The following is a 72,089-nucleotide window of genomic DNA, read 5'->3' as shown; positions in this document are numbered from 1 at the left end:
TGATACACCAGTCCATTTTAGAAATATAGCAGGGTTAAGGTTTATTAGGTGTCCGCGTAACACATGTAGAAATAAAACACAAAATGTAATTTCCGGGAGGAAGCTGTCTAGCTGCTGATCAGTACAGGTAGCCACTAAAAGCAAATCTCATTTACACTTTTTGTAAAGTTCTAACTTTGTCCAGACAATTTTTGTAAAAAACCCTTTTGTTTCCCTCTAGTTTTGTTGATACAACGTTAGAGCTCGTGGAATATGTCGATGGAATTATGCAAATGGAAACTACCTTGACCAGTGGAATATTCGTGCCCATGGGAATCTTTAAGATTTCCCTTTTGGCCCAGGCTAACTCTGTTGCAGTAAGTTTAGAATGAAAATAACTCCTTTGTATTCTAACGTTTGTGCAAATACTAACAAATAAAAGAATATATATATTCTGGTTTCAGGTCGACAATTGTGTTTATATTTTAACATCAATAATTGCTTTAAATATATATACAGGGTTAATATTGTCTATGTGTCAATCTGACTAGAGCACTTGATCTTCTAAAAGAAGATCTGAGAATGACCCATCCTCATTCGTCTTCTGTATATTTTGGATTTCCAATATTGCTATTTTTATTTTCGCAAATCTATTTTTATTTGAACCAATCAGACGACTTGTTCGAATCTCAAAGCGTACTGAGAAAAATTTGCGGTCAGTCAAGGGCTCGAACCCGGGACCCCTCGCTTACAGAGCGAATGCCCTACCGACTGACCTTATAGGCTGTCTGACATATTACGACATAAGGATTGTAGATATCTAAAACCAAGGCTTTTTTGAGCTTGCAGAATGTTATAAGTTAGCTTTTGATTGGCTAGCGAAAGGGTCGTCAGAACGAGGCTATCAATAGCTGTTTTCAGATCCTAAGCGTAGCGTAATAGGAAATGTAATTTAGTCAGATTGATCTATGTGTGTAAGTGGTGTGTGAATTTCAGGTACGCGTTAAAGACGTAGCAGTTGGAACGATGAAACTAGGTCTTGCAAATCACCTACGTGTTATGAGAAGGGTGCGTTTTGTCCTGCAATCCAAACCCAACATGGCTCCGAAAGATGTGTTTATTCGCAAGTTCGAGTTCACTGGAAAATAGTGTTGCTACATAACGAAACACCACCTTTTGTCCACACTGTACTAAATGCCTATAATACTAGTTTTGTTTTTGTGTTAAAATTTCGATTTTTAGCCTGTATTTAGAAATCCACTCTTGAAGGTCATATAAATCTTTTATTTCCGGTGTTCAAGGAGACAAATTTACCAATTTAAATATTACTAAATGTGTGTTGCGTAGATAATTCTGAGTAAAACCCTGTTACTTTTGTAACAATTATTTCATTTAAAGTTGTGTCCATTCTTACTTTTCCTCCTTTTAACGTTTAATTGCATTTTCTACTCGTTTTTATGATAGTATACAGTATGTATTTATGGTTATACTACACGAACAATCATAATGCTAATGTAGATATAATCTATGACAACGTATTAAGTAATCATACAAAAATAAAAGGGCTGGGTTTTTTTGGTGGTTGGGGGGGGGGGGGGGGAGGGGGGGTGTAGGCAGATATAGTTCGCGTTTGAAAAAAAAATGAAGAAAATAAAGAATTGACTAGTGAGTAAATGTGCAACGACACTCTTTGGCATTTTATTACATATATTAGCATTTTATCTGTTTTTACTCCTAAAATCATCGACTTAAAATAACCGTCCACGACAAAATCATACAAGCACATGTATAGCATAGCACTTACGCTTTTTACCTGTTATTATCTACGGTGTTCCGTTTAGACAATCGTGACTATTTATTTAAAACTAAACCGCTATGCACGATGATACGATGACGAAAACGCGATGGCGCGATGGCACGATGATGAAACAACGAACAATGAAACCATCGTACCATCGGGTTTTCACCATCGTGCCATCGCGTTATCACCATCGTACCATCGCGTTTTCACCATCGTGACATCGTGTTATCACCATCGTACCATCGCGGTTTCACCATCGTACCATCGCACTTTCACCATCGTACCATCGCCGGTTAGAAAGGCGTAGTTCCGTGTACTTGAATTTTTGTAAACAATAGATGAATGTATCTCAATGTATTTTGTGAGAAGAAATTTACCATTTAGATTCTGCTGTTTTGCAAAATGTTTTTTCAAAATGTTCAGTGCTCAACTCATTAAAACTGTGTAAAATCTTCAAGGCCACGTCCTTTGTATTTATGTATGCATGAAGGTAAATAAAAAGCTGGATGTAATAGTTATTCTTGTTAGGATGAAGAAGGTACTTAGTGCAATTTGAAAATGAGATTTATCACTGACACATATACTGTACCACTGCGCATGACCACCGGAAGGCGATGATACGATGGTGATAATGCGATGGTACGATTGTGATAACGCGATGGTACGATGGTGAAAACGCGATGGTACGATGGTGATAACGCGATGGCACGATGGTGAAAACGCGATGGTACGATGGTGATAATGCGATGGTACGATGGTGAAAACGCGTTGGTACGATGATGAAAACGCGATATTACATCGACATTTCACCATCGTACCATCGCGATTTCATCATCGTGCCATCGCGTTTTCACCATTGTACCATCGTTGTTTCATCATCGTGCCATCGCATTATCGTCATCGTACCATCGTACATCGCGGTTTAGGATTCAATAAAAAGTCACGATTGTCCAAAAGGAACACCGTAATTATCTGCATTGCATTGTATATAAACACACATCTCTGCAGTTAAAGTGCAGCGTTTTCTTGTTACTATGACAAGCATCGAGGTTATTACTTAAATGACGGTAAGAAATGACAACCATAAGAAATGGCAGTTTGGTATAATATGGTCAAAAGTGTCGTCCAAACCAAGTGATAATGTTGGTTGCAAAGCAGTCAGGGTAGGTGAGACTAGATAATGTTTTTCATTCTCTTTTGAAGTCAAAAACTCGTTATGTGGCATTTCACAGAAGCATTTGTCATTTAACTGCACTTTCGTGGGTAAAGAAAGAGAATGTACAATTATGTTTTTTTTTTTTTTATTTATAATGAATTGTTTAATCTCTTTACTCACATATATAAAGGTGTTGTGAAAACTTGAAGGATTAACAGTAACACTGTGGATTTGAAAAATTCTTTGAAGAGAGGACTTATATTCTTTGGATATATAAATTCTATCACTGTTGTGATGCATTGTAGATATAGAAATATCTTTCACTTTCACATGTGAACACAAGATGCAATGTTTTCATCACGAGTGGCATGGAATTCTGCAAAGTGAATAATTTTTGAAATAGTAGTAGCAATAGTAACAACTTTCTTTTCAATAGTTTCTCAAAAGTTTTCTATTTTAAAGATATTTTATTTAGGAAAAGCTTTCATTCTGGTGATATCCATCATAGAAATGACTGTTAATTAAGTGAAAATAAAGAACCTTTTCAACTACTAAACTTAAAAAGAATGTAAATTCAGTCAAGATGTGTTACAAGTTCGTTTTTTCCATTTCTGATCTCTCATAATTTATGCTGCGTTTAATTGGTTATACAGTAGCACTTTAGTTTGACACACAAAAAAACTGTTTCACATGAAGTAATTATAAATGTTTTAGCAATCATCATATATAAAACCAAAAATATGTTGAAGTATCTTAATATGAGCCGCGCCACGAGACAACCAACATAGTGGGTTTGCGACCAGCATGGATCCGCGCAGCTGGTCAGGATCCATGCTGTTCGTTTTCAAAGCCTATTGCAATTAGAGAAACTGTTAGCGAACAGCATGGATCCTGACCAGACTGCGCGGATCCATGCTGGTCGCAAACCCACTATGTTGCTTGTCTCGTGGCGCGGCTCATATATATAGTCAAACCTTTAAAAGAAAATCATCGTTTTATTTACATATACTCGCATGAAAGTACTGAGCTATTTTACCTTTACAGTACATGTTTGTTTGCAATATTTCTTTTATGTATTTTAGTATTGATTTGTGTACATTAAGAGGTTGTGAAGTTATTTTAAGACTATTCCGTTTTTTTTAGCGCATCCGCGCAGTCTGGTCAGGACCCATGTTGTTCGCTAACAGTTTCTCCAGTTGCAATAGGCTTTAAAAGCGAACAGCATGGATCCTGACCAGACTGCGCGGATGCGCAGGCTGGTCTGGATCCATGCTGGTCACAAACCCACTATGTTGGTTTTCTCGTGGCACGGCTCATATTATTTTGCTTGACTGCATTCTATGCTTCTTAAGGATCTTCTTACAGATTTTATTTTCTATAGACCAAATATATGGCTAAGAAAACATAGAAATAGCCTCTTAGTTTAAATAAATAGAAGACTTTTTAGATGGTTTTGTATTTTTAAATGTCAGACAATGATACATTTAAAAAAAAAAGGATATCTAAAACAAAGTAATACCCCAGTTACACATACGGCACGGATAGCTACGTCTAGCAACGGACAGAAACGTAGTAATCTGTATCGATTCGTACCTGAGCCGTACCTTAATGTAGTAATCCGTGTCAATCCGTTCCAGTTTGTACGGCTCAGGTACGGATCAATACGATTTATTACGCCTTAATCCGTGGCAATATGTAGCTATCCGCGCCTATGTGTGACTAGGATATAAATCAGATGTGATAAAAAAAACGTCCATTTTGCTGTTTCTATTCAGTTTTATTCATTATTTATAATGCTTGTCGTGCTCCTTCTCTAGCTAAGAATAATGTATGCACGTGTTTCCTTTTTAATGAACTTAATGTAGAAAAAAAGTTTTCTTACGTTAAGGAAGAAATTTTGTTTCATATAAGAAACGACAATTTCAGAGTCTTTCGATCTTTATAAAACATCACTTTTTTCCTACATCTATTGTTCATGACAGTTTTACTATATATTAACGACAAAAGGGAAAAGAAAATAGGGGGTTGAAAAGTTCCTAATGAAATGCCAGTCAGTTGTAGTCTGCTACCCCTAAAATAGCGCATATTTGCTCTTGTCCGCACAATAAACCCCTACTTTCGGTTTCTATCTGCAAAACTTGCCATACTGGGTGTATAGACATAAAAACCGTCTCATTTCATGCAGAATGTATTCTAGCAGTGAAAAAGTGTAATTAAAGCACTCGTTTTACACGAATTTGCGCTAGAAATGGGAAAATAAGAATCCATTTACTATGAACTTCTTTCGACCAAATTACTGACCTTATTCCTACAGATAAGAGACATCCCTTGTCTTACATGCGCTCATGTAGATTTGATTTTATTTGATACACTTATTCGAGTGTATGATTTACTGTTTATTATATACATAAATGATTTAAATAGTCTTTTGTTTACCTTTAGAACGAGCAACAGCCATACATTTTCCGTACAGCCAAAATATTTGGTAAAAAATCATTTACATCGTCCGCAAAGACATTAAATACGAAAGTATACGAGTTACATACAGCACAAAGTTTCCGATAATTTCGAAATATTATTGTGGTTTTCTTTTTTGTCGGTTCTCAAACGTCCTCCCGAATAATGTCCCTTCGCATAAGATTAAATATCATGTAATCGTACAAATACCGGCTAGAATGTACCATAGGCTGGCTGAGAACTACGGTGCCCCTAAAGTGACATGTTACACTACGGAAGCTTATTAGGGCCTACAGTTGGTGAGATGTTTTGTGCTAAGTCGACTTGCCCTTACTCGCCAAATAAGATGTTTTACACATGTAAATTAAAATTTATTGACAAAGATTAAAAGATAGAGGTAATGCAACTTAACCTTCTCGATAGGGGTCTATGTTTTTCTCTTTTCAACTTAACTTTTCTCGATATGCTCGTGTTTTCGTTTTTCGACTTAACTTTTCTCAATATGCCGATGTTTTCTTTTTTTCGACAAATATTAATTTGAAAAAAATATACATCGTGATTTTCGAGAAAAACATTGTGGGGAAAAATTTTTAATTTGAAGGTCATCGTGACCATGACATTGACCTAGTGACCTCTTTCTCAGTTAGGGCCAACAAGGCACTGGGAGATCGGTTGGGGCAAAGTTTCATCAAAATTCATTTAGTAGTTTCAGGAGATGCGGAAGAACTGACTCGCGGACGGATGGACAGACAGACAGATGGAGGGTAAACCTATAGTAATCTCCATATTTCCATGATTCACATACCAAATTACATTAATCTACCACTATAATTTTTGTTATCAAAGGATCCAAGGGGAAAACTATATTTTGACTATTTCTGTTCCCATAGCAACATGAATTTTAACAAAGTGTTGTGCATAATTCAATATTGCCATCTATGCACATACAAAAATTACATTGATCAGCTAGTATCAAAGCTTTGATAGTGTTTGTTTATATTTAGTCGAGCTAAAAAGGACAATCATATATAACTGAATGGAAGGGAGGTGGGGGGGGACGGGGGCGTGTGGAAGTGCTCTTTTGAAATTTCACAGTTCATACTGAAATAGACCCGAAAAAAAAAAAAAAATAACTGGAGGAGGGATGTCACCCTGGTGGAGGGGTGCAGGGTGTGGGGATGCGGGGAACATGTTTATATTGAAAATATAGTTTGAACAATAGATTTTTTAAGGGGTGTGGGGGGGGGGGTCCCCTCAGTGTGGGGAGGGTTGTGATGTTGGGTGGGTGGGAGAGGGGAAGTGTTGGGGTGTTTTTAAAGAAATTTCACATGTTCATATTGGAATATAGCTGAAAAATAAAATCATAAATGAAACAATAATTCTGTGCAGACAAGACCACAAATTAGACAAGTTTTGCCCTTTTGGGGAAATAAACTTTGGGAGTCAATCATGGGATATGCCTGGTTCAAGAAAGGAACCAGGATCTTTTGGTGGTAAAAGTTTCGTGCAAGTTTTGTTTAAAATCAACTCACAAAAAAGAAGGGTTTTTATAATTTTAACACATGTCTCCCCCAGCCTCCATGATTTGTTACAGTGACTATTTGTGCCAAGTAAATTTTAAAAAACCTTTTTTGTGAAGGACAGACGGACGAACTTACAGGATTTGTGGGGTAATCCCTTAATTAGCTATTTTCTTCCTTTGATCCTTTAACCCCACAATACTATTTTTTAACCCCACAATACCAATTAACCCCAGAATGACCACAATCTCAGAATGTCAAAGTCAACAGAAACGCAACCCCAAATTTACATGTGTGCACGTCGGGACAGACAGACGGACAGACAGACAACTCGGGGAAAAAAAATATGTCTCCCTAGAATATTTCTTGGGTAGACATAATGAAACCATCACTGTGCAGACAAAACCAATATAGGCAATTTGAACCTGACGTGTTAAATATCACGTGACATGCAAATTATATCGCCTTAAGGTAAACGTTCTCGAGAAAAAGAGTAACAAGTCGAGTAAATTATGTTGAAATACCCAAAAACATTTATCTTTTTGTTTTGTTTTTTGACAACTTTGCTGAAAGATCTAGTTAGACGGGAGAAATTAATCGCATTGACAAATATTCACGCAATTCGATAAAAAAGTATGCGTAATGATTAAAAACATTTACGTATAACGTATTAATTATCACGCCTCCATCAGATGTTTTTGTTCAAAACGAAAAGACACAAGTTGACTTGACGCGAAACTTTTAGATAAATGGAGGCCCTGATAAGCTTCCGTATTACACACATTTTTTCCAATTAGGTAATGTGAGACTTTTTTTTATTTCGTTTAAACGAAATCATTTCGTTTAAACGAAATCATTTCGTTTAAACGAAATAAGTTATTTCGTTTAAACGAAATCATTTCGTTTAAACGAAATAATCATTTCGTTTAAACGAAATAAACTATTATATATACGAAATAACTTATTTCGTTTAAACGAAATCATTTCGTTTAAACGAAATAAACTATTTCGTTTAAACGAAATAACTTATTTCGTTTAAACGAAATGAGTTATTTCGTTTAAACGAAATGATTTCGTTTAAACGAAATAACTATTTGGTTTAAACGAAATAAGTTAAAAAAGTCTCACATTACCTAATTGGAAAAAAAAGTGTGTAACATGTCACTTTAGGGGCACCGTAAAGAACGTTGTACATTCTATACTTTGACTTGAAATAGTTTGCTTTACTATGCATATACATACCCCAACCTTCAAATGTTAGATCTACCAAAGTAACTGCCCAAGAAAATACCAAAAAGTAGTTCCGGAAAACCAGTGAAAATATAGAAAAATATGTTTCACTACGGTGAAAAATAAGTACATTGAAAATATGAATTATAGTTCATTAATATCTCCCAGTATTTCATTAATATGTATACAATAAACATAAATTGTAAATAAAAAGCTGGTACATGGTAAAGACAAAGCCATATTCCGAATACAATTTTACAACATAAACGTAACCATATTAAAGCACTGACAACCGCAATATCCAAATCAAGTTGAACAAAATGCAAATGTATTAATCCGTACATTTGTTTATATTTGAGAATCAAACTTTATTTAAAAGGCAATGTTTAAGAAAGACAATAATTATACCGCTGTATAAAGAGTAACACACTACCGTTATAATTGATGTACTGCACTTCTTACTTTAGGAAAACAATCCAGATAAGAATACTAAATAGATAAGAAATGAACTACTTTCAACAGTTGAATTTTATATGACGAAACGTATCGCATTTCACCAGGTATGTTTAGCAAAACGTTAAAGCTACTTTGAGTTTCGTTGCAGAAAATATATTTTGCTTGTACGTTGTCAAATAATTTTGTTTTCAATATTGAAATAGAGGAAATTGTAAAAATCGGAACCGGTATTCTCAAAATTTCGATCGGATGTAACACGAAATTACTAACGGTCGTCCATGACACAAAACAGTGCTATAAAAAATGCATGCGCATGTGCAGACATCTATTTGCGGATGAAACAATGCTGTAAAGAAATCGAGTCAGAAACGATTAACGTATCTGCGTGGAAAATATTAATACTTCGTAAACCAAAATATACAAGTTACGGTCAAATTATCTTACTGAAATATCGAAACTATTGCTTGCGGCTACCAATGATAATTGTCTTCATCCTGGGATTTTTGACGTATGGGAAAAGCAACGAAACAATATACTTTAATTTCATGATCTAGACGAGGTTTTGATACTCCATGTGAAAATAAACGAATTCATAGTAACAAAATGGAATTTTAAAATTAGAATATATCAATTGATATTTACATAGTCTGAAACCGTAAACAAAAGATATTAATGATGGCAATACCATGGAAAGGAAATTTCAATAGTGCAAAATCTTGGGTAAACACAGACAGAAACTTCAGAATTAGTGTACAAAACAAAAGATTGGATAACCTATCTTAAAAGTAGCTCAATCATCAATTTGCAATATTTAAAAGAAAAAGCTGGTTAGGCATAATACACATAAACATATTATCATGATAAATTTTCTATATATTTTTTTAGAAAAAGAAATGAAAAAATGTCTACGAGGGCTCTTCAAAAATAACTTTTTCTCTAAATTTTAGATACTGTAATGAAGCAAAACAAGAAAAACAAGAAATACACCATCATGATTTGCCAGCTTTCTACTAGCTGCACTGCAAATTTGACGTGATTATGACCATGCAATTAGGAGTTACGCCTCATCGAAAACAGTTTTCTACAAGGACACGGCGCACGGCGATCATGTTTCAACGACGTGAACAACGTCGTGCCTTCATTTTGATGCTTTCATTAAGTTTGCATTAATTCATATTTCTAAATTTATTTTATAAATCATCGTGAGCAATACTAAATCAATACTTAAGTCATTATGAATTGTTTGGTTAGAATAATAAAAAATGTATGAACACTTATGCCACGCATCTCGGACAGGGTACTCTACGTGAGCACTTGGTCTTTATCTACGGCGTTATATATTTGCAGATTTTCCGTTTTCTCCCTACATCTTCGCTGTCTTTAAGCAATTCTACACCATTTGAGAATCGTTTCTACCACTTGAAGATAAAGACACAGATGACTGAACATTGTTGTGGCGTCTGCCTCATTAGATTTATGAATTTCATTTGCTGTTCGCCAAAATTTCTCCATAAATATAAGCAACTGTCTTATTATCTATGCGAGTTTGATTACGACATTACAGTTATACTCACTTAGTTTAAACGTTGCTTTCTTCCGCTTCAATATTAGACGGGTATAAGAACAATTTGTTTTATTTTAAGTTACGTTAGGTTTAAGAATAATTATACAGATCATTAACTAATATACTAACTAATATACTTACACACTTGGCGATTAGCATTTATCTTAGTATTTGGCAGTTTGTGTTCGCGCCTATATATGAGACATTTAGAGCTGCATTCACATATTCTTAAGCCAGCGGATGTAAATGTTCGAACCTGTGTATGAGTCATTATATATTTTCGCAAAAATCAAAAATTGGTAACACTGAAAATATCCATCACCATTTGCTATTTTATCTGGTCAGATTCGTTATTAGAACTTTTCAGGTAGTAAAATTTACTGAATGCAAGCTTAATACCTCTTCATTTTATCAACACAGGGCAAATTTTGAGAACGGATCCAGAATGCTTTCTCTATTAATTATGTCAGTAACTGATTCTTGATAAAGGTATTCTGTTGCTTATCAGACAACCAGGTTTTTAATTTTTATGCAAGTACAATGTATTTATTCATAAAGTTATTGTTCCCCACCTGTGTCTTTTTCACTCGCGTAATGAAGTTAAATGTTCAGGATGACCGGCACCACTGAATTAATTATTTTAAGGAAAAGTCAGGAGTCGTCTTAAAACCTTTTTAATACTAAGTACTGCATTAATTAATTCAATTATTATCAATTATTATTACACCACATGATTATGATGAAATTCAACAGTAATGAAATGAAAACACAATGATAAGTTCCTGCAGTTTATTTTCATGAAATTGGTCCTTTTCGCGCTTTACATACATTTCGGTTAATTAATCGAGCACTCTTCAATTGATTTTTTTCGAGCGATAATTTGCAGTCATTTTTCACGATTGTAAAATGTTAGTTGTTTATCAATGAAATATCATAAGACATTGGTAATCTTACCTCGATACAAATGACAAGGTCCAGATGTAAGTATATCGGTAAATTGTATTTGAAACTACTAGTGTACAGTGGTCTATGTAAAAGTCAAAGAAATGTCCGTATGGAAGTGACGTCATATGGCAATATACATACGCACTGCGCATCCAGTTTGGACAGATCGTCGACAGAATTTGGAGAGTACAGATTGAAGATAAATTGGAGAAAAATAATAAATAAGCCATAATTATTACTGGGACTTTGGTAATAAATAATTTGAGTGAGGCACCCTCAAATTTGCAGCTTAGGTTCATCCTTGCTGGGTCCTCTTGATAGCTATATTATCTTATTGGTCCGGGTCGCAGTATAAGCTGATGGTTTAAGGTTATAGTGCTGAACCTTGGTAGGCCTGAGACAAGGTTTAAAACAACAGTTTGAGACAAGGTTTAAAACATTGGTTTAGGACAAAATTGTTAGGTGTTTGAGACATTTTGTTTGAAATAGTTTTAAGGTTTGGACCTAGGTGGGTTGTGGAAAGGTCAGTCCCTCATCCTTGCAGCGTATGCTCATACTTGTGGGATTTCCAATCCATATACTCATTCTAGGTCGAGCGGTTCGAGACAAGGTGTTGAAACGTACGGTTTGAAACAGCTACTAAAGGTCAGAAATTTAGGTTGTTTGAAACCAGTAAGTAAACAATAAGGATCACAAATTGAATTGATTTTGCTTGATTTTTGTTTATTTATTTCCAAACAACATTTACAAATCATTCAGGAGAATGTTTATCTAATGTAAATATAATGTAATATCAAAAAAGGCATTTCGTTCAATCATTTTCCCGCTATATATATATATATATATAAAATGACTTCACATGCCTTTCCAACAGTATCTAATTATAAAAATACAAACTAGTTTCGCCTATCGGCTCATCAGTGTACATACAATATATATATATATATATATATATATATATATATATATATATATATATATATATATATATATCGTAAAATTATAAAATGACTTCACACGCTCGCTTAGTTTTTCTTAAATTTTAATATAAAAGTCACAAACTAGTTTCGCCGTGAATGGCTCATCAGTGTGTCTGTATATATATATATTGCGAAAACAGATTTCCTTTTGAAATAGATCTTTACAATATTCAGCGGTAAACAAGTTTTAAGACAAACTCGACATTAGATACTAGGTACAAGGGTCAAACAGAAGGTAAAATGATCTTAACGGTTAGAGTGTTTTAGAACGTGGCTACAACAAAAAGAAACAGTAGCAAAAAATATTACAGATTGATTGCTTCAAAAATCCTACAAGACAACAAGTACATTTCATTTTCAGGCAAAATATAGATAGAGAGGGGTAAGGGGTAGAAAGGGGTGGGGGAGGGGGTTGAAAGGGAAAGTAGAACAACGAATATATAAAAGGAATGCCTCTTCCTTTAACGTAATCGCAGTTACACTACAACGTAAACCACAGAAGCGCTGTACCAAAGACAAACACACCCACCTACATACAACTAACCAACATAGATAAACATATAAATAAGATATAACAACCCTGGAGGGCACAACCCAAGTCACACAGGCGCAGAAGCACACAAACGCACATATATAAGCAGGGAAAAACAGCGATCGGGCACCGACTTAGGATTCCGGCAGCCAAATTAATGGTGGTCACGAAAACTTATTCACAGAAAAAGAGGAGGGCATGCCAACACCAAGGAGCGCAATTGCAAGGGGTGGTCACGGGGCGATAGGGTGAGTGGGGAGAAAGAGGAAAAAGCGCTAACCACAAACAAGACAACATACGCAACACAAAATACAAGATAGACAGACAGACAAAACATGCTGAAAACTGGGGCACTTGTCAGTATCTTAAAAAAAAATTGTGGGTTAAAACGCGTTAAGGGCTTGCCAACCTTGCACATACCGTATTTTCAACAAGTCAGACGACACAATGTAAAAAAATCTCCTCAGGAAAAAAAAACAGATTGTATAAAGGAAAACATACAATTTAGGTACATTTAAGGTATAATTACAACCGTTTTTAAAAATACAAGATACGCATTATAGTTTTAGTGTAGACTAGTAACGTGCTATACAATCTTTAACTTCAGAAAGAAACTTGTTATGTTGAGAGAGCTGGAACAACAAGCTTGAACTGCTTATGTGGAAATACTGGGGTCCAAGCCGGTGAAATAGTTTTAGCAGTACCTATTTAAACGACAGTTTTAGCTCATCAGACCACAAAGTGCTCAAGTTGAGCTATTGTGACCGGTCATTGTCCGGCGTCCGTCGTCGTCCGTCGTGCGTCAACATTTGCTTTGTGAACACTCTAGAGGCCACATTTGTAACCCGATCTTTATAAAACCTAATTAGGATATTTGCCTTGATGATCTGTATGTCAAGTACGAAACTGGGCTATGTCAGCAGACCAGATCAAAGAAAAAGCTTGTGACAACTTTAGAGGCCATAGCTGTGACCCAATATTTATAAAACTTGGTCAGAATGATCGTCTTGATGACTTATAGGTCAAGTTTGAATCTGGGTTAGGTGAAGTCAAAAACTAGGTCTTCTAGTCGAATCAGTGTTAAAGTTTGTGAACACTTTATAGGCCACTATTTTGACTCAATCTTTGAAAAACCTTGTCAGAATGTTTGTCTTAATGATTTCTAGGCCAAGTTTGAACCTGGGTCATGAGGGGTGAAAAACTAGGTCGGTAGGTTAGATCAATGGAACAGTTTGTGAGCATTTTACGAAACCACAGTTGTGTCCCAATATTTATGATAGTTGGTCAGAATAATTGTCTTGATGATTTCTAGGTAAAGTTTGAATCTGGGTCTTGTGGGGTCAAAAACTAGGTCACCTAGTTAAATCAAAGGAAAATTTTGTGAACAGTTTAGAGGTCATAATTTTGACTCAGTCATTATGAAACTTGGTCAGAATGTTTGCCTTGATAAATTCTAGGTCAAGTTTGAAACTGGGTCATGTGGGGTCAAAAACTTGGTCACTAGGCTTGATCAAGGGAAAATCTTGTCAACATTCTAGATACCACAATTTAAATTTGAAACTCATGAGAATTAATCAGAATGTTTGTATTGATAAGGTTATGTTTGAATCTGTGCCATATGGGTTCAAAAACTAGGTCAGTAGGCCAGATCAAAGGAAAAATTTGCGAACACTCTAAAGACCACAGCTGTGGCTCAATCTGTACGAAATTTTGTCAGAATGATTGTCTTAAAGACTTTTAGGTTAAATTTGAATCTGGGTTATGTGGGATTAAAAGTAGGTCAGTAAGTCAGATCAAAGAAACATCTTGTGAATACTCTAGAGGCCACAGTTGTGACCGAATATTTATGACACTTGGTCAGAATGTGTGTCTTGATAATCTCGTTATCAAATTCGAAACTGCGTTATGTGAGGTAAAAACTAGGTCAGTAGGCCAGATGACAGCAAAAGCTCTAAAACACTCTAGAGGCAACAATTTTGACTCAGTCTTTATGAAACTTAGTGAGAATGTTACAGTAGCTAAAGTTGTCAGGGAAGAACTTCTTAAATGTTTACGTGAAACAAGAATGGTCTTCGAGGCGATGTCACTTTTAACACCAGGGCCATGATATGTTGATGTCTGATACAGGTCTGTTAATACACATGTTATTCTAAATACCAACTATCTATGTTCTATCTACTTCAATTGTAAAGTTCTTTTATAAATATAAATTAGTTTATATTAAACAAACGACTCCCTTGATGAGGCCATTTGATCTATTACTGTGTCCGACAAACACATAGCTTTGGGTCACATTTTGGACATATATTTGCAAATTAATGTAAATCCCCAGTAATGCGATATCAAAACAATTAATTTATCTTTTTAGTAGATAAAGTATCGTTTTACAATGTTCTCAAAGGAGTTCAAGAACTCTGGAATGCTTACACTTTAGATGAAGACTCTTAAGTTGTCGTTGTCAAGCAAATTGAAACTTCTTCATATGAATAAGTGAAACAAGAGATTCAGAGACATTGTCTTCTGATTAATCGTCACGGAGAAAATTGTCCTCTAACATGAACTAAAACTGTACAGTAAATTAGCTTGAAATTTTATATAATGCTTTTCCAGATACGAGTTCTGATTTTAATGCCTTAACGTTAATACTAATACGCTTTTCTCTGACAAAATACTCTCACGCTAGAATGACGTCACTTTAACGTGCGGTGACGTCAATGTTTTTGTTGCGTCCAAGAAAGAGCACTACTTTATTTTATCCTTTGTTTTAAATTAAGGACATAATTAGAATCGAAATGATTTATAGCAAAAGAGTGTTTAAAACTAGTTATACTCTCGGGTGGTAATAAGTTGTACAGATAATTTCACGAGGGTTGTGCCCTTGTGAAGTTATTACGCCCGACGTTGAACCGCCCGTCGTGAATAAATAGTGTTGATTTTAAAAACATTCTTTTGCTATAAATTATTTCTTAAATAAATATAACACCAACTACTAATACTGAGATTACCGAATAACAAAAATATAAAATTTCATGTATAGTGTTTATAAAAGGACATTTTAAAATATAACAACCACACTTATAATTAATTAATATACATAATTCAATGAACACGTATACAGTTCTCAGACTATGTGAATTACTTTTCATGTTTTAAAGGCATATTCATTTTTTTTTTTTCTATTGAATAAGAATAATGCTTTTAGTAGAGATTTACTCTGTCAATAAAATGAAGAAATGATAAGTTACAAGCAGTATTCTTGAATTAAATATGGTTAATTACTACTGTTGAGATAATAAATAGTATAATACCATGCAGTTCTTCTTACAGCACTTTGTCAGTTGTAACTATTATAGAAAGTGGAGTGTTACATTCAACATCTCACGTGTAACATAACATTCGCAGGTCATGTAAGCAAAACAATGACAAAATATTGGCACTTACGCTATGAAAGAAAGAATTATTTTGTAACTACGTTTTCGGTCAAGTGAGAGGGGTTACACCCTAGCGAAAATGATAGTCAGAAGACAATTTACTACCTTGGACTAATATGGTAGTTCATTGTCATGCAACCATGGAAATCCGCGGTCGACTATGTTTTGTTTAGTGACACCACAGTTTCCAGCAATCGCCAAACACCACAGTCGACTGTGGTTTTTATTCAATGGTCCAAAATATTGACCATGGACATGAGTTATGGTTGACAGTGCATGCAGACCACGGCCAGCAACTGACAACTGTCAAACACCGTGATGCCATTTGACGAAACATTGTCGACTATGGTTTTCGTTGTTGTATGACCATGAACTATCATAATAATTCATTATATATTATGATCACCTGACCATCATTTTTGCGTGAGTTCTCAGTATTTTGATTATTCTGACAGGAGACTACCCAGGAATAAGTCCAGTCATAACCCATAATTTGGTGATACGCCGATAGTAAAATATGGCAACACACGGACAAGGAAGCTTAAGGAAACTATACTGATAACCAATATTTAGCTCTCTAAAAGGATAGATAACATGCTTTCACCGACAGTATCAACACATATATTTGAATTATGCAGAAGGTTTGATTCCGTGTTTGCAATAAAAAAAGTTTCAGTTTGCTTGTAGATAAAAAATTATATTGATCAGAATAGCGATGACTGTCTCAAAAACGAAGAAACTGCCTTTGTCAGCTTCAGTTCCTATTTATTTATAACGTAATTTGCGATAACATGATTGTGAAAACACATTTGACTCTATTGACCTTAAATTTGAAGTTAATATCAAAAAGTACTAACTACACTGATTTATTCCATTCTACAGCATTTCAAAAAGAAAAAATACACACTGAATTAAGCTGCAAATAATCATCGATAACAAAAATTTGAAAGACCTAGAACAATTTTTGCACTTTGAAAATAACACATATAAAAATAAATGAAAATAAAATAAGATATAAAAAAAAACACACTGGAATTGTATTCATAACTTTTTTTTTTCAAATCTGGATTGTTCAGAATGTTTTATAATATTTGTTATATCTAAACTTTTAGAATTTTGTTCATCCATTGCTCAATTAGCATCCCTCATGTTTTGTGTGGATAATTAAATCAACATTAGTGAAAGGGACTCCCTACAACTGCAAACAAGTGCCAACAATTGCGCTTGTTGCTCTGGAGCAAGTCCTGATGAAATTGTTGTTTAACAAGGGAATAACCAGTTTTGTCAGTATCTGCTTCAAAGATCAGTAAATGATAAAGTAAATTTTTATCAAGCGATAGTAATTGTCATACAGAAAGAAATGTCTTACCGGTATACAGTCATGTGCCAGTTTAAGTGCTAATATTCACCATGGTATACAGAGTTTGGAGGATTAAGTGCTGTGTTGGCCATGGTTGACCTTAGCCAACCTCGGACAACCATTGTAATTTCGAGAATCCTTTTTTCTGTCCTTGACTATGAGCCGTATAATTATGACATTTGTGACAGGTAAATGACATTTGAGGGGAGGCCAAGTTTTGAAGTAAACATTAGGCTAAATATTTTGACATTTATTTAGTATAAAGCAGAAATATTGCTGCTGGAAATAATTACATCCAGTGAATAAAGCGTTAAACATTCAGTTATTCAGTTATTCTGTCCTCACTTTTATGAGATTAATATTGGAAAAAGGTATACTTTGGTGCAAACAATGATTCAAAATGGTAATATAACATTAGCAGCAATGTAAGGAGTCAAACCAATATTTTGAGAATTATGAAAAATTAAGCTCTAGGACCTATACACAAATTGTAAATATTTTGAAACCTTTTTGTAGAAGAAATGATATATATATAAAAAATCGACATTGTGGACCTATTGTTTTCGAAGATGTCATCAAAAGTGCGATTGCATAGCATAATATTAAATTTTGTGAAACGGCCTCCTCTGTTTTGAAAAAAAAAGTTAAATAAAATCTAAAATTGTAAATTATTATTTCCTTAAAAAATCGTGCCACAGGAAACTGTTACAAAACTGTTATAATAAACAACAATTTCACACATTTAATTGAAACTGAAAATCAAATCGAAATATTTATGCCCAAATCAAGACAAGTAGATATAGTTATTTTGCAGCCTACAATTAAAATGTGTTGTATATTGTCAATACCAGGACCAGCTTTTACATGTAGATACTTTTGCCAAAACCAGCTATGCCATGCAAGTAGGTCCTAGCAATCTGCGCTGCTTTCACGGTTCGGACATTCAAACGTAGGCGTACCTGGCAGTACCGAAGGCGGAGGGTTATTGTCTTTGCGTTGCCCTTCCGTCCGTCCTTCGGGAGTTGTTTTGAATATTCAAATAAAACTTCATTTATACATGTTCACCACTTTATGGAAATACAGCACGTCAAGTTTTAATCAATCGCGGGGTCGTGAGTTCGATAATCGGGCGGGCCGTATGTTCTCCGTGACTATTTGATAAACGACATTGTGTCTGAAATCATTAGTCCTCCACTTCTGATTCATGTGGGGAAGTTGGCAGTTAATTGCGGAGAACAGGTTTGTACTGGTACAGAATCCAGGAACACTGGTTAGGTTAATTGTCTGCCGTTACATGACTGAAATACTGTTGAAAAACGGCGTTAAACCCAAAACAAACAAACAAACTATGAAACTAAAATATAATTTAGATCACTATAACGTAGTGGAGCAAGCAAACTTTTGTAAGGATATATATAGTAACTTTAGAGTAATTGCACTAAACTTCAATTATTTGTACATAACAATCTGAACAGTCGGTAGAAATTCATAAATCTTCTTTCATTTTTGCCATGAATATTTATTATCAGGATGTAAAAATGTGTACCAACACCTGGTCGCACCCTCCCCCAAACCCCATATAAATTTGTCATGGTTTTCTTTAAACCTTAGGTCTTTCATGTGTTCTTAACAACGGGCAATGTTGTATACTCCCCGACCTCGCTCCTCCACAAGGTGTCTTGGCCACTCCCTTCCCTTCCGACCTCCACAAGATAGTTTTCATTTTTTTTTTAAACCTAAAACATTGCATAAATATTTAACGAGGTGGTCTCTCCATCGACTTTGTCTTTAGATCATATCTTATATGGAAAGCCATAGAGACAAGAAGTTCGTTCTTTAGATACTAAATCAATATTTGGCCGTCTACCAAAGAAATATATATGAGTTTCTTTGAATAAGAATTGCAATATGTGCATTTTCTGTTCCATAGTCGATAAATCTATAACAACATTCTTTTGAAGCAACCAAGCAAAAATATTTAGTTTGATCAAATCTGTTATGGAGAGAAAATGCAATGTGGTAAAAAACCCAAACAAATCTGTTAAGGAGAGAAACATCATTGAGGGCATCCTTTGTGGCATTTTGCCATGACGATGGAAAAGACTCCATGATGCAAAAGTACCAGACAGTATAGCAACAATAAGGCCGATCATTTTGAGACATTTCATGGATCAAAAGGGTTTAAAATTACCCAGGCAACACTTTCTTGACTAGTTTTTGGCTTTTATGTCTTCGTCAGAAATTACAACGTACAATACAAACGACGTCACGTATAGAGTATTCAACTGCTACCATAAACATACTTTGACTTCAATTTTCACTGGGACGTGGGTTCAAGCCCCACACAGACCTTTTTTTTAAGTTTCTAAGCGATTTCCTGCTGTTCAAAGTGAATTTACCTATGAAACTGAACGGATAGAGTTAGACATCTTTAAAAATATTGAGTTACAAGCGATAAAAGTTCTCGATTTCGCCTTCTATCTTTAGATTACATTAATCATACATATGATAATAGCATAGAAATATTTAAACTGTTTCTAGAAATCTGTGTATTTTTCATAAATATTTAACAATATTACTGCCTCTTTTACCAGGGCACTCTACTGTATATCAACTGTTAGACATTTATTACCAAATCTATTTCTCTTTTTTTGTGACACTTCAAAAGCCTTCGACAGGTCTGGTATTATGGATTACTTGTTAAATTAAAACAAAACGGAATTAATGTGCAGATTTTACAATGGATTCAACATTATCTAAGTAATCGCAATCAAATGGTATTTGTAGGTTCTTCATGCTCTGATGGTAAGTATGTCACAGCAGATGTTTCACAGGGCTATGTACTTGGGTCCTTATTATTCTTTACCTTTGTCAGTGAAATTGCTGACAACCTATTTAGTGTAAAACGGCTCTTTGCAGACGACAGTTCTCTTGCAGTCTCCACCTCTGATAATGCGTCTATGGAAAGTACACTGAATGACGACTTATTATAGCTGAATGGTCCAAGCGTTGTTAGTAATTTTTAATCCGAATAAATCAGAAGTGGTATTTTTTACACTCGGATCTGCAGTTAAACATTCTTTTTACTTTGGTTATATTCTTCTTGATTATGTTGACAGTCATACACATTTAGGAGTTACTTTTTGATCAGATGGTAAATGGCACGATCATATCAATTACTGTGAAATCATTTAATTTCGTGGGCATAAAATTTCGCGGTTTTGGTTAAAACGGCAATTTCGTGGGAATATGAATTCGTTGATTACAATTTTTGTACATAATGTGAATGGTAATTTTACTTGTTCGTTGGCCTCACATTTCGTGGATTGACTTAACCACGAAATCCACGAAAATTAATCCCGCACGAATATTAATGATTTCACAGTATATGCTTTCATCTGCCTAAAAAGTTCTAGGGTCAATGAGAGCATTAAAGTTCAAACTAAAAAGAAGTACGTGAAATCAAATTTATATATCCTACATGATAACTGTTCTAGAATACACATCAGTAGTCTTGGATGGCTGTGCAGATTACGAAAAACCTTCTCTTGAAAAACTCCAAAATGAGGCTGCATGTATTGTCACAGGTCTTACGAGGTCTATTTCTGTAGAACGTCTTCTTATTGAAATTGTCAGATAGACGAAACATTCAGAAACTTCTTACCATGTATAAAAGCAAACATCGTACATTACCAGACTATCTATTAAATCTTATTCCAGATACAGTTGCCAATGATGTGGCCTACCTTCTAAGAAACAGAAATGATTATAATACATTTGCTCGACGTACGCATATTTTTGCTAACTCGTTTGTTCCATCAGTTTCTTCTTTGCGGAACGATTTAGAGTCCGATATCAGAGACTCATCCACAATTCATATTTATAAATCAAAACTTAAACTTTCGTACAAACCTCCTTTTGTACCCACATATTTTTGTATTGGCGAAAGGCTGTTCTTGGTTTTGCATGCTCAAATGCGTAATAAATGTAGTAATTTAAAGCTGATTGATATAGAAATTATTTGAAGATTCTGAACATTTTCTCTTTAAAAGTAGACATTATGCTTCACAAAGAGTACAGCGATTTAACGTCACACGCATTTTTCATCCACAGAATACGCGCACACTTTTGTTCGGAGATGAAAAGTATACTGAAGAAGAAACTCACTAATATTTTTAGAAGTACAAAAATATATCAAACAACCAAATAGTTTTCGCTGAGATATCTGATTGCTGCCGAATTACTACTGTTTTGCAGTTCAAATTGCCCTTTCACATTTTTTTGAAATCGATGAGTTATATGTAAACGTCAAAAGGCGGTGAAGCTGAAGCTATATTTGGAGGTTTCCTGACAAGTTTACCCAGCCCATCCACTAGCTTTTATACTCCATATTAACTTATTTGTAGACAGGCAGTTGATAAGACTTGTCTTCGTTCTTGTGAAGTTCTATTCTCACATACTACGTAAGAAATTACCGGCTTTTTCAAGAAAAGACGCTCGGTCCGTTCCGGGAATGGACTTATGACTTTCAATCAATGACAGGTTACAGTGATTTGAAATGAGCGACTCCAACACTCAACCACGAGTCAGTCGCGGTTTTTACATATTAAAGCTAAATACAAGATACATAATTTAAAAGTATGTAACAAAAGTCTATGAAATTTAGACATGACAATAACCATAGTTTATTACAAGGTTCATAAACTTTAAACTTTGTCATATAGATATATTCGGTGTTATTTTTTTTCTCTAATTCATATTAGAGACATGTCATGGCAATAATACGGTACTGAAACACTACTTCTGTTACTAGACACCATAAGTACCTCTTCTGGAGATTCAAAAGACAATATATAAAATTTATAAAAAGATCCCTTTGAATTCGTTAAAGTTAATAAAATCTACAAGATCTTGAGTCTCTGCCTCTGCAGTTTTCGGCAAATTGTCCTTATTCTCATCCTTATCATCGGAAAGTTCGATGGAATGAAGAAAATCCGTTCCAATGTATATCATATGCTGGAGAGCTAGCAAAGTTAATATGTCTATCTTCGGGTTCATTTCACATTCCGTGTAATTCTGTACTGGAAAAACGTAGGATTCCTGTAGAATATTAGCAAAATCGCGTAAATAATATCAAAATTTGAACAATATATGATAGCACGGTCTAATATATATTTAGTCATTTTGCAATAAAATTATAATTGCGCATTATATGTATACAGGAACGTTGGAAGAAATATATAAATTTAAATATAAAGTATGTACAAGTTTTACCGGAACTTTAAACAGCTGCGCAGCTTTATATACAGCCTTCATAAGAGCTTCACTTTTGTAACAAAAAGTTATGTCAGTATCAATTCTCTCACAAAGCTTGTCAATCTTTGTTAGTAACACCATTACAGGAACACCTGTCAATATAGAAATCAACACTTTGAATATGGAGTAGCATTAATGTGAAAATAAAAAGTAATCATTCATGTTCAATCATTTTTGTTTAACTTGAAACTATGCACCAAAATTTTCCTTTTTTTAACGTTGGTGGAATTTTAGTCGTTACATCTTATAATTATCGAAATTTATTCAATGAAGATCAAATCTGTTAGTATTTACTGAAGTTGTAATAAAAACTGAAGATAGGGTCATAAATATATTCTTTAGAATGTTAACAAGATTTTCCTTTGATTTGACTGTGTGACCTAGCTTTTGACCCCAACAACCCAGTTTCAAACTTTGCCTAGAGAATACATAGAAAAACATTCTGTGCAAGTTTTATCAAATTAAAGCATTCATAAAACCTGAATATGGCTGAAAGGGTCAAAATTTTAGGGGCAATAACTTTAGATCCCATGGTGGAATCTAGCCGATTTTTGTTCACAATGTACAAATTAACAAATTTAGGCTTTTTCATGGATTAATCAGGTGTCTTAACTCCGGAACATAATTATATCGGATTCATTATGAAATCCAAGATCTATTGTTATTAAAAATAAAATTTAAGTTCAAATAATAAGTTCAGTCTTAAAAAAGAAGCTATAGAACATGAACAATCATTTGCTTTTTTGTAGCAAAGACTAATTAATATTCAGAACAGAAAAATATATCAACTTTTGACAGAAAAGCGGCGCGCTGTGAAAGAAATCGATTGAAATCGGGCAAGAATTTGATGAATACCTTTTAGGATGCACTTTATAGTCGCTGTTAGAATCAAAATAATATGTCTCAGTGTTAGTGATTTGCACTTGGATATAATCATTGTTTATCGTTCAGATGCATATTATTATATCACTCGGGGCTGTGGCCTCGTGATGTTATTCCTTCGCATCTGAACAATGATTTATTCAGCAACAAATCACTAAATAAAATATATTATTTCTTAAATAATATCCCGAAACATACAGGAATGTTTCCAATTCTAACCTGATCCGATTCATTTTCCTATTTAACAAAGACGGCTGAAATTAATGAATTATTATACAAGAATTCACTGTTCAGGATGTACTTTATAGTTCTTGAAAACGTGTTAGAATCGTGCGCCCTCATGATATAATTCCTTCGCACCTGATCTCTAAATATTTATACAGCAGCAAATCACTTAATTTCTTAATTTACTTCAATGTACAAATGAAAGATAAGTATAACACATGCAACGTATACTACAAAGGAGCTACCGGTATATAAGTAATACTGACTGCTGAACAGATAGTAGACTTTATTAAACATCAACAAAGAAAGCAGAGCAAGATTAGAAAATAAAAATGTTAAACATGGCACTGAGGCTGTCAAATATTTACGTGACCTGTTTTGACCTCCAATCTCTGCTGTATATCCCATGCTCCTTAGTAAGACTGACGTCTTACGTAAGGAAAATAAGTAAGTAAGTAAGTAAGTAAGTAAGTAAATTTTATTATAGTGACATTGTGTATAACAAATGTACAGAAAATACGTAGCTTTAATTTTACATTTGACTATGCGGGAAAGGACTTCTTTCTTTGGTCGGAAGTTGATGCTAAGAGATGTGCTTAAGAGGTTGGAATTGCCTTAATCTCTTTCTCCTCAAATCGCTTTTACATGATTGTTTATGTGTTTGTTAGGGACAGAACAGGCAAAAGGTAAGTGCAATCTGTTTACTATATTGTGAAAAATTCTTTACAAAATGTGAAAACTATAGACTTTTAGTTTTTCAAATCAGACTTCACCCACACAGAAAAATAAATTCAACGCTGATATTTGGTTTGAAAAGAAATAAAAACGGACTTCAAGGTATTTGTGGCATTTAGGCTGCATTCTAGGCGGCTTTTAGATTGACAAGAAATAGATTTTTTCAATAAGAATTATGTTTTATGCTACAAATTTTCATAAAGTCAGGCTAAAAGGAGGAATACCCTTAATTGCTATGTGCTTACCGCAGAGCATACTATAGCATGCTAAATACTGAAGAATGCATAGCACTCAAAATAACCAAGCTTTATAATATTGTTCCATTTTTTTCAGATAATAAATTTCGAAGTTCGATAAAGAAAGAATATATTACCAGTACAGGAGCTTATTTTGTAGGCATAGAAAGTTGATTAACACCTAGTATTCAAAGAATTTTTTTATGAAACACGTTAAGGGAATGTTTCCTATGGTTTATGTCCGCCTGTTTTAGACTTTATGATATGATCGTTAAAAGTAATGCCATTTGCCAACACAACCTATATTTTATGCAAGGTTTTGGCCTGCTTAAAATATAAATAATTGATACTTTTCCTTGTGCCAGAAAGTCCTTTTCTGGAATGTTTTGACTGCCGATATATGGTCACAAAAATATTTATTCTAAAGCTATTGATTTATTGCTTACTCTGGAACAGAAAATTCTGAAATGATTTCGTCAAATAACGTGTACCAGAACCAGTTACTAGTATACAACTATAGAATATTTTGGAAACTTGGAATAGATACCGAAACCGAAAATGACAGAGCCTGATCAGAAATTTATGCTATAAATCTATTTGTAGCTTGTATAAAATATGTATTGACAAAATGAAATAAACTTCAGGCAGGTGCATGTCTAAGCATAGAAATTGCTACTATCATTTTTCATTTGAATAGTTTGTAAGTATTGATACAGAAAGTCATATTTTTAGATTAAAAAATATGGATAAAGCTGGTTCTTACACTAACCCCTCGAAATATTATTTCATAATTATAAATTGGAAAGAACTTGAAATTAACATACTGATCACCTTGCCGAATTCGTAATTATTTTTGAGCTTTTATTTTTTGTTTCTATAAGTTTGTTTTTATATAGAGAACAAACTACTATATCTATAGGTATTTACTAACACGATCGGTATGTCTTTAACACATTTGTTCTTTAATTTGTTACCATGTAGTTTACCTATATTCATCAGTTCATCTTGCAGTTCATTCACTACCTTTATTGTCCCCAATGAAATGGTTGTCTTGACCAATCATACATGCATCCATTACAAATACTACGCAGTAAACCCCTTTCCTTATTTTGGGGATTTGTTTTAAAACAATACACTTTCCTCATCAACTAAGTCGGCAGGAATTAAGCTGGAAAAAAAACATTCATCGGTATTTTTGATCCCAAGTAATAATTTCACTTTAAAATATGTTCAGTATTGTCTATCAGTATTTTATAATTATTTCAGTAGTCTTAAGAGTGAATGCAGCAAAATTTGTATTAGATAGTATGAAACTGTGCACAGAAGAATATAAAACAAAATTTTAATTTTGCTCATCCCTCTTAATCAGGCCGAACGTCTCCATTGACAACATATAAAATATTTTAATATTAAAAAAACACTCATGTAGAGGCACTGAAATCCAACAATTCGAAATTCTTCAATCGAATCGTAGGTCTATATGTCTGTGCTACTGGAGGAGGATATCGCGCCCTGTCTGACTGCAGTATATGTTAAAGCGCGTTTGAATTGTTTATCATAAGCTAACGTTACTGACATATTTGAACTTGTTTTTTAATGTCATATATAAAAAAATTGTCCCTGCTGAGGGTATTACTTTTTTGCAAATGTCCTTTACGTCATAAGCTAACGTTACTGACATAATGCCCTGTTATCATCACAGGTGTTTAAGTTTTATTGAAAACTAAAAAGTTACATTAAATGGCTTAAAGAGACACATACCGTATGATACCAGAAGTTAGTTATATTACTAAATCTTTCACTATCAACTGATGCCACTGTATTCACAAAGGAAGATTTTCCCGACATGGTTGGTCCTATAAATAGAATACGAATGTTTTTCCAGTTTCACTTGAATATTGTGTTTCTGTATAGTTCCAAAAAGCTCTCTGATGTACTGAAAGAGGTTGATACAAATATTGGTGGATCTAAGGAATATCCCTAGGATTGTTACTTCTAACGAAGACAGAGAGACATCATGACATGTCAAAAGTGCAAATATTAAAAATGATATACTCTCTTTCTTCTTTACAACGATAACAATATTAAGTGTAAAGAAACAAGGTGAGCAAACCCAAAACTTTTTCAGCCATTCTGATTATTTTCGTTAAATATAATGGACGTTTTGAATTAATGTTACAGTCTTCGTTACTATCTATTTACCCTGCAAGAGATATAATGCAATTTCTTTATACTTCGACATCAGAAATTACAAGTTTTTTTTCCAAAAAATACACCAATGTACTGTTTCAGTTTGGATTACAATTAACAATAAAGTGCATCGTTTATAAATATATAATATGTTTTTATCCCTAATATTTTACCTTGTCTGTTTATCTATACATATTGATACTTAATTTGAGTTTATTTTTCAACCAGTTAACTATTAACGTCTAAGCAAGAAAAAGTAAACAAAGGAAATAGCATTTGTTTCTTTATCTAAAAAGCAAAACTGAACAATGCAACCAGCCAGCCGACAGTGACTGTACTAAAACACCGAAAATGGAAAATGGTGATTTAAAGTCAACAAACATATATATATATATGTGTGTGAAATTTTAATCTAATATGTTCAGCAAAGCAGACTGAAAAATGACATTATAAAATGTATGTGATACTGTCAACAAAGCATATTCAAAAAGCCGACAAATGTCAATATTCAGGTATAACATAATTGTAATCTTATTACTCAGTTTATATTGCAAAATTCGTTCATGCATTTTGCTTTGAGGAGTCCAAACTTGGCATTGACAATATGAATACTGAAAATGTATATTTTCATTAATCTTTCAGACGACTGTAAAGTTCTGGAAACATTTTGGAATTCAAATAATGTTTCATTTTGTTCCTTGCAGATTTAAACATAATAGCCGACTCGTGCAAAGTAATTATATACTTCAAACAAATATACTTTAATTCTTTAAGAAAAAAATGTTTTGTGTTAAAATTTTGTAGGAAGGGTTGTTAACGAGCTTAATAAAAGCCCATTTACATTTTATCCCAACTGCCATGCTTGCCTAGACTTCTCCATTCTTTTACTGTTTTTGTCTTTGGTCCCGTTCTTCGGATTCTGAATTGTGAAGAAAACAAAATGAGTTCTACTTATGCATATTTTGTTGCATAGTAATATTTTACGAATAGATTACTCGGCATGGCAATGCGAAACAAACTTATTAAGTATAGTTATTTGTTTGGAAATAAATGCGTGTTCTATAAATGTATCTATGACGGCTACACTCCAAAGAAGAAAGGTAAGTAAGTTGCAGATAAACTGATAAAGGTAAACATGCCTAATCGTGATATACCAGCAAAGTATCATGCAGTGCTGATACATGTCTGAATTTAAAGTATATATTATCATTAATTGGCTCACAGAAAAATATAAGCTCATTCGAACTGCAAAATGATAGCCTTTATTGAAATGATTTCCTGCGTTAACAAATAAAGTACCTTATGATATCTTATGATACTTTTTGTGGTATGAAATTTAGTGAATATTTCTAAAATTTTGGGAAAAAAGTGCTTTCAAGATGTAATATTCTTGAGAATTGAATGACGTGTTGACTGAACTCGAAATGGACTTCAACTTATATGTATATATACTCATTGCAAAGAAAAGAATGAAATGTTATAGCAATGGAAAATCAAATAATCGTAGAAAATGTTCCGGGGAAGCATGGTTTATGGACGGGTATATCGAGACCGTATTTGAGACACAATAAGGCAATGGACATTAGAAGCGACATCGAGCATTTATGTAGAGACCGTACAAGAATTCTTTGCGTACTTCGATTTTTGCAATTATATTTGTTTTTACAAGTACACCGGGTACGAGTAAAAATGTAAACAAACGTACTCTGTATTTGAATCTTTGGAATTGAATACATAACAGTCGATCCTAGTCAAAATACGATTGACATGAACGCAATGGACTTCGCATGTTGCAGAAAGGAAAGGTATTTAGTTTGTAACTGTAATTTCCTAATCAACTGAACGCCAAAACTTCTGGCTTAAATTTGGACAAAGCAAGTTGTCTTTGCCATCGGCCTGCTGCTTAAACGGCAAATGTAAACAAGGGCTCGTCGAACACGAAATGCCCTCCCTATTGATGCATTCAGTAATTACACAAGGAACCGAAAATTATTATGCTCATGTAACAAACCTTCTAATGTTCTGTCCATTTCTGACCTTAAACCTTTAACATATTAACCTAACAAGAGATCACAGAGTGATTTTGGCACCGACCACTGAGCCATTTTTGAATGTTCCAAATTTCAAGACTAGCTCAAGTTCAAAATCAAGATCAAATTTCATTTCGGTACAAAACACTGTGCATGTGGTCCAAATTTGAAAGCTGTGGCTTGAGAAATATGAAAGTAGGTCACTAGATCAATTTCAAGGTCGAAGTTCTTTTCGGTAGACATAACTATGCATGTGCTTCAAATTCGGAGGTTGTAGCTTAAGAAATGTGAAAGTTGGCCACTAGGTCAAAATCAATGTCAAATTTCAATTCTGAATACAAAAACATGCATGCAGTCCGAATTTGAAGCCAGTAGCTTCATAAATGTGAAATCAGGTCACTAGGTCAATCTCAAGATCATTTCGGTACACAAAGCTTTGCATGTGGTCCAAATTTGAAGGCTGTTGCTTGAGAAATGTGAAAGTAGGTCAATAGGTCAACATCAAGATCAAATTTAATTTCGGAACACAAAACTATGCACGTGGTCCAAATTTGAAGCATGTACCTTCACAAATGTGAAAGTAGGTCAATAACAAGGTCACAGTTTGTTTCGGTACACAAACCTATGCATGTGGTTCAAATTTGAAGGCCCTCAGGTGGGGCCGTATTTGACCCTAGAGGGATAATTTGAACAAACTTGATAGAGAACCACTAGATGATGCTACATTACAATTATCAAAGCCCTCGGACCTTTGGTTTTGGACAAGAGGGTTTTCAAAGTTTTTTTTCTATATAAGTCTATATAAACCATGTGACCCCCGGGGTAGGGCCATATTTGACCCAAGGGAAATAACCTGTACAATCTTGGTAAAGGACCACTAGATTTTGCTACATACCAAATACCAAAGCCCTAGGCCCTGTGGTTTTGGACAAGAATATCAGAAGCCATTTGACTGTTCCTGGCAAATGTCACCTTGACCTTTGACCTAATGACCTCAAAATCAAAAGGGGTAATTTACTGGTCATGACCAACCTCACTATCAATTTTCTTGACACAAGGCCGAAGCGTTCTTGAGTTATTGCCCTGAAACCATTTTACTGTTCCTGGTCACTGTGACATTGACCTTTGACATACTGACCTCAAAATTGATAGCTGCTGGTCATAACAAACCTCCCTATCAACACTCATGATCCGAAGCATAAGAGTTCTTAAGTTATCGTCCAGAAACCGTTTTACTGTTCAGGTCACTGTGACCTTGACCTTTGAATACTGACCTCAAAATCTATAGGGATCATTTACTGAAGCGTTCTTGAGTTATCATCCGGAAACGGATTGGTCTACATACAGACCGACCGACATCTGCAAAACAATATACCCCTCCTTCTTCGAAGGGGGGCATAAAAATATAAGATATAATAGACATATATTTACCACGTTTAAAGAATATTGACTAAGGATCACAATAAAAACAGGAATGCATGGGGGCATAGCTAATGCTGACTCTATAACTAGTAAGAAGTGTAACCAACATTTATTTAGAAGGATTTGATCAATTGTGCGCTAAGAGCTGCTTTACGCCTAATATGACAAATAAAAGTAGTGACAGTTAACGTAAAGAAATGTAAAGTAGATGCAACTCAATTAGAACAACAAGGAGCAAATGAAGCTTATACCGACTAGTGTATGTATTTGGTAACGTAGTTCACAAAAATGCTTATTTGCAAGAATTATATTATTGCTTATAATAGAAATACAATGTACAAGTTAAACAGATGACATAATGTTTAAGTCTGTTTAAGTCTATGAAACAACAATGCAACGCCACTTTCTAAAAATGATAAAAACAATTCTGATCACGAATCAATTTATGTGAACTACGTTACCATTTTGTGAATTATGTTACCATCTCCAGCATGCTATCCACGTATCATATCTATGTTTGCATTTAATGTAGTAGTAACATACCACAAGGTCATCATATTACCACAAGAAGAAGTAGACAACTGATATATACCATTTGGTTAACTTACTTGATCTGTTACTAAACGACAACTGATTAAAATATGATTGTTTGTGTTAATTTTATTTGATGGAATCACACCTTGGATGCACTATTCTCGTTTACACAGAACATCGTCAAGTGCAGTCAGTCCCAATGTGTATTGCTCCCCAAGATATTAGTCCTAGATTTGAATATTAGATATTTTGTTAATTTGATAGTAACGTAGTTCTCGGTAAGGTAGTTCACAAAATTTAGGCTATTGTTGTCTGACTTAATATACATAATGCACAGCAACATTTTTGCTTTAATATTATATTGTTTACTAGTTTGTGTTTTGTGAGAAATAGGCATACCTTAATTTATATTGCATATAGTAGTAATGTATAGTAACATAGTTCACAAAATAATGTAAAATTAACGGGCTATCGATCTTAAGGAGATTTTTAAAAAAAATATCAAGACATATGAACTAAATAATTTCAAATTGTACCTTTCTTTATGTTTTGACTGTCTTCGAGACTGATCATATTACATATCTATATACGCATTGATTTTTAAATGTTTAGTTTAAAATGGTAACGTAGTTCACAGAGATTGCTGTGACAAGACAATATCGCTAAAATAAAGTTTGTATGTTTCTAAACTGCTCAAATATTTTTGCTACGTTGTTTTTGTACATATCACCTATATAATGCAAAAACTGCATACAAAAAGCATCTTTCTGTCAGAGTTTGTAGACCAAAGCAAGATACCCAGAGTTGTGACAGGGTATTTTTGCCAATTTTGGACCCTAATACGTACCATAATATTGTAGAAACACCATTGTCAGTTGCCAAACATTTTTTAACGTAGATAATGACTATAGCCTTAAATCAAAGCAAAGCCGATAACCTCCTCCACCTCGCCAGATAAACTTTCTCATCTACGGCACTAACCTATTATTCTCTATATCTATTACATGCCGGAAATTACGCACTTCAAAAACTATTTTGTTAAGATATACTTACTTTGGACGTTCCTGGGTGTATTTGCAGGATGCCATTTAAGAAAATTCATCACCCGTGTCGGCTTATTTTCTTCTAGCTGATATATGCGTCAACAGTCTACATGTACATACAGAACATAAAATTACACACGTAATTTCTGTCTAAATAGTGAAAAAAAAGTTTATAGTTTTATGGCAACGGAACTTTTGACTTTGTTAAACATTGGACTAAATATAAGTAAATAATATATCTACAACTAGAGATTAATTTTAAACTTATGCGTAAATAATGAATAAATTGTTAAACCCGGAAAAGGTGAAAAAGGTCACAAGATCCCCGTGGATAGTATAAGAAGACGCGATCATTAAGGTGTCATCTGACCTTTGCTTGTTTGTTTGTTTATTTTTGCTTTAAAACTGTTTTTTTTCAATAGTATTTTAGTTATGTAACCGCAAAGAGTTAACCTAAACAGCGTTCTTGGTTTTTAGCCCAAAGATATGACACACTGTAAAACTGCATTTTAAAACGACAAAAATCCTGTTTCATTTACATGTAGGTGAGGTAGACAATAGGGTTTTCAGGGTGTAAATAAGGCTTTTGTTAACAATATTCTCTCTTTACAGCGGCCCTGTGAACAAGAGTTTCCTCCTTGCAACAACACTTGCTACTGACTCTAAAATATGCTTATTGTTCTTTACCTCTCTACATCAACGCCCTCCGAACAGCTACCAAATTTTTCGTCTCCTAACGGATGTTGCTGTAGAGAGGGAGTAGTGTACTTACCCCGGGAACCTAGCTTTTGACCAAAGGTAAACCAGTATTCAAAACTAAATGAGAATTTTCATACCAACAAATATTTCGACCAGGTTTTGTCTTAGTCAAAATGATGAGACCTTTAGAGCGAAAACAGTGTTTTTATATGAATAGACCTAGCGACCTTTCTTTCAAACTAAGAAAACCAAGTTCCATATATGACGCCTACATTGGAATGACTAGGCTTAATCTATACTTCTTATAATGATTTATTTTCATTTCGGTTAACATTCATAATTTTATATAAAAACGAAACAGTTGACTTATGATATGATTCTGTTGTTTCATATAAAGAAAGAATGTCTTTTGTTCGTTTCTCTTATCTTTTGGTAAATGTTTCCATGAATTTTAGTTTTCTTAGACGTTTCATTGGTTAAACTCACAAAAAATATAATGGAAACAAAAGATTAACGAGACAAACATGTTTAATTATGTAGCTTTAGCATTCTCGTTATTTTTTTTTTATCTATCGAGCAAATAGAAAGAATGAAAACTCTCCAGGTCGCCAAACACGACAAAAACGAAAATTTGCAGGCTCGGTTTGACTGAGCCTGTTCATGGACGGTAGTGGAGATGGATGCTACCATCTACGCCCTCAAGTCACGTGGTGAGCAGAACTCAACATTAACGCATGCGATAGGTACAAAAACACCATTTAGTGACATCCACAGCTGTGTTAATACGGCGGTGCACATTGAACCTTCAATGATACATTAGTGACTGTAATTCCATAAAAAGCGGCGTATGGTCCCCATTTAAAATAATGGGTTTGCCCTAAACGAAAAGAACAATGGGCAGAACAAAACAAACTGGAATTTAGAAAGAGGATCGGAGGTTATGGAGCCTGCATAAAACAGGAACTGCCAAAAGACAAAATCAAAAAGCAGGCACCATAACCAATTGGTGAATATACAATAATCAAAGCTATGAAAGTGGAATATTGAAACAACCCAGGCCAAAATAAACAGTACCAATAACGAGACATTAAAGCGTGCTGAGAAGATCGAAATATAACAGCCAACAAATAAATCACATTCTAATATGCTTTTCTCTGTTAAAATACTCTTACGCTAATATGACGTCACGTTAACGTGCGGTGACGTCAAAGTTTTTGTTGCGACCAAGAAAAAGCGCTACAATAGTTTAATCTATTGTTTTAGATTAAGGACATATTAGATTCGAATTGATTTATACCAAAACCGTATTTTAAACTATTTATACACACGGTCTGTAATACGCCGTACAAAAAATTATTTCTTACTGAGACTGAGCTTTATTTTCAGTACTTGACTCAAATAAGCTTTCCTTGATCTTTCCGTTTGTAATTTTCTGAAGACGTCTCGTGGCTCTGATATTTTTTATGGTTTCGAAAGGGCGTTTCTTTGTTGTGAACAAGGATGATGATAGACTGAAAAGAAAAATACCCAATATATAATAACACTGCTAGAACCTATAGCTGAACCTTCAAATTGACAAATGCAGTAACAAATAATTTATTACTAGATTAGATTATTTAGATACTTAAACATGTAGAAACAAGTAAATTTTTGATGCAGAGCATCAAGTCGCCGGAGAGCTGTTGTTAATATTTTAAAAATTGTATTGGAAAAAAAAGGCTAATAAATTTATAACAGTTACTGCTATTGCGGTGCATTGCATGCCGTTGAAACGCTGAAAAATGTCGCATCCTTGATGAAAGTTTACCCCAAAACCGTAACCCTCTTACCATCTTAATATCTATACTAAGCCTCGTTCTGAAACCCACGCGCCTGAAACCCACTCATCAGCATCCTCACGAATAAGAACGGAAATCTGCCACGGCAAATACTTTTCATATTTTTAAACAATGAATGCAAAAGATTTCTTGTAACCGAAACATTTCAACAATTTATATCTTATATCTTCTAATGAAAGGCCCATAGTTTGACAATAAAGTAAATAAAGATAAAAAAATAGACTGTTCTTACAGGTTGAAGGTAAGTAATTTTGTTTCATATAAGAAACGACAACTTCACGAGGTCTTTACGTATCTTTATAAAACATCACTTTTTCCTACATCTATTGTTCATGACAGTTCTACTATATATTAACGACAAAAGGGAAAAGAAAATAGGGGGTTGAAAAGTTCCTAATGAAATGCCAGTTAGAAAATAGGGGGTTTAAAAGTTCCTAATGAAATGCCAGTCAAGTTGTGTCTGCTACCCTTAAAATAGCGCATTTTTTGCTTTGTCCGCACAATAAACCCCCCTTCGGTTTCTATCTGCAAAACTTGCCATACTGGGTGTATAGACATAAAAACGATCTCATTTCATGCAGAATGTATTCTAGCAGTGAAAAAGTGTAATTAAAGCACTCGTTTTACACGAATTTGCGCTAGAAATGGGAAAATAAGAATCCATTTACTATGAACTTCTTTCGACCAAATTACTGACCTTATTCCTACAGATAAGAGACATCCCTTGTCTTACATACGCTCATGTAGATTTTATTTTATTTGATACACTTCTTCGAGTGTATGATTTACTGTTTATTATATACATAAATGATTTAAATAGTCTTTTGTTTACCTTTAGAACGAGCAACAGCCATACATTTTCCGTACAGCCAAAATATTTGGTAAAAAATCATTTACATCGTCCGCAAAGACATTAAATACGAAAGTATACGAGTTACATGCAGCACAAAGTTTCCGATAATTTCGAAATATTATTGTGGTTTTCATTTTTGTCGGTTCTCAAACGTCCTCCCGAATAATGTCCCTTCGCATAAGATTAAATATCATGTAATCGTACAAATACCGGTTAGAATGTACCATAGGCTGGCTGAGAACGTTGTACATTCTATACTTTGACTTGAAATAGTTTGCTTTACTATGCATATACATACCCTCACCTTCAAATGTTAGATCTACCAAAGTAACTGCCCAAGAAAATACCAAAAAGTAGTTCCGGAAAACCAGTGAAAATATAGAAAAATATGTTTCACTACGGCGAAAAATAAGTACATTGAAAATAGAATTATAGTTCATTAGTTTCTCCCCGTATTTCATTAATATGTATACAATAAACATAAATTGTAAATAAAAGCTGGTAATGGTTAAAGACAAAAGCCATATTCCGAATACAAAATTTTTCAACATAAACGTAAAACCCTATTAAAGCACTGACAACCGCAATATCCAAATCAAGTTGAACAAAATGCAAATGTATTAATCCATACATTTGTTTACATTTGAGAATCAAACTTTATTTTAAAGGCAATGTTTAAGAAAGACAATAATTATTTCCGTTGTATAAAGAGTAACACATTTCCGTTATAATTGATGTAATGCACTTCTTACTTTAGGAAAACAATCCAGATAACAATACTAAATAGATAAGAAATGAACTACTTTAAAAAGTTGAATTTTATATGACGAAAACGTATCGCATTTCACCAGGTTGTTTAGCAAAACGTTAAAGTACTTTGAGTTTCGTTGCAGAAAACATATTTTGCTTGTACGTTGTCAAATAATTTTGTTTTCAATATTGAAATAGAGGAAATTGTAAAAATCGGTACCGGTATTCTCAAAATTTCGATCGGATGTAACACGAAATTACTAACGGTCGTCCATTTACACAAAACAGTTATTAAAAAAAATGCAAAGCGCATGCGCAGACATCTATTTGCGGATGAAACAATGCTGTAAAAAAACCGAGTCAGAAACGACTAACGTATCTGCGTGGAAAATATTAATACTTCATAAACCAAAACAAACAAGTTACGGTCAAATTATCTTACTGAAATATCGAAACTATTGCCTGCGGCTACCAATGATAATTGTCTTCATCCTGGGATTTTTGACGTATGGGAAAAGCAACGAAACAATATACTTTAATTTCATGATCTAGACGAGGTTTTGATACTCCATGTGAAAATAAACGAATTCATAGTAACAAAATGGAATTTTAAAATTAGAATATATCAATTGATATTTACATAGTCTGAAACCGTAAACAAAAGATATTAATGATGGCAATACCATGGAAAGGAAATTTCAATAGTGCAAAATCTTGGGTAAACACAGACAGAAACTTTAGAATTTGTGTACAAAACAAAAGATTGGATAACCTTAATCTTAAAAGTAGCTCAATCATCAATTTGCAATATTCAAAAGAAAAAGCTGGTTATGCATAATACACATAAACATATTATCATGATAAATTTTCTATATATTTTTTTAGAAAAAGAAATGAAAAAATGTCTACAAGGGCTCTTCAAAAATAACTTTTTCTCTAAACTTTAGATACTCTAATGAAGCAAAACAAGAAAAACAAGAAATACACCCTCATGATTTGCCAGTTTCTACTAGCTACACTGCAAATTTGACGTGATTATGACCATGCAATTAGGAGTTACGCCTCATCGAAAACAGTTTTTACACGGACACGGCGCACGGCGAAACATGTTTCAACGACGTGAACAACGTCGTGCCTTCATTGTGATGCTTTCATTAAGTTTGCATTAATTCATATTTCTAAATTTATTTTATAAATCTCATGAGCAATACTAAAGCCATACTTAAGTCTTTATGAATTGTTTGGTTAGAATAATAAAAATGTATGAACACTTATGCCACGCATCTCGGACAGGGTACAGTACGTGAGCACTTGGTCTTTATCTACGGCGTTATATATTGGCGTTAACGTCCATTTGCAAAATTTTCCGTTTTCTCCCTACATCTTCGCTGTTTTAAGCAAATTTTACACAATTTGAGAATCGTTTCTACCACTTGAAGATAAAGACACAGATGACTGAACATTGTTGTGGCGTCTGCCTCATTAGTTTTATGAATTTCATTTGCTGTTCGCCAAAATTTCTCCATAAATATAAGCAACTGTCTTATTATCTATGCGAGTTTTTATTACGACATTACAGTTATATCACTTAGTTTAAACGTTGCTTTCTTCCGCTTCAATATTAGACGGGTATAAGAACAATTTGTTTTATTTTAAGTTACGTTCAATGGTTTAAGAATAATTATACAGATCATTGACTAATATGCTAACTAATATACTTACACACTTGGCGATTAGCATTTATTTTAGTATTTGGCAGTTTGTGTTCGCGCCTATATATGAGACATTTAGAGCTGCATTCACATATTCTTAAGCCAGCGGATGTAAATGTTCGAACCTGTGTATGAGTCATTATATATTTTCGCAAAAATCAAAAATGGTAACATTGAAAATATCCATCACCATTTTTCTATTTTATCTGGTCAGATTCGTTATTAGAACTTTTCTGGTAGTAAAATTTACTGAATGCAAGCTTAATACCTCTTCATTTTATCAACACAGGGCAAATTTTGAGAACGGATCCAGAATGCTTTCTCTCTTGTATTAATTATGTCAGTAACTGATTCTTGATAACGGTATTTAGTTGCTTATCAGACAACCAGGTTTTTAATTTTTATGCAAGTACAATGTATTTATTCCTAAAGTTATTGTTCCCCACGTGTGTCTTTTTCACTCGCGTAATGAGGTTAAATGTTCAGGATGACCGGCACCACTGAATTAATTATTTTAAGGAAAAGTCAGGAGTCGTCTTAATACCTTTTTAATACTAAGTACTGCATTAATTAATTCAATTATTATCAATTATTATTACACCACATGATTATGATGAAATTCAACAGTAATTAAATGAAAACACAATGATAATTTTCTGCGGTTTATTTTCATGAAATTGGTCCTTTTCGCGCTTTACATACCTTTCGGTTAATTAATCGAGCACTCTTCAATTGATTTGTTTCGAGCGATAATTTGCAATCATTTTTCACCCTTGTAAAATGTAAGTTGTTTATCATTGAAATATCATAAGACATTGGTAATCTTACCTCGACACAAATGACAAGGTTCAGATGTAAGTGTATCGGTAAATTGTATTTGAAACTATTGGTGTACAGTGGTCTATGTAAAAGTCAAAGAAATGTCCGTATGGAAGTGACGTCATATGGAAATATACATACGCACTGCGCATCCAGTTTGGACAGATCGTCGACAGAATTTGGAGAGTACAGATCGAAGATAAATTGGGGAAAAAATAATAAATAAGCCATAATTATTTCAGGGGACTTTGGTAATAAATAATTTGAGTGAGGCACCCTCAAATTTGCAGCTTAGGCTCATCCTTGCTGGGTCCTCTTGATAGCTATATTATCTTATTGGTCCGGGTCGCAGTATAAGCTGATGGTTTAAGGTTATAGTGCTGAACCTTGGTAGGTCTGAGACAAGGTTTAAAACATAGTTTGAGACAAGGTTTAAAACATTGGTTTAGGACAAAATTGTTAGGTGTTTGAGACATTTTGTTTGAAATAGTTTTAAGGTTTGGACCTAGGTGGGTTGTGGAAAGGTCAGTCCCTCATCCTTGCAGCGTATGCTCATACTTGTGGGATTTCCAATCCATATACTCATTCTAGGTCGAGCGGTTCGAGACAAGGTGTTGAAACGTACGGTTTGAAACAGCTAGTTAAAGGTCAGAAATTTAGGTTGTTTGAAACCAGTAAGTAAACAATAAGGATCACAAATTGAATTGATTATTTGCTTGATTTTAGTTGATTTATTTTCCAAACAATCATTTACAAATCATTGGTCAAACTAATCAGAAGCAAGGAAGCTTAAGGAAAATTTACTATACCAGTTTTATACCAATCAAAAGCAGATAGCTTAAGGAAAATTATATATACAGTTTAATAATTAGTTACGTTCGGTACACGTGACAGAAGTTTGTGGTGGCAGCGGTTGGATAAAACAGATATCAACAATTATTACTTACCCACACTCAAAGAACGATAGTGCAGATGATTTAAAGCTACGGCTGGAAAACTTGAATGGACGTTTGAGGGAAGTTCAGAGACGAAACGAAACCAGTAAGCTACAGACAGAAATGTCTTTTTGGTAACGTTAGCTAAGTATGCTTGCAACAACAGATGTCAAAACACGTCCAAGACAGTTGTTTCAAGACCATAAAAGAAACACAGACAGTACGTTTGGTACAGATACGTCACATTTGGTCAAACCCAAATAAAGTAGAAAAGTTCAGTTCGAAACTACAGACAAAATAAAAAACCCAGATCGTTTTGAGACCAATAGAAAGAAGCCGAAACAACCAGTCATCTCAACACCAGCACAAGACACTTCTACTCCAAAGTTATCCGTTCCAGCTAAAGGTGGTTAAAACATAGTTGTGCCAAGCTGAAGCCTGCAACTTTTGATGGAACAGGGAACTGGTTAGATTACAAGGCTCATTTTGAAGCTTGTTCAACACTAAATAAGTGGTCATATGATGAAAAAGGTTTATACCTGGCGATATGTTTAAGAGGGCAGGCACAAGGTGTTTTTGGTAATTTATCGGGCAACAAAAATGATTATAACGAACTGTCATTAGAAGAAAGATTTGCCCCACCAAACCAGACAGAGCTCTATAGGGTTCAACTCCTTGAAAGACGGCAAAAGGCGACTGAAACTTTGTCAGACTTTGGTCAAGACATACGGCGTCTCACAAACATGGCATATCCAACAGCCCCAAATGATGTAAGAGAAACTTTGGCAAAAGAACAATTCATGGACGCCCTTATAAATTCAGTTATGAGAATTCGTGTTAAACAGGCTAGACCTATTAATTTAAACGATACAGTGCGACACGCCGTTGAGCTTGAAGCTTAAAACAAAGCCGAAAGGAAACATCTTGAAAGCCAGTGTTTTATCAGTTTAGGATGTGACCAAGATAAAATGTCTGAAACTTGTTTTGCTGAAGGTTTAAATACATTGCAGAAAACTGTTGAACAACTTACTAACTCAGTAAAATCTCTTGAAAATCATCAAAACAAATCCGGTCATAGGATATCAAACAATAGTAATTTTCAAAGACCAAGGTTTCACCCAAAATTGAAAGAAAAACGTAAATGTTTCAACGGTGGTTCTGAGAATCATATCCAAAGGAATTGCCCTAAATTACATCATAAACCTGAAAACAAGAGGCAGTCAAATAATTCCATAAATTCAGGACTTATTGCCGATGTTAAGTTTAATGGTTTGCAATCTGAATGCCTAATTGATACGGGTGCTTCTGTTTCAATCATATTTTTACCTTTATGGGACCGACTTCTTGAATATTCACACAATAATACTCTGGAACCATATAGTAGCAAAGTTTTCACTGCTTCAGACAGTGCTCTTGATATAATAAGGGGAAAACTAAAGTTTTCATTGAAAGGCATAATTTGCCCAAAATACATGTCAGAGTTATTGGACTTGATCCAGTGAGGTTTGTAAATGGTCTAAAAAAAGAAAAAAAAGTTTTAAATTTGTATGCCTTTAAGTTATAGCTGTACGTACTTGCACGCTAAACTTTAACCAGGATTTTCTAAGTTCAAATGGGGCATAATTTGGCCAAAATGCATGTCAGAGTTATTGGACTTGATGTTATCAACTAGTTTTATAACCCCGAAGCACATGTGAAGTTTCAATTAAACATCTCCATTAGTTTTGGAAATAGTAATTTGCATGTAAAACTTAGACCAGGATTTTCTAAATCCAAAAAAGGTTATAATTTGCCCAAAATACATATCAGAGTTATGGGACTTGATCCAGTGAGGTTGGTTATTGATCTAGAAAAAGAAAAAAGAAGTTTTACATCTTTATGCCTTTATGTTGTAGCTGTATGTACTTGCACGCAAAACTTTAACCAGGATTTTCTAAGTCAAAAGGAGGCATATTTTGGCTAAAATGCATGTCAAAACTAAAGGAGTATATTCCACTGACGTTGTAATACATGAAACATTTATTGTTACAGAAGTGAAGTGGCTTGCGATAAGGGCCTAGGAATGGTTCCATAATTAATTTTCAACTTGCACAATGCACTTAAATATCAAAACACATTTAACTTTTGAAAATGTATTGTCTTAAAAATCCATAAAATAAGGTATGACTTTGGTTGGGAGGACCAGTCAATATGTATGTGTGCTAACGTAACTTTCTAATCTCATTTACAAAACTTACTAATACACAGCAGGAATTTTAATGAACAAAAATGGACGAATATACGATTATCCTCACTTTAATGGCATTTATAATGTGTCCTTGAATTCTCCACCATAATTTTCATAACTCTGTTTGCACGAGTTGCACGAGACGTGGTCAGACAAGTTGTAAATACAATATCATCTAAACGTAATTATTTGATAATGCAGTTCAAGAAAAACTTTATCTCATAACGTAAAGAACCATATGATGTTGTCATTATATAAAAACTACACTTACACTGATCTGTGTAGAAGTCAATTTATATGTGACTTTATTAATTCATTTTGTATATTGTTATTGCTGTCAAAAAGTATAACGGAAGTGCTTCACGACTGAAAGCGGAAATGAGTTCGATTCGCAAAATAGTACACTGTAAGTAATATTTTTGATGAATGTCCATAGAAATTAAAAGATTTCTGATATTAAAGACGAATTTCTGGATAGGATTAGTTATTTGATAAGAAATTATAAACCTCGACAGGCTTTTCGAAAACATCATACACGTGCTGACACCTAAGTTGTCTCCCGTTAATTATTAGAGTTACCGTTCGTCCGGCGCAGTAATACTTTACGCAGTGAATCGCCGAGAAGTCATGGGAAAATTAAACTGAAATTAACGACTTTTTCAAGATCAGTTGCAAGTGCTCGACGTTCTGCATTTAACCCACCAGACATGTGTAGCAAATCAGATATCTGTAATAAGGTATTCAATGTGTAGAATGTCATGTTATGCCCTTGCAGTGCTTATACCACTCTGACCTTTTTTTAACATTTTTTATCAATGAGAAAAATGGCGTCCATCGAGAGTTGAAATGACGTAGCGTTAAATTCTTAAATGTTTTAGCAAACCGGGTGCGGTAGAAAGAAAAACCAATCCCTACAACATTATTTGTTCCACTGGTATTGTAATAAAACCCTGATATTTTCTTATACAAAAGCTTAATATTTTGTGTTGAATGTACTTTCACAAAGAACTCTGATTTCCTATTCATAGTACCACAACCTATCCACAAAATACTGAATATTACAGGTGTCCATCAGTATCATATCAATTTAGGAATCAGTTTTTTTTATCTTCGCACCATCAATTTCTTGAATAAGCACCCCTTCCTCATTTCTGTATGAACTGTGAGTGAAGCAATATGCGTCCCTTTTTACTTTAAAATTTTAAAAATCAATGATATTATACTATTGATAACAATGAATCAAATTTCTTCCTGCATATTTCTAAATACAGCAAAATACTGTGGTAAGGTAATGGAAAAAATCTCATTGCGTGAGAAGTATGGACTATATTATTTTGTAAGAGTATTTAATAACTTGATAACTAAATATTCCTCTACTATTTTCTGAGAAAATAATGATACCTGTGTAAAGTATGTTACAAATAGATTCCTCCTTCAAATAAGTATTTACACTATATTTTCGTATGATATAGCTCCAATAGCACATTCAAGTTTATTGATCACAGTTTATTTCATCATGTTGTTCATGTTCAGTTATATCTTGTTGCCAGGGATGTCTGTTTTAGCAAAGATTAATTTTATGCAAATAAGCTAAAATATCCAATGTAGAAAAAAAATATTTACCTTCAGAGTAACACAATGCTATTCTAAAAAAACACTGAGAGACATTAAGACCAGATCAAAACTGTCTGATCTATATTTTCTAAATAATTGATGTAATAAGACAAGATTATTTAAATGGTAACGTAACATGTGTAAAGTATGTTACATACTGATTTCTCTTTCAAAAAAGGTGTTTAAATTACATTTCCAAACAATATAGCTCACATAATTGTTATTTTATTAATAACAATTAATTATAACATTTTATTAAATTTTAGTGGTATCTTGTTTCCAGAGACGTTAGTTGTGGTACAAGTAGTGATTATTTTCATGCAAATTAGCTAAATATACCTAATTATGAGTAAATAAATTACCATTAGTGTTACAAAAACACCGAGAGACTTTCAGAACAGACCAAAACTGTTTGGTACATTTGAATTGACTTAAAACTCAGAAAATATTATTTTCTAATAACATTTTGTCATTTTGTAATATTCTCATAAATATTCATGAATATGCACATTAGTTAATAAACATAAATGTGCTGCAATTTAATGTCCAATGTCTTAGCTGCATTTTGATACCATTTTTATTGTTTTAACACCAAAACTGTCCAAGATATGATTGATTATTATATATACAATCTTGTCCTTTCCAAAAATGAACGGTTGCCATGGAAACATTGAAAGCATATATAGTTCAAATGAGATTTTTTCATGGGAACATTTTTCATTTTGAAAGAGTTTGTCCTGCCGAACTATTTGGTACCTATGAAAAAAGTATAGGTTCGGCGGGGTGGGGTGGGGGGGGGGGGATTAGAAACACGGGGTCAAGATAAAGAATTTTGTCGTTGTATCGCCTGCCGAACATTCACAAATATTCCCCTTAAACCTGATTAAGCGGAACTCTGTCTCCATGTCTACTCTATGTTCTCAAAGAACAGAACAATGTAATAAAAATTAGAGGAACTGGAGATATTTTGCGACCACCATACGGTATTTAAGCATTACATTTGTCATATTAAATGCTATAAATAGATCCCTTATAGGGGTAATAGTTCTATAAGAATATTCCTTTGAATTCATGAAAGTTAATATAATCTATAAGAAGGTTTGTCTCTCTATCCACAATTTTTGTCGAATCATCTTTCTCCTTTGTTCTTATTTTCGTTTCAGGAATAACGTCTGCGTGCGAATCTTTTAATTGTTGATTGCTACGAGTTTCTGTATTGTCGTTATCTGGTCCGTTTCCTTCCGATTTTGTTTTCATCGCGATGGTCTTCTTGTGACTGTTGAAGATTTTCTCTAGTTGTCGGTGTGCGTTTGTATTCATTTCACACGGATATATTCCATCGTCAATAGAAAATGCCATGTCTATAATTCGAAATATGCTTGCATACTCTTCCGGACATTGTTTATGCTCTTTTGTGTCAAAATGTAGGATAACCAGAATTTTTTTATCGTACGGTTTTCCTGTAATCATAAACATTAAAAAAAACAGACACTTTAAACACACTAAGATTTCAGTCACTGTGATGCTGACACAATTCACATTTCGCTTCGAAACAGTGAACTAAATTAAATGTGGATTGACCATTTAGGTGCAATTAATATTATATTTGCGTAACATCATTCACTTTTATTATTCAATATGTAGATGCACATTAACACTGAATGAATGTTATGCATTTGGTAAGTTTACTTATTAAGAAGTATAAAATAATAAATAAACCGTGTGAAATTGATATGTTTGGTTGAAATTAGACACGAGAAACCCTGTTTAGAAGAAGGCTAAATAAAACTTGAAAATAAATGTTTTATATTACTTACTACTGATAACACTCAAGCACTCATCAACGTTAGCCTCAAAGCGGAAATAAAGTGTAGACACTAAGATCAAGAAAACACCTGTGTCCAACTTGATGTCGTTACAATCTTGAATTACTGTGAGTACAATTCCATGAATCTTCATCTCTTCTCGGAATGCACGGACAAACTGTTGTGATACCAAAAGATGTCCAGGATTCATAATGTAAGCAGTGGGCTTAGGGATATCTAAAAATATGTACATGCAAAAAGCACGTATTGACAAAACATCGAATCATTCATAAATAGACAACAATTAATGAAAAGGTTTTCGCATAGAAGAACTAACAAACGAAATGTTAAACTAAATTCTTTTATCCAGGTCTACTTGCAGTTCCTCTGTAAAGCACTTTGCTAGAGGTATAACTTGTACGAGTATTTAGCAAATGTAAAACCAATCTGTTTGAATCTAAGATGATATTTCATAACAAGGGTATTATCATTATTATCATTTACATATAAAATAACATATTTTAAGGATTATAAAGTTAATACAGTTATACCTAAATGTCATACCATATTTTTGTACGAAAAAACACGTCTCATTACAAATATTTACACAGGAAAAATTGTGTGTATAAATTTTCAATAGTATAGTGCTCGATAAACTCGGAGAAAGACTTCAGAACAGGATATCAAAGAAGAAAAGTTTAAGCACAGAATTTAGTTAACACATATAACATGCAAAAAGTAAATATAAAAAGTTCCAAATCGGGTTATATAGTTAGATAATATCGTTACTGTGAATAACTAAATTGATAATGCAATAAACAACAGATTGATAATTAAAAATTAAAAGCTATTTTTGCGCGTATACGTTTATGAACGGCATATGAACTATTAGCAAATCCATGAATTGCGTTACTTCAAAACTTTGGCGTCCACTTTCGAAATAGTTTTACCGTGGACGCCATTCCATTAATGGCGTCAAATCGCTCGATAAATCTCGCGGGACGGCCTACTGTAAGTAAACTTATATTAGCGCGGTTAAATTTTAGCGCAGACGCCTTAAATTGAATAATTTCGACTTATAAGCGCGTACTTGAATTAGCGCAATATCAGCAGCGCTAAAATAGCTAGTATCTGAAACACCAATTTCCGATGGAATACGGAACGGCCAGAACATGACCATTGTATGAAGCAGTTCTGCTCGGGACTATATATACACGTTTAGTCTTTAAAAATATATTACTTAATAACGTTTGCATACGCATTAAGTCATTTTTTTAAAATAAAATGCAATATATAAATAACCACCAGATGTTGCCGGTAACGACGAATTCAAACGGTCTATCAAAAAAACGTTCTCAGTGCTGGTATGAAAATGAAGTTGAGGGACAAATTCAGAACGGGACTGATGTGAAAGACGTCGCAGTTGACTTAAAACTTTCAAGAATGAAACCTATTCACGCAAACTGGATTATTACTGCCCATCAGAGTGTGAAAAACTTTACCATATTTAATGGCTGGCGCCTGACTGGTATTCATAATGAAATCGAACAGGCAAACAAATAAACATGACATAAAATCTACATTCGTTTATATCAGTTATAATCTATATACTGTAAATTTGTACAACTATACAGTGCAGATTGGTGATAATTGTTTTCAAATTCAAATTCACACTTGGTTTTCAAAGCAGTAAAGTGTTATGGTGACACTCGTAATTAGCGCGACCAGACAAACTGGCGATCTACTCCGAAGGTGTTACATACGATGTTTACGGACAAAGGCGAAGATACAAAATGCAACGTAATTAAAAAAATATATGACATTTGCACTAATGTTCAATCATGTTTAATTATTCTATTAAAACTTTTCTGCAGAATATTAGTTATTTACACAATAAATATGTATTTCTCTTTGTTCTGTTGCATTGTACTGTCGGTACTTTCGATGCGATAAATGTTACTTTTTTATTAGGAAAGCCCTTCATTTCAGTCAAATATTATCGCTAAACATGAATTAGCGCATGTCCGTTCCCGCTAATAGCGCGGAAATTAGTACTCCGCTAATATTAGTACACTTACAGTATTACATAAAAATTGTTTATACGAAATTTACGCTTTTTTTCTTTTTATGCAAAATGTATAGCGAGTGTAAATATTTATTTTAATTCCAGTTGTATTGCCTTTATTCATAGATTATTATAACTGTTATAATGTTCTGAGAGAAACCTACATATCACCATTTAATTGAATACAAAGGCAATTCTGCTCAAAAGTTCTCCTGACAGGTTTAAATTCTTTTTTAAAAGACACTTCTGATAACTGTTATAGAAAGTCACAATGTACAAATTTTCTGTTATACTGATTTTTTTTGTTGCTTTTTTGGGGGAGGGGGGAGGGGGAGGGGGTGTTCTGATGTGAAACATGCATACAATTTTTGAAAAGCCTTGCCTTTCTCAGTTCTATCTTTTGGCGTATATACAATAAACTGACCACATTATGGATAGAAATTAACAGGAAATAAACTGATAATGGAAAGAAAAATCTCAAAAATGTAACACACGGCAGGATGAAAAAAAACTTACTTTCCTGAACGGTATGCTGTTTTTGTATTATTCCTTCTTTTGTATTTTCTCCACCAATGACACACTTAAATGTACACAAGAGAAACAGCTACATAATTATATGTGAGAGAACTTAGTATTAATTTCATCCATATATTACTTTAATACATGGCACTTTCTATGAGAATTTTCAAAATGTTTATCTTGAAACAACTACATAATTGAATTCTAAAATGCTTTGAAGCAATTAATTACTTTTTTGTAATATTTGAAGTATCAAAGAACGAGTCAGATATGGATAATAGAAAAAAAGGTAAAAAAGAAAATAATCGGCGTCAAATAAAGAAAATGATAATAAAGGTCTAAAGTAGCCTTAGGCAGTCAAATATTTTTTTTTATGATTTGTAAAATCAAACCTTTGCAAAACAAATGTTTTAACACAAAATAGTCTATATCCTAATTTACGCTACGAATTTTCGGTAATGAAGTGGATAAAAGACATAGGATTTATTTCAATTATAATAGTCTAAATTCTGAACTATAATGAAAACTTAATTTTAAAGAAAATCCGACCATATTAATTATGCATCGCATATTTACATTAAATGTAAGGGAATAATGACTATTCAAGACTGAGTAAATATATCAGTACCCGTTTTCAAGTTTAAAATTTTCGTATGTTTTGTATATAATTAAGTACCTAGAAATGCTTGACCTAAATTGGTAGTTTTGTTGCTAATGGGAAGGCCAACGTTAAAACATAAGTAATGCAAGAAACCATCAACCGCAACATTATCACTTAACCACATTTCAATGGGCATGATTGATTCATAATATGTAGAGACAGAGCTTTGAACAGTTTAATAATCGTCTCTTCAGTATATATAAGTAAATATTTAATCGTTTTTAACTGGGAATCGATCATTTTCAGTTGATAACATGCTTGACATATTGTTTCATATCAGTCAATTGAACCGATCTTTATTGTACTGAAAACTGGAAAAGCACAAGGGTACTTGTGGCATAGAACCCATTTGTCGAAATGTGCGTTATAGGTGATAAGTACGCAACTGAAATGGACTAGTATTTTTAGCTCACCTAAGTAAAAGTGCTCATGGCGAGCTACTGTGATCACGCTGTGTCAGTGCGTGCGTGCGTGCGTGCGTGCGTCCGTCGTCAACATTAAAGACATCTCATCCAAAACCAGTAAATAGATTTTGTTGAAATTTTATCTAAGGTGAAAAATGGCAACTCCCCTGTTTCGGATGACAAACTAAACATTCGTTGCTTTATGTATTTTTCTGATTATTAAGGAATCATTAACGTAAACAATGTTACATTCATTGTGCTACGGATGTGTTTCCATTTAGGTATGAACAACTGAGTACAGTGATCACAAAAAAAAGACTGTTATAGTAACAGCTGTATTGTAGTTTGTGTTGACATTCTTAAGTAACATCCGTATTAGAATCCAACATGCATGATGACATTGATTGTTGCTTCAATTTTGTTCCTTCGGATATGCTATATTGTATGTTTTAGAGAGACTGAACGTACATACTGATAAATGCGTTATAATTTAAACTAAAATCCTTGACTTAGACTTTTTAGACTTACAGACTAAAAGCTTATTTGTTCATTTATATTTATTTAAAAAGCAAACTTAAAACAAACACGGTTGATCACATTCTAAGGTATATTTTAACTTACATCATCTTGATTACTAGAATTTCTACGTCCTGATGAGTAACATCCAACCTGTCTTGATTTACCCGACCCCTGAAAGTATGAATAAGACATTTAATTCATTTTCATTGAAAAGTCATTGGAACTAGACCAAAACGAATTGAGAGCGGACTAGTCAAAATATGTGCAAATGTTTTTTATCTTACCTGTGTTATGGTAATGAAATCTATATATGCGATAAATTTAGACGTCCATAACTTATAATCTTTAATACCAGACATATGTCTAAAATAAATAGTTTCTTTATGAATATTTATAACTTTGATGAACAATATTGTGGACCACTTATAAATAACACACTTGCTAAGTATTAGAATTTGATAACAAATACATGTATTTATTTATTTTGATACAGCCGTCTTAATATACATTTTAAAATAAGGGTCCAGTTTCTTCTGATAACAGCATTGTAAATGACCTTGATTAGTACTGGACAATTTGAAAGAAGAAGTTTTAGGTGACTGAAAATGGTAAAAATGAAAAGAAATGGTAACAATGAAAGGTAGCTAAAGTTCTGTTGTAATATTTGGTTTATAAGTCATAATGTAGGAGGGTCTTATCGAAGAAGTCAATGTGTAAAGGATCAACAACAGCATGATGACATAGGTCATTTTGAACATGTCATATGTTTCGTATGATTATATTCTATTTCTCCCTTCCTCATAAGTTGTTTTGTTAGTATCTACGCGAGATTATGTAGCGAATAGCATAGCAGTAAAGTTCATATATACTCTTTAATAGTTATATCATAAACTGATTTTTTTCGGGTCGTAGGCCGGTATTGAATTCACCTTTACTTCCTATAAATATCTAGGATGAATTTTATTTCACAGCTGAATAAATCTCTACATTTAGACTGGTGGATGAGACCTCCACAAATTTCCGAATTGAATAAACAATGTTTCCTTCAGGTGTGTGAGGTGCTCTAAGCTGTATTGTTAGACAGTATTAGACAGTTAGACAGTTGCAAGTCTTCTGTTGAAATAGCTTACGCTATAAACCTTAAACTCTCAGTAGTTAATTCGACTACAATCCTGCCAACTCTGCCACTCTGGTACGGAGTGATATCCCGTAAACAATTTACAATGGACACGTCCCTAGTTACATCGTTCCTTAGTCAACCCGTCCCCATTTGGGTCGTAGGATTTCAAAACGATCATTTCGTCCCCCACTTTTCGGCCCCTCCTTTTTAGTCATATTTGGTTTAGGTCAAAGTTATCCTAATTATGATTAATATAATCTGTATTATGTAAATATGTATTTTTTTTCGTAAAATATGTGTTCTTTAAAAAAATGTTCCACATGCAAATTATGAAAATTTTACTTTTTATTTTGCTTTGTAGATACCCGATGGCATGTATGAGTGCAGAGTGCATGCACGTTTTACAGCCTAAAGTGTTTATTGGCTTATGCGGTCGTGTACTTTTTAGCTCGACTTTTCGAAGAAAATGTAGAGCTATTGCACTCGCCCCGGCGTCGGCGTCGCCGTTGGTTAAAGTTTTTGATAGAGTCAAATAGCTTTGTTACTATCAAAGCTATTGACTTGGAACTTAAAATAGGTATTTATTATCAAAGTCTACACCAGGAGAAACCATTCTCATAACTCTAATTTTAATTTTGACAGAATTATGCCCCTTTATAACTTAGAATTTTTGGTTAAAGTTTTTGATAAAGTCAAATATCTCTGTTACTGTCAAAGCTATTGACTTGAAACTTAAAATACTTATTTACCATCAAAATCTACACCAGAAGAAACGATCCCCATAACTCTGATTTTGAATTTTGACAGAATTATGCCCCTTTTTAACTTAGATTTTATTTGTTAAATTTTTGATAAAGTCAAATATCTCTGTTACTATCAAAGCTTTAAAATTGAAACTTAAAATAATTATTTACCATCAAAGTCTACACCAGGAGAAACAACCCCATAACTCTGATTTAAATTTTGATAGAATTATGCCCCTTTTTAACTTAGAATTTTTTGTTATTTTTTTTTTTTGATAAAGTCAAATATCTCTGTTACTATTAAAGCTTTTGACTTGAAACTCAAGATAGTTACGTACTGTCAAAGTCTACACCAGGAGACACAATTCCCACATCTCTAATTTTAATTTTGACAGAATTATGTTCCTTTTTAACTTAGAATTTTTGGTTAAAGTTTTTGATAAAGTCAAATATCTCTGTTACTGTCAAAACTATCGACTTGAAACTTAAAATACTTATTTACCATCAAAATCTACACCAGAAGAAACAATCCCCATAACACTGATTGAATTTTGACAGAATTATGCCCCTTTTTAACTTAGATTTTTTTTTTGGTTAAATTTTTTATAAAGTCAAATATCTCTGTTACTATCAAAGCTTTAAAATTGAAACTTAAAATAATTATTTTCCATCAAAGTCTACACCAGGAGAAACAATCCCCATAACTCTGATTTAAATTTTGATAGAATTATGCCCCTTTTTAACTTAGAATTTTTTGACAAATTTTTTGATAAAGTCAAACATCCCTGTTACTACTGAAGCTTTTGACTTGAAACTCAAAATAGTTTTTTTTTTTATTATCAAACTCTACACCAGGAGACACAATTCCCATAACTCTAATTTTAATTTTGACTGAATTATGCCCCTTTTTATCTTAGATTTTTAAAAACAAATTGATTAAGTCAAATATCTCTGTTACTACTAATTTAAAATCTTTTGGCTTGAAACTCAAAATAGTTATTCTAGGACTCAATTTCATAAAACTACAAACCCGTGATAAGTTTTTTCCATTTAATAAATTATAATATCATGTAAACCAAAACATCATTCTAATTTAAGCGTAGTAGATTCAATTCAGAATAAAATGGAGCAAAATGGTCATGTCCGCAGTAGTTTCAGTCGTTAACAGCTATTGAAACTAAAAAATTCTCATGCATGGAGACAACCAAGGGCATATAATGAAGAAAACCAATCCCCGTTGCGCCCCCGATTATTTATACTTACCAAGCACGCTCCTCTCGTGCTATGAAATAATACCAGGTACCCCGTTGGTACCGTAATAGAACCAGGTACTCCGTTAGTACCATAATAACACCAGGTACCCCAATGGTACCAAAATAACACCAGGTGCCCCAATGGTACCATAATAACACCAGGTACCCCAATGGTACCATAATAACACCAGGTACCCCACTGGTACCAATATAGAACCACTGGCGCAACGTTGTGTAATTCCTACTAAACCTACTACGAAATATTCCTATAAAAATGGGGGAGTAACTATAAGAACGGCTAGCCCTTTTCGCTCTGGCCAGTTCTTAAACCAAAACCTAGTCCCAAAAAACTATAATGTTTTAGCCACATGAGGTCAATGCCTTCAAAGTTAACAGCTCTGACAGGCTTGGAGACTCATGTGTATGCAAAAGAGATTTTAATTATTTTATTTAATGCCCCTGTTCCTATCTGATACCCTCGATCGCCTCCAAGCATAAGAATTTTCCGCAGACACGACAAAGAAAGGAAAAGAAGATAATGAGAAGTTGAATGAAAAAGTAATGATTAAATCATATAACATGCATCAATAATATCAATAGACATGTATTAAGCATGGATCAACAAATACGATTTTTTACGGTATTACTATAATATAGTACACATGAAGCTACACATAAATTGCTAGAGTTAATGTTTGTTCTATTTCAACCCTAAATTTATTTCAGTTCTCTTAGATACATGAAATATTTTCATAACATATATTCCAATATTGTCAGAGTTCCCATGGCGCGTAAAATTAATATTTCACTCGAGACTGTAGAAAACTTGTACACATAAACCTAAAAGGCTGGCTTTCACACCACACTGAACTGATACTGTAATGTTTATCCAGACAAGATATATTCACCAAGTAACTCCAAATAGTTTAAGCTATTCAGTTCTGTATTGTTCCATATTTGTTTAACCACAATTCTGCAGCAGTTCAGCTGTATACGTAATTGGTGCGATAGCTTACATGTCTCATTTGTATGCTTCCTGCCCGTTAAACAATGAACTGAAATATATAAGCAAACTGGGCGACAGAATAATTATGACAATCTTTATTAACACAAGGTAAAAATAAATCCTGGGTTTAACCAAATTAATATTAAATCTCGAGGGTGCGGTGGGTGGGTTTATGTTACTTCGACCTCTACAAAATCAGTTGTGCGCGACAACGTGGCGGTCACATGACTTTTTATACCGGTTTCTATCCCGTGAAATATCGCGAGTGTATCCATGGAAACGATCTAAGCGTCGCTTGGAATTATATATTACTTCCGTATATATGAAACTACGCTTCCAGAAAGAAATTGTAACCAGAATAAACTAGATTAATCGAAAATATTAATCTTTATTATTCTAGGACTCAATTTCATAAAACTACAAACCCGTGATAAGTTTTTTTCCATTTAATAAATTATAATATCATGTAAACCAAAACATCATTCTAATTTAAGCGTAGTAGATTCAATTCAGAATAAAATGGAGCAAAATGGTCATGTCCGCAGTAGTTTCAATAGTTTACATCTATTGAAACTGAAAAATTCTCATGCATGGAGACAACCAAGGGCATATAATGAAGAAAACCAATCCCCGTTGCGCCCCCGATTATTTATACTTACCAAGCACGCTCCTCTCGTGCTATGAAATAATACCAGGTACCCCGTTGGTACCGTAATAGAACCAGGTACTCCGTTAGTACCATAATAACACCAGGTACCCCAATGGTACCAAAATAACACCAGGTACCCCAATGGTACCATAATAACACCAGGTACCCCAATGGTTCCATAATAACACCAGGTACCCCACTGGTACCAATATAGAACCACTGGCGCAACGTTGTGTAATTCCTACTAAACCTACTACGAAATATTCCTATAAAAATGGGGGAGTAACTATAAGAACGGCTAGCCCTTTTCGCTCTGGCCAGTTCTTAAACCAAAACCTAGTCCCAAAAAACTATAATGTTTTAGCCACATGAGGCCAATGCCTTCAAAGTTAACAGCTCTGACAGGCTTGGAGACTCATGTGTATGCAAAAGAGATTTTAATTATTTTATTTAATGACCCTGTTCCTACCTGATACCCTCGATCGCCTCCAAGCATAAGAATTTTCCGCCACAAAATAAAAATGACATTAGATTTCTTAATATTTTTATTTCCCCAAAATTCTTACTTAAATCTGCTTGTATTTCCATTTTTCTTTGTTTTTCGTACATTCATTTTCCCAAGTAAGTTGTATTCATCCCGAACACACGGGACCATTTATAGATAATGTACGCAAAAGCGGAGATGTCAGCAACCGATAAGCCGTAACAAGTTTTTAGTCATCAGTATGCATTTATTTTGCATCAGTAGTTATCTCCCTCTAACTCGCGCGATCTGTCAAATATGCACGTGTCAGTGTCTACGCATGCGTGGATCTAAAATTAGATGCATCTGGTTCCCGTTCCTGTTAAGCATAGCTGTGTAATGCGTACCCGATAAAGGAATCAAGAGTACATGTACATCGCGGAGTGTTATTTATAGTTTGATTTCGAGGTCATTGATGTTATTTACTTTTAAAATTATTTAGGTAAAGTAGATCGATATTATGCCGAAGACTCGTCGAAAAACTGAATTATCATAACGTTAAAGCTGTTATACTGATAATATTTTACGGTTTATTTCCATTTTTGATTTGAAATCTTTAATGGACGTACTTCATTAAAAGATATTGTGTTACAACTAGCTTTCTTTTTTGGGGGAGGGGTGGGTTATGGGTATATTTTATACGACCTTGTGACGTCCAAAAACGTATTTAGCATCCAAACGTTGTTTAAAATAACGTTATGTAAATGTGCAGAATAGTATCCGTTTGATGATGTTTATTGTTGCCTGTGTATTTCACTGTCTGTGTGAAATTGCTCATGATTAAATACCCACAACCTATCGTGAAATATTGATATTCCATTACATTTTTTAAAGAACTGTAACCACATTTTAGATCCAGTTTGATCCCCTTATTCACCCGGACATGATTGTAAGATTGTTTTATGCCGCAAGTAGAGTTTATCAGCCCAAAATGGTCTACCGACGGCGATAGCGCGGCAACAGAAATTTAATGACCCAATTAAGGACTGTATTTCTTTAAATGTTACTAACTTTTTGGACAAAATGATTTCAGTTTTTTGAACTACTTCAGTAATTTTTGTGAACGGGATTCGAACTTCCATTTTTTTGAGAATCTAATTCTAAACCTAACATTACTTGAGTTGGGCTTTCGGTCTTCTCGTCGGCGAGAGGCACACCTAACTCTTGCATGACTGACTGAAATACCTGCATGACTGCTTTATAAACGTTTCCTTATTTTCACCGCCTAAAAAGTCGTCAAGATAATGTATCATGTGGCTTGACTGCGTTCTTGTTTTAACACAAAATTCTAAAAAAGTATAAAAAATTTCAAAACGACTCGGAGAAATATTGCAGCCAAATGGTAAAGCTTTATCAAAAATATATTTTGTCCTTGAACTTGAACCCTAATAGCTCGTAATTGTCAGGATGAAAAGGTAGCAACCTGAGCGCGTTTTTATGTCCATTTTGAAAAGATAACAGTTAAATCTCTAAATCTTGAATCATTTGAATCGCTTCATCGAACTCTGTGTATTTAACGGAGCATAGTTTTGGGTGTGGAGTGGCCTTCTGGATATGACAAGTGGTGGATTAACCTGTATTCGTCAGGTGTTTTCTTGGGAATAATACCAATTGGTGTAATTTGAATGTTTTTAAAAGAACTGCTATCAAATGGGCCACCAACTCGGCCAGCATCAATTTCTTTTTGAATTTAACGTTGAGCCACTTCTGATAATTGATAAATGGATTTAAGACTTTTTGACGTACGAGCTTGACGAGAGCCTGTGAAATTATTCTGAATCCCTATTTAAAACCATTCAAAAAGATGTTAGCATCAGAGGATTTATATTTTCTCAGTCAGAATTCTAACGCTTGGATTTTTATTGATGATTTAGCTAAGTTGACGTGTTTTTTCTTGCACTACAAGTTCATTCTCAATTTTTTCTTGCACCTCGGTGATTGCTAGGGTAGCCGCGCTGGCCGCGCCATGACCCACGACCCCGAAAGGAATTACCAAAATATGCATGGTCTCCGGAATTTGCGTTCGGTGACGTTTGTTGTGCGGTTTGAGGTTTTGAACCTATATTGCAGTCAAGAATTGTATGAGAACGACCGCAGAGGTAACAGACATGCTTGAACTTACAAATTTGCCAGTTGCATGTACCTTTATTGAAAGGTAAACAAATATTTGCCGGTTTTTGTGCAACCGTGAACTGTTTTGAAATTTCATTTCCGAGTGGCATACATCTTATCCAAAGATCATGGTTGATTATAGCCCACGACGACGGTACTATTGATTGGCGCATGCGGAATTGTTGATCATACACTTTCCAAAACTTTTCACCGTGACGCGACGCACATTCACGGATTATAAAAAGGTACTGTAAAAGCTCGTATATTTTATTTGGATGAGCTGTTAAGTAAATTGACATGTATATAATGAAAGAATCTGTCCAGCGTTCTACTGAGCCGATATCATCTCTACATTCGTTTGGACGGCATTCTATCGTGCCGTTATTTGATAACCTTAAAGTACTACCGGCAGTAAATTCGGCAAGATCCACCGCACCCTTCAAGAGTAAAGATAAATTCACAAATTCGCCTTTACAATTTTTTTTTGTTTTAGGCTGGAGGGAACATGTAGAGCAATATCATCTTGAGCTAAGCGTGCGACGTTATAACCTTGTAACAACAGATTATCAGAGTTTGATGTTAGGTCCAATACCGACCTCATGTACGTTTCGTCGCCATTATACGCTTGCTGTTGCTCACTGCTGATAAAGCTTCGGTTCGAATTCGACATGGCACTGACGGTCGCAGTGTTTTCTGACGAGTTAGCGCTATCATGCCCGCTAGGCTTCTCAGCATTAACATTTTCTCTATTTTGAATATCATGCGATATTTGTGAGGCCCGAATAATTTGTTCAAAATCAATCAGATTACCTGAAACCGGGTCTGTTCCGTCATCCATGGCAGGTTGTCGGCGTTTCTCCCGACCGGCTCCACTACTGGAGGGCTCTATTGTATCTGCTCTGGGCCGTTTTCTTAGGCCTTGTCTCGTTTCTACCTGCCCTGTTCCCTCCTGTGCCATGGTCACGGGTCTGCGTCTCAAATTTATCCGTTTTCCTCTCCCTCTACCCGGCATTCCTACCAACTCGCTTATTTTTATGTTACTTCGACCTCTACAAAATCAGTTGTGCGCGACAACGTGGCGGTCACATGACTTTTTATACCGGTTTCTATCCCGTGAAATATCGCGAGTGTATCCATGGAAACGATCTAAGCGTCGCTTGGAATTATATATTACTTCCGTATATATGAAACTACGCTTCCAGAAAGAAATTGTAACCAGAATAAACTAGATTAATCGAAAATATTAATCTTTATTATTTTCTATCAAAGTCTACACCAGGAGACACAATTCCCATAATTCTCATTTTAATTGTGACAGAAATATTTCCCTTTTTAACTTGGATTTTTTTTTACTGGCAAAGCTCTAATTCAGAGTCAAGCACTGAGAAACGTCGAGCGCTCTGTTTTACGGACAGCTCTTGTTTAAGATACTCCTTGTTTGATATGATATACATAGAAGACAATGCTTATTAGAAGGCAATACTAAACGTTTACGTTCTGTGATAAGTAACGTTTAGCTGGTTAGTCAAGGAAGTTATGAAGTTATAAAAAAATACCATGATATAAATCGTAGACTTCGAATAGCTTTGTTCTCTTAATACCATCGATTTATGGAACATCTTGCATCCTGAAATGAGAAGTTATGCAAAATATAAAAATTAACACATTTTTACTACATGTAGTTGTTAGATTATAAACAAGAAAAATTAAATTTAACATATTTTTTGAATAAATAAAATGACAAATTTGTAAGTAACGTAAAACTGTGCCTAGTATTTTGTTAGTTTGCATTTAGGTTTAAATTTCCTGATCGCTTGTAACGATATTTTATATTGACTTACCCCACCCATGCGTTTATTACGCAAAACTAAATATAGGCCTAAATTTAATTAATATTTTTTGTTGATTACAGCTTCATATCTGTATCATATCTGTATCTCATGGCCTTCTTCCACCTTCTTCAGTTGAGCTTTTATGCGTGTGATGCAGTTGCTTCATTTTTTATTCTCCTACCTTTGAAATATTTTACTATTTATTCATTTTCGTGATCGAAACTCTAGATAGTATTGTTTGCAATGAAATCCTGTTCAGTTTCAAAATGAAAAATCGTCACAAAATTGGGAAAACAATTCCGAGTGTGGGATTCGAACATATGACCCTCACAAATTCTTAAAGATTAACTATGTAAACTAAACGTATTGGTGAAGCCTGGATTTCTAAAAAAAGATAAAAACAAAATAATTTTATACGAAAATATATCGGTAACAAAATAAATTTGACTGGACATGCGGTTAACTCTGTTTAAGTCTTTGTTAATAAAATGAAATAAGGCACTGCCTCAATCGGGAATCGATCCGACTTTAACTCATCCCATAATATTTGAAAACATTTGAGGGTCCCCGATCATGTTGTTATAACTTCCGGCCTAACCCTTTTGTATATTTACTGATATTCAAGATGGCGTCCAAAATGGCCACCGAAAATTGCTACATTTCTGTATATGGAGTCTTATGGATAGGGGTGCTAAATTGTATACATCTTATTGAAATACACTAAAATGTATGATATGTTGTCAAGAGGATAATAAAAGGGTTATTTTTTATGAAACATTACTAATATACAAAATAGTGTTCAAGATGGCTGCCAAATGTAGTAAGATTTTTGTTTCAAGACTTCGTGGACAAACTGGCTATGTTATAATTCTTTTAACAAATAATCAATACTGTATTTTGAAAATGCATTCATACATTTCACTCTCTAGATTACAGAATTGCTTGATGCAGTGGCATTATGTGTAGCAGATAACTGATATTAAAAATGGCCGCCAAAATGGTTAAATTGCTGTATATGGAGATAACTGATATTCAAGATGGCATCCAAAATGGCCGCCGAAAATTGTTACATTTCTGTATATGGAGACAACAGCGGTTGTTAAGTGCTGTGTGGCGGCCGTAAAAAGTCGCCCCGACTTCATCTCAGTGTTGTTATATTTTCTGATCCTTCGGGAACATTGATTTCAACTCATTTAGATTTGAAGATTGAATACTGATTAAGCCGGTGCTAGGTGGGGGGAGGGGTGGGGGGGGGGGGGGGGGCGTGGGCGGTGTTGTATTTTCCATTACTGACCATGAACAGACACAATCAAACCGAGTCTGCAATTTTCACTGTTTGCCTTGTTCTAGATGCTTCCGAGAGATCTAATTTCTAGATTTTATTTACTTCAAAACAGCGGGTGTTAAGTGCTGTGTGGCGGCCGTAAAAAAGTCGCGTCGACTTCATCTCAGTGTTGTTATATTTTCTGGTCCTTCGGGATCATTGATTTCAACTCATTTAGATATAAAGATTGAATACTGCTTAAGCCGGTGCTAGGGGGACGTGGGCAGTGTTGCATTTTCCATTACTGCCCATGAAGAGACTCAATCAAACCGAGTCTGCAATTTTTTTACTGTTTGCCTTGTTCTCGATGCCTCCGAGGGATCTAATTTCCAGATTTTATTTACTTCACAACAGCGGGTGTTAAGTGCTGTGTGGCGGCCGTAAAACGTCGCGTCGACTTCATCTCAGTGTTGTTATATTTTCTGGTTCTTCGGGATCATTGATTTCAACTCATTTAGATTTGAAGATTGAAAACTGCTTAAGCCGGTGCTAGGGGGGCGTGGGCAGTGTTGCATTTCCATTACTGCCCATGAACAGACACAATCAAACCGAGTCTGCAGTTTTCGCTGTTTGCCTTTTTTCTCGATGCTTCCGAGGGATCTAATTTCCAGATTGTATTTACTTTACAACAGCGGGTGTTAAGTGTTGTGTGGCGGCCGTAAAAAGTCGCCCCGACTTCATCTCAGTGTTGTTATATTTTCTGGTCCTTCGGGATCATTGATTTCAACTCATTTAGATTTGAAGATTGAATACTGCTTAAGCCGGTTCTAGGGGGCGTAAGCAGTGTTGCATTTTCCATTATTGACCATGAAGAGACTCAATCAAACCGAGTCTGCAATTTTCACTGTTTGCTTTGTTCTCGATGCCTCCGAGAGATCTAATTTCCAGATCTTATTTACTTCACAACAGCGGGTGTTAAGTGCTGTGTGCCGTCCGTAAAACGTCGCCCCGACTTCATCTCAGTGTTGTTATATTTTCTGGTCCTTCGGGATCATTGGTTTCAACCCATTTAGATTTGAAGATTGAATACTACTTAAGCCGGTGCTAGGGGGTGTGGGCGGTGTTGCATTTTCCATTACTGCCCATGACAGACTCAATCAAACCGAGTCTGCAATTTTCACTTTTTGCCTTGTTCTCGATGCTTCCGAGGGATCTAATTTCCAGACTATTATGTATATACAGAAGTGCTAAATTGTATATATCTTATTGAAATGCACTAAAATGTATGTTATGTTGTCAAGTTGATTATAAAAGATTATTTTTATGGAACATTATTAATATCCAAAATGGTGTTCATGATAGCTGCCAAATATATTCTTATATGGTTACTGCCTAACGCCTCTAGTGAGTATTATGGTCAGGGTGCACGCCGGGTATTAGTGAAGAATAAAAGTTAAACTTGAAGAAGTCTTCCAGACATAGTGAAACTATGAGACGTAGCAGGATTGTTAAAATGTTGAAAACGGTAATAGATCTAGAGTAAAAGAAGGTTAAAAACTACTGCTATATTTAATACTGAAACAGGGCCACTGCCTACTTAGAGGATTCAAGATCAGACAGAGTCGCAATATGCGGGGTAACCTGGCCCATAGACTGTAGTGTGAGGGAAGAAGTCCCTGTTAACATGAATTTGGCGGAGACTGAGGGGTTGCATCTGTCTGGTAAACCTGGTTGGGGCTTCTTTGTAAGTTGGAAGCGGGATGGCTACAAGATGGTAATAAATCTTGTAGAACATGACCAGTTTGGAGTCTAGACGTATCTTCTTGAGTGTGCGCCAGCCTTAGGTGTTCTGTAGGTCCGTTACACTAGCTACTGTATCGTAAATGACCGTTTGTAACCCATCTGGCTGTGTGTCGCTGGACCATTTCCAGCTTATGTATGTTAACCTGTGTGTGGGGAACCGTACAGATGAGGCGAATTCTAAATGTGGTCTGACCTGTGTTTTGTATGATAGTGCTTAGACGTTTTCGTGTTTTGTTTTGATGTTGCGTTTAAGGAAACCTAATATTCTGTTTGCAGTTGTTGTTATTCTGTTGATATATGTGTTCCAGTTTAGGTCGTTGCTGACGTCGACACAAAGGTATTTTGCATCCTTAACTGGGGATAGTGTTTGACCATGTAGTTTATAGGGGAACTGGGTGGGCTTTCTGCTACGTGTGATGTTAAGGACCTGGCACTTGCTGGGGATAAATTCTATGTCCCACATTTTCCCCAAGTTTCTAAGTTTAGAAGATCATTTTGTAATATTTGGCAATCTGTGAGGTACATGGCTGTGAGGTGACTGTATCAGGGAAATCGTTAATATACAGCAGGAAGACATATGACGGTTGACCACGACAGACTGGGATCTGCCTATCAGGAAGGACCTGATCCAAAACACGATTTCTTTGGGGACACTATGTTCTTGGAGTTTGAATAATAATTTAAGGAGGTTGGCCTTGTCGAAGGCTTTACTGAAGTCTAGTAGGAAAAGGTCGGTTTGTTTGCCCGAGGAAAGATTCCTTGATATTTCATCAACAAGTTCTATTAGCTGGGTCTCACAGGACCGTTTTTCCCGGAACACGTGTTGCAGCTCATATAGAATGTTCTTTTTTGAGAAGTGTGTGGATAGCTAGAAGCAATAATATGTTCTAGGAGTTTGCATAGAACACACGCTACAGATATGGGCCGATAGTTTGTGGGGTCACTAGTATTACCTTTTTAAACTGTGCTGCAACATTGCCTTCGTCCATTACGATAGGAGTTGACCAATATTTAGGGATCTTTGAAACATCAGTAACACTATGTCATGGATCTCATATCGGAGCTCCTTCAGAACAATGGGCATAATCAAATCTGGGCCAGCAGCCTTATCTACCTTTAGGTTTTGGATAAGTTTCAAGATACCCCTGGGGTCAAAGACAATATCAGCCATAGTTGGGTATTTGGTTTTCCAAGGGCATTCTTACATAGTTGGGTGAGTGAATGAGAGCGCTGAAACTCCGGAAAAAACAGACTGAAACTGTTTATTCAGGATTGCTTAACCAATGCATTCCGAGTTAATTTTATTAGTTGTCTGTTTGATGTCAAAAATGTTCTTGATGTATGTTTCATAAGATAACATATTTTTATTTTGGATGAGGTGTTTGATAGTTTTAAATTGCCTGTAAAAAACAAAGACAAATATCAATCAGGAATGCCACGTACCAAAGACGCAGCCTCCCCAAAATGAAACCCACAGCACGCAGACGTGCACACCACAAACACACATACACGCGAACAAACACACATACACGTGCACAAATACTGATTCTACCTCTGTGCAACTTGACCTTTTGATACTGAATTCGATTTTTTCAAGACAACAATATTATAATTCCTTTTATATCAAATATTCAGGATTGTCCTATGGAAATGCATTTACACATTACACTCTTTGTCAGCACAAACTGGGTGTATTTGATAACAGATAAAGCAACTTTGGTGATAACCTGTTAAAGATGATAGACTCAACTGTTACATTCAACAGTTTACAGATTGGTTCTATCTTTACTCAATCGTCTGTCTCTAACCATTATGAATATGTGTTTATCACTGACATTAATGTATATGTAAAACATTTACATGACACACACTGATTGAAGTTGGTATCTATATCTAATCTGTTACTATTGCTTCATTAATAGACTTGATAAGCAGATCTTATGGAAGCATAGAACAAAGGAAAATAATAAAACATGTGACTGAGTTTTCTAATGCGAAAATGAAATGTGCTACACGCCTGACACATCTAACTAAAAAACAAAGAAAAATATCAAACAGGGAATGCCACGCACCAAAAACGCAGCCTCCTCAAAACGAAACCCCCAGCACGCAGACGCGTGCACCACACACACATACACACCCAAACGAACAACACACACGCACACAAAGCCAACACATAAGACGAAACGAACAAACAAAGGAACACAGTGGGGCACCGCCTTGGAACGGTCAGTGGAAAAAACACCACTGGGGAGCTTAAACCGGTTTATGGTGCACCTAACCTCACTCTTGCCCCCACCATGTTACAAAGACATAGGACAGTGTAAATAAAAGTAATCCCCTCCAGGTGAATCTCTTACACACGTAATGGAAACAAAAAGGCATGGCATGTAAAACACAAAAATGCTCGTGTATACATATATAAAAAACAAACATTAAGAACCAAAAACGTATGTACTCAATGCCTTTTCAGAAGACAGAGCAACAAGAGATACACCCTTAAGGGCCCGACGAAACAGGCCAGAAGACAAATATCAAAACAGTTCAGTCCTGGTAGGATTTAAAAACTGCTTATCATAGAGTCCTCCCCCTCTTCCGTCAGACGCAATCAAAGAGGGAAGCGTAGTGTCCAACTGTAAAGCGGGTCTCTATCATACATAGTCTCTGAATGGTCTTTGATTAAAACGGAACAGAAAATATAACAGTCTCTAAATTATTTTACAACTGCCACAAAGCATTGAAAATATACTCCTCGTTGCATACTTGGTTTTGTCAAGTCTGTTTTGTACTTCAAGATCACATGATTAGACATTGCAGATATTCATATCACCAAGAAACAATCAAGACAATATAAAAGTTATGTTTAATTTCTGTCTTCAAAGTTGAAACATACCCTGCTGAACGTAAAAACATATGAACTGCTGCGCCCTGGCCTGATATGATTTTAATCAACTGCAGAAAGAATTCAACTTGTCAAAACAAATTAAAATCTGTCAGCAAAAAGAGAAAAAGGAAGATACAGTACAGAAAAAAAGACATCATAATGAGAAAGAATATTAAGAACTTCCTTAGTCGATTGGTTAATGTCGCTAACTTCAAATCAGTTACCTCTCCCACCTCATAGTTTGATGCCATACATTTAATTGTCTGAAAACGGAGGTGTTCTCGCATTTGTTCATATATGCCACCACTTTTGTATGAACAAGTTATGACTTTTAAATTCAGTACATATCGTCACCTCAATGCATCAAAGTCGTATCTTATTATAAATTTTTAATAAGATACGACTTTGTCGCATTGAGGTGACGATATGGACATTACGTCTTAAAAGAACATTGGCCTTAAAAGAAATTATTTATGCGCCTTATACTTTATAGTCGTTTTCTTTCTCAGATTTTTTTTTCATGGCATAAATGGTAACAAGGGAAATAACTATGTCAAATACACGGATAAATAACCAGCTGGGAAAGTAAATATATTTGTAACCGCCTCGGTAGCCTAGTGGTAGAGCGTCCGCTTCGAGTGCGGGAGGTCGTGGGTTTGATCCCCGGCCGCGTCATACCAAAGACGTAAAAAATGGTACTAGCAGCTTCCTCGCTTGGCGCTCAGCATTTAGGGGATAGTGCTAGGACTGGTCAGCCCGGTGTCAGTATAATGTGACAGGGTGGGATATCATGCCACGTGTCTACGGCGTGATATTCCAGTGAGGCAGCACTATAAAGTTGGGCATTGTGCTCACTGCTACAAGTAGACACCGTCGTTTATACGACTGAAAAATTGTTGAAAAAGGCGTTAAACATACACAAATATATGTTGTGTACCATAAATCAAAAATGTTTAAGAAGTATTAAAAGGGACCACCTGCAGTTAATCTATTCATGCACACGTCACAAAGCAAAACCGTTTGGAAACCCGCATGAAATGTACTACTTCTGTTTGTTATTGGCCTGAACTTCCTTAATTATAGTATTCTTTGTTTCTTTTCACTATATTACTACATTTTTCTTATTTATATCTTACTATCCAGTCAGTATCAGCTTAATAACACGATATATGCTATTAGTAAATAAATATAAACCTAAATATCTGCTTTGGAGGCCATCTTGGACGCCATCTTGAATATCGGTAATCTACCACAGAAATTGCAACTGCATCAATCAGTTCTATAATCTACAGTCCCTTACGAACATTTGGATATATAAAAACCTTTGTTTACAGATGTAGACCAGTTACCTCTATAAGGAGGCATTATATTGCCTACCATTTGCACTATTATTAATATATACCTCTTTACATGTTTATACATTATCTACGTCGTCACTTTTATATATTATTTATGTGCGCGGTCTATTACTCATAGACCCTGTCTGATCATGTCTTCTTATCAATTTCATGACTGTCAGGTGAGAACAGCACATACGACGTGCAATTTCACGACATGAAAGTTCGGCGCCAACCATGTCAATGGCCTGATGACGTTGATCGTGCCTTAAACGTGGCATTCTTAGAGAGAATATTCAGGATTTTTTAACGTATTCCTTTTAGTCGACTGACTTTCAAGTGCGATGAATGATTTGTGATAGAATTTTCGTACATGTCGACATTGCTGGAAAAAACGTCATTTTGCACGTTCAGCTCGTGCCTCAAATGGGGTTTATCGAATTTGACAAATCTTTACACCAGTGACGTCGCAAATGCGTCAAAAATAATGTAGTCGTGTTATGCTTTTAACACAGTCTAGTGCGATTTTGTAAACGTAAGGGCCATTAGGGTGGTAAATTTTCATTGACGCTGAGTATATATATACAATAATATATGAATAAACTGATTAAACTAAACATTTGAAAAGAACTGTCTAATGACGGCACGGACCGAACGACACATTCTCGGAGAGGGATCTATCCTGACTTTCGTTGCTTCGCGCAGGATCTATTCCCTATCAATTTAAAGGTAGAGTTTGGAATAAAACCAACACTGCCCATATTTGTACTGCTATACAAGACGTTGTGGTTCGGACAAGTTATGTGGACGCTTGTTAGGCACAAGGAAAAAGCGTGTTCTTGCAACAAATCTAAAGTCAGACGCTCAGTGCACGTGCCGGAAGTACATCTTTTTTAATTCGGTAGACAAGTATATATCTCATTCAGTATATCGCATGTTACCGTAGAGGGATCGATCCCGATTTTCGTCGCTTGCACGAAATTACAATTTATATGCAAAATCATGGCCGTAGCGACTACTGAGGCGACCGAGGAATTTACCTTGGTCTTTTTTAATTGTTTCTGCCTCCTCTGCCTCGGTCAATTTTTTTTTCTGCCTCAGCTGCCTCGGTGGTTTCTTTTGCAAGGCCACTATTTTTGGTATCCAAGTTTTGTTTTGCATTTGCTGTATGAATTACCAGCCGTTCTTCAAACATTTGATCTCAGTTTGAGAAGTATTATTCGAATAGATGTGTTATGTATTTATGGAACAAACTATAGCATATATCTACGACGTCACAACGGTGTGACGTATGTGAGATGTGAGCTTTTCAAATAAGTGTTTTCAATATTTCCCAGGCTCAGCATCATCGGAAAATACCAGCCTGTAGAGGTCATTCCCGGGTGCGTAGCGTTGAATACTCACTGCTGATTGCGCTAAGTAACATTTGCAATCAAAGCCTAAAAATGGGGGATAAAAGATCGAAAGAAGTCAGAGATCAGGCGAGGCCGGTGTTTGTGCATATATTAGTAAACTGTATTATTGTAGATTTGTAAATTTCGGAAGTAAATACAGGGCTGTTGCTTGACTAATTTGTTTGATATTAAATACCACATATCTCAATCTCCTTCCCTGAGTAAAAACTGTTACAAATTATTGCATCTATTTCGGACTCCTACTTGCAAGGTCATGTTTAATAAAAAAGAAATAAGATCTCGATTTTTCAGTCGTTCAGTTTTAAAAACTGTTCCACGTTTTAATGCTATTTATAAGCTAGTTCAACGAGTGGTACTACATTCGGTTTCATATGGAAATCTGAAACTACGGGATACGGTCAAAACAAATGTTTTATATTTACCTTATGCAGATTTTGGTACTCCTAATCCTGCAGCTTAGTAAATATTACACAATTGTCATTCATATAATAATTTCTATTGTAGTCGCGCTTTTTAATTTCACTGTAAATGTTCACCGTGCTCAAAAGTAGATGATACCATACTGGTTTATGTCAAAATAAGTTTTACCGCTATTGCAAAAAAGTGGATGACAGATAAATATAATTTGATATCCTTTCATGATCCTTTCAACATTCCGACACGCAGCTGAAGAAATTGTAGTAATCTTCAAAAGATATAATGGCGGTCAAAATATGTTTACTGTGTACAAATACAAAAACGGAACTTACAATACAATGGAAAAATTGCTTTTAAATGTAAATAGCGAAATGACTGCCGCAAAGTAAGTATTTTGCGTTTCAGTTGCTTGGATCACATTACTATGTTATATGCACATAAGCTGCAGCATCATTGTATTTGTAAAACAAAATGAGAAAAAAAGCTGTTGACAGCTGCTTTCTAATGATATTAAGAGACAGAAAGTTCTTGTTGCACGTTTATATTTTACCATTCCTTCAACATTGTACGAGTATTTTATTCTAATAAAAAGTTATGATACTAGAATAGCTGCTTAATTAATACCTGTGGTGACCGCTACGGCAGGATGTAATGTATACCTGTATCGCAGTTTAACATTAAATGTGTGAAAAAATGTCTCTTTGAATCTTTATTTCATCTAACACCTCATCTCTTCAGCCTTTAAATTTTATTTATTGAGTTTCTGTTGTTTCTATATACCCGTTCATATTACATATCCAGCATATCCGGCAAGATAAATATGCACCCATTCTAGTTAGCAGACATATCGAGCAATGCGCTAAAGATTGCAACACAAAATACAAAATTTCCCCTATATACCGACCACCATAAAATAACAGTACTCTACGAAGAATCAAAGAACACCACTTTATTAAATTGTTTCAATCATCACTTAACGCTTTAACATAAGACCTGCCAATACATTAAATAAATAATTGTACAAAACATAAGCAGCGTCATTTCTAAGACGCAAGCGACATTAATGACGTCATTTATCTGAAGATCCCGCGTTGAACGGGTGAAATCGGTTATTTATTTCTTTATTTGTATTGATTTTTAAATGTTTATAGACAATATTAAAATGTAAAGACTGGAGCATCTTTCTCCACATTACTCAAAAGAAAGAATCAAATCGAGGATTTTTAAAAAATATTTGATTTTAGTCCGTTTTTTCGTAACAATAATATATCAAGGAAGTTAAATACATTAATCTAAAAGAGAATGATTGCCTTTTGCGTATTTATTAAAAAAATCAAGGTTTGGTTTCAGATTTTTTTGCTTATAAAGTAATACTCGGTTTGTTTTGACAAAATGGCTGCCTTAAACCATAATTATAGGCACAGTTTAGCTCAAAAACACTCGACGAAAACCATAATATAATACTTTATCTGCAACATTTTAAGAGCTTTGTTTAGAGGTCTGGTTAGATCAAACAGCCAATATGCAATAGAAAGTAAGAAAGGTGTAGCATAATTCTCTATTAAAATTGGAGCTCTGAGGAAACTAACGGCTTTAAGTAATTCATTAAAGAAGCCCCAATTTCACGAAAAATATCGTAAGTAATTGCTTAGCTAAGTCTGTTATCTCAGATGATTGTCTTTGCAATTTATGCGTTTTCAGTGTTAAATGTCTCACCTATATGTCGTAGGGTAAATAGCGGTATCGGTATCTTTTCATGTTTTGTTTGTTTTATTTCATTTTCCCCATTTAAATCATGTCTGGTGTTCCGTACTTCTGCCAAATTACTCTAATATTCTATATACAAACATACCTGCATTAGGCAGCCACCCAAGGGATGCAGCCAAACTGGCTGCTTAAGCCAGGTGACCGCTGATCGGAGGGGCAGCCAGTATATGGACATGTATATATTTTCAATCAGGACTTTAGCCAATTTCTTTTTCGTTTTACTCTTACCAATTTACCAGGACACATTGACTTGCCTTCACAATATGAATGGCCTTCTTAGTAATAAACAACTCGGGCGTGTATTTTACAACAAAAAAAAAATGATTTTCAAAACTTCAAAACAAGTCTGTTTACGATTTCGCCAGTTTGGTAAGGGAAACTACTCTCCGCGCTTGTTGTCCACGCTATATTATAAGACTTTCGTTACGTTCCGTAGATCGAGTGGTTTACATTTCTTTTAAACAAAATGAATTTCATATAAATTTAATATTTTTTGATGAAAGAAATATAAAAAATATCACAAATATGATTCAAAGTAAAGATCGAGTATTATCTTTAACCGAGATCAAACTGCGAACATAAAAATTGACACGAGGTAACATGATTATTTCCGATAATTTTTGGCCATTTGATCGTAACAATTCTTTTTTTGGTATCAGTTTAAATTGAGAAGCTCATGCCATTTTGTTGTTTTCAAATATCAATAATAATCAATAAATTTCCTAACAATAACTTCCGATTCAACTGCGAAAAACAAGTGTGAATTGTTTTTTATTTTCTATTGTGTTTGATTGGCGATTAGATTTTATGATCAAACATTACAACATCTCAAAGTAATTTGAACTAGAAAATGCTTTTGTAAAAAAGCGCATGTCTCCCCCAATGCAAAGTCCTATAGGCAAGAAGTCAATAGGGGTCAGGAGCGAAAGTCAAAGAGACACTGATGGTTGGCTGCAATAGGGATCATCTACTTGGCATGTCCAGTCATCTTGCTAAATTTCAACACTCGTGGCCTAGTGGTTCTCAAGTCACTGTTCAGGCCCCTGAGACCTTGACCTTTGATCAAGTGACCTCAGAATAAATAGGGGTCATCTACTCTGCATGTCCAATCATCCTATTAACTTCCTGAGGCCGATAGTGTAACATACCTGCTGCGGCGAGATAGAAATTTCCACCTGACGTCGAAGACATTATCTGATCTTATCATAGTCACACTCGCATGCGGTCAATTGAAATAATGCAGGGAACATTATTAACTTTTGTGTAAGTTTAAATAAACTAACAAAATCTTCGAAGTTTAAACAAATATTTTTATGTCATATTTCGCCCGTGGCTTATATCCAAATTGAATAATAATTTCACTTCGAAATATTCACAATTTAAGCACACCTAATGCGTTTGATAAATATTTGAACATTTCTGCTTTTCTTACCTTTTTCACACGTAAACACATTATATTCCCATTGATAGATACGTTATTTACACAGGATATTTAAATCAGTATTACTTGAAATTTATACCTGTTTTTGTGTGAATATCGAGGTTTATTTTGATGTATAATCTATTTCTGAATATGTACATAAATATTGTGTGAAACGCGCTTAGACAGTTAAGTTGCAACATTTACATCCATGGTTGAATAATCATTAAATTTACAAACATGCATTTATTTACATACATTTTTGTTGTGTTTTATGAAACATGTTTTGGTGTGTTATTTGTATCCATTTGTATCGTATGCGATATAAATGTACGAATATTTCAGCCTTCTAAATCTTAGTATTTCCCGACCATTCATTTCTCTGATACTGGAATTTCATCATCGGTCTCATCACCCGACGGAGCTGATATGTCAGAATCAGCATGATAATGAATATTTTCTTCATTTTAAGAAAGATCTCTGGCCAACGACATTATTTTACTCTTTTGAAAAAATGTATGAACAGTATGAAAGAAAAAAACACAGCGGAGTTCGTCTTTTTATTTCCTTTACATAACCGCATAATTATAAACATTTATTTTAACAAGGGAACTGATTAGTAGCACACTTAGTAATTATAACATCTGAGAAATAATAACCAGAATGCAATATAATCTTGCTTTTATCAGATTTATCAAAAATTAACAAGTATGCGACGCAGTTAGCATGATGTCAGTACCGCGACTATAGTCGTCAATCGCCGTCCTGGGGAGTCCTGATAACGCGCTTATAGTCGCATATCGACATTACAGGGGTAGAAAATATAGCGCCTATAGTCGCATTTCGGCCTCAGGGAGTTAAGTTTCAACATTGTAGGTCAAGTGGTTCTCAAGTTATTTCCACAAAATGATTTTACATGAACAGGCCACTGTGACCTTGACCTTTAAAAGACTGACCCGAAAATCAATACGGGTCATCTACTTTGCATGTTCAATCATCCTATGAAGTTTCAACATTCTGGGTCAAGTGGTTCTCAAGTTATTGATCGGAACTGGTTATCAATGTTCAGGCCCCTGTGACCTTGACCTTGAACGCAGTGA

The 72,089-nt window shown here is 34.5% G+C and overlaps 3 protein-coding genes across 5 annotated transcripts in view; 1 reads left to right on the top strand and 2 right to left on the bottom strand.

Moving 5' to 3' along the window:
* LOC123542909 (uncharacterized) overlaps positions 1–1,535 on the top strand; it is an 18,994-nt gene extending 17,459 nt beyond the window's left edge. The window contains exons 5-6 of the mRNA XM_045328957.2: positions 221–356; positions 976–1,535. Coding sequence (XP_045184892.2) covers positions 221–356; positions 976–1,128 — 289 coding nt within the window. The 3' untranslated portion in view covers positions 1,129–1,535. The remainder of the gene's footprint in view (positions 1–220; positions 357–975) is intronic.
* A 20,535-nt stretch (positions 1,536–22,070) lies between these two features.
* LOC128551257 (uncharacterized) lies at positions 22,071–25,906 on the bottom strand. Its single transcript, XM_053532005.1, has 3 exons — positions 25,792–25,906; positions 22,686–22,819; positions 22,071–22,511 (listed from the first exon to the last, which is right to left on the bottom strand). Exons 1-3 carry the CDS (start codon positions 25,799–25,801, stop codon positions 22,272–22,274), a joined length of 384 nt encoding a protein of 127 aa, XP_053387980.1. The 5' UTR covers positions 25,802–25,906; the 3' UTR covers positions 22,071–22,271.
* A 16,227-nt stretch (positions 25,907–42,133) lies between these two features.
* On the bottom strand, positions 42,134–71,165 carry LOC128550887 (uncharacterized). Of its 3 annotated transcripts, none has more exons than XM_053530850.1 (6): positions 71,090–71,165; positions 58,407–58,477; positions 49,547–49,615; positions 47,858–47,921; positions 45,289–45,513; positions 42,134–44,931 (listed from the first exon to the last, which is right to left on the bottom strand). In XM_053530850.1, the coding sequence occupies exons 1-6, from the start codon at positions 71,148–71,150 to the stop codon at positions 44,519–44,521; spliced, it is 903 nt and encodes a 300-aa protein (XP_053386825.1). In that variant the 5' UTR covers positions 71,151–71,165; the 3' UTR covers positions 42,134–44,518. The 3 variants fall into 3 exon arrangements, with proteins under 3 accessions (XP_053386825.1, XP_053386827.1, XP_053386826.1); XM_053530852.1 differs by having other exon boundaries at positions 71,002–71,116; XM_053530851.1 differs by lacking the exon at positions 71,090–71,165 and adding an exon at positions 67,808–67,992.
* Positions 71,166–72,089: the final 924 nt, after the last annotated feature.

This window comes from Mercenaria mercenaria, chromosome 19, assembly GCF_021730395.1.
Source record: "Mercenaria mercenaria strain notata chromosome 19, MADL_Memer_1, whole genome shotgun sequence".
Lineage (NCBI taxonomy): Eukaryota > Metazoa > Mollusca > Bivalvia > Venerida > Veneridae > Mercenaria > Mercenaria mercenaria.
This window is presented reverse-complemented; position numbering and strand designations above follow the sequence as displayed.

Excerpts from the sequence above, each read along its gene's own strand:
- LOC128550887 (XM_053530850.1), bottom strand. The coding sequence starts at position 71,150 with ATGTACATATTCAGAAATAGATTATACATCAAAATAAACCTCGATATT. Across the intron at positions 47,922-49,546 it reads ATTCTAGTAATCAAGATGAT|TGTGTCATTGGTGGAGAAAA; the intron begins GTAAGTTAAAAT and ends TGTACATTTAAG. Across the intron at positions 45,514-47,857 it reads ACAGCATACCGTTCAGGAAA|ATATCCCTAAGCCCACTGCT; the intron begins GTAAGTTTTTTT and ends ACATATTTTTAG.
- LOC128551257 (XM_053532005.1), bottom strand. Across the intron at positions 22,512-22,685 it reads CGCAGCTGTTTAAAGTTCCG|GAATCCTACGTTTTTCCAGT; the intron begins GTAAAACTTGTA and ends AATATTCTACAG.